General features: G+C 37.7%; 2 protein-coding genes across 2 annotated transcripts; one reads left to right on the top strand and one right to left on the bottom strand.

Annotated features, from left to right (window-relative positions):
- Window positions 1-13,078: 13,078 nt before the first annotated feature.
- On the bottom strand, window positions 13,079-55,580 carry LOC144980288 (U4/U6 small nuclear ribonucleoprotein Prp4-like). Its single transcript, XM_078927929.1, has 16 exons — window positions 55,434-55,580; window positions 48,587-48,738; window positions 46,955-47,031; window positions 45,833-45,905; window positions 45,348-45,472; window positions 44,146-44,225; window positions 40,994-41,087; window positions 36,591-36,685; window positions 35,165-35,223; window positions 33,688-33,811; window positions 31,619-31,711; window positions 29,609-29,731; window positions 26,816-26,923; window positions 24,489-24,607; window positions 18,011-18,060; window positions 13,079-16,049 (listed from the first exon to the last, which is right to left on the bottom strand). The coding sequence occupies exons 2-16, from the start codon at window positions 48,735-48,737 to the stop codon at window positions 15,891-15,893; spliced, it is 1,530 nt and encodes a 509-aa protein (XP_078784055.1). The 5' UTR covers window position 48,738; window positions 55,434-55,580; the 3' UTR covers window positions 13,079-15,890.
- Window positions 19,880-23,179, top strand: LOC144980287 (uncharacterized). The gene is made up of 2 exons (XM_078927928.1): window positions 19,880-19,990; window positions 21,155-23,179. The coding sequence occupies exon 2, from the start codon at window positions 21,161-21,163 to the stop codon at window positions 23,045-23,047; it is 1,887 nt and encodes a 628-aa protein (XP_078784054.1). The 5' UTR covers window positions 19,880-19,990; window positions 21,155-21,160; the 3' UTR covers window positions 23,048-23,179.
- Window positions 55,581-72,089: the final 16,509 nt, after the last annotated feature.

Here is a 72,089-nt window from a genome sequence, read left to right as displayed (position 1 = left end):
AGCGGACCAAACATCACCAAAAGTGAAATTGAACATGCCATGGAACGAATGAGGGATGGTAAAGCAACAGGCCCTGATGAAATATCTGTAGAGGTATTAAAAAGCCTAGGAGATCTAGCAATTGATGAACTTCACATATTATTCAACAATATATACAATACTGGGAAAATTCCAGAAGATCTCTGTAACTCTATTTTCATAGCAATACCAAAGAAAGCAGGTGCAGTCAGATGCGAAAATTTTAGAACTATAAGTTTAATAAGCCACATCAACAAAATACTGTTGCGTATAATTATCAACAGGCTAAGGAATAAGATTATAAGAAGAGAAGAATATATATATATATATATATATATATATATATATATATATATATATATATATATATATATATATATCTTCTTCTAGGTTCCATGCCTGGTCCAGGATTCGGATACTGCATGAATTATCTCTCTCCATTCCTCCCTGTCTCTTGCTTTTTCAAACAGCGCTTGGATTGTTAGGTTGGTGAAGCCCTTCAGTTGGTCTATGAGTGTTTTTCTTTGTCTCCCCCGGGAGCGTTTACCAGGTATTTTTCCACAACTTGCCAGGTATTCATTCTTATCTTTCCTTACTATGTGTCCGAAAAAGGATAGTTGTCGATCCGCTATTAAGGGCATTAGTTTCCTTTGTTGGTACGTTTGTTTTAGCACTTCTTCGTTCGCTTTGTGTGCAGTATACGATATTCTTTCGCATCCGTATAACAAGATTGGCCACACGGAGCACTTCAAGACTCGGAATCTAATCCCGAACGACATCTGTTTGTTTTTCAAAATGTTTCCGAGGTCAATAAAGGCCTGTTTGGCTTGAGTTATTCTTGCTCGTATGTCTCGGTTACATCTTCCATCTGTTGTCACTATTGAACCTAGGTATTTAAAACTTTCTACGTTGGTAAGTTGCTCGCCGTGAAGCGTTATATTGCAGGTGTTGTTGTTTTCGGGGTTTTTCTGTATTACCATGCATTCCGTTTTGGTGATATTCACTTCCATTCCCTTGGCTTCACTATCTACTACCACTTTGTCAACAATCTTTTGAAGTTGGATTTCTGATGTTGCAACGAGTACCGTATCGTCTGCGTATCTTATATTATTTATGTTGTGACCTCCTACTTTTATTCCCTCCATATTAGTTATGCCCCTCATGATTGTTTCTTGGTATAGATTAAACAGATCTGGTGAGGCAACACACCCTTGACGGACTCCTTTCTTAATAGGAATGGAATTTCCTGTAGAGTTTCCGATTTTGATAGATGCCTGCTGGGTGTAGTATAATGTTTGCATGAGTCTGAGGTCTTTCTCATCAGCGCCAATGGAGTGCAGTTGTTTTAGTATTTCTTCGTGGCGTACTCTATCAAAAGCTTTTTTGTAGTCGACAAAACAGAGGTATAGTGGGGTCTGAACCTGTATAGCTCTTTCACTTAAAACACGGAGGAGGTATATTGCGTTCCTTGTCCCTCTGTCAGGTTGGAATCCATATTGTTCTTCTGCGATTTCATATATATATATATATATATATATATATATATATATATATATATATATATATATATATATATATATATATATATATATATATAAAATGGGATCATGGGTAGCATCATTATTATTATTATTACTATTATTATTATTATTATTATTATTATTTATTATTATTATTATTATTATTATTATTATTATTATTATTATTATTATTATTATTATTATTATTATTATTATTATTATTATTATCATCATTATGACCATTTTTACCACTATCATTAGATCTAGCGTCTACCCCTACCCATCGATGTATATATATATATATATATATACATCGATGATCCGCTGATATCAAACCTCTGATGTCAACTTCAGAGATAAACGCGCCCTCTTATTCTTAGTCTCAAGATGATCAAACCTATAATGTTAGTTCAGAGCTTATATCATCTTGTTTTTATTTCAAGATAGACGGAGAAGTAGGTTACTGCGCTATCCTCTTTCAAGCTATCAAAGTAAGTCATAAAAATGATGTATAGTGAGTTTTCGTGGATTAAAAGAATGACTGTGTTTTTAACTACAAAATAAATATATTTCAACTACTACTACTACTACTACTACTACTACTACTACTACTACTACTACTACTACTACTACTACTACTACTACTACTACTACTACTACTACTACTACTACTACTACTACTACTACTTCTACTACTACTACTACTACTAGTAGTAGTAGTAGTAGTAGTAGTAGTAGTAGTAGTAGTAGTAGTAGTAGTAGTAGTAGTAGTAGTATCGTTCGGCTACACTTCTATGTTCAAGGTATCAATCCAGGTTCGATAGTCATCATCACATTTGTTGTTGGTTTCAAATCCCCCTTCCAGTTTTGTCTCTGGGCAATCTCCTGCTAACGGATCAGCACGTTGTCGTCGTGCAGGAGCTTGCGTGTCCCAATGACCCTGAAGGTGATACCAGCTTGGATGCAATCGTGCTGGGACAGCAACAGGATAGGGACCAGACGAAGGATGATCCAACCCGGCGTTCAGACAAGGCTTGCCTTTTCCCGACCCACACTTTTAATCATGAAAGTTATTCATACTGGCTCGGACGGCGCCCAGCATAAAAAGGTCCGCGTAGCTGCTGAACGAAGTCCTGCAGCCTCGAGAAATAAGCAAGACTCCAACCACATATGTGACCCTACGCCTCGAAGCGGTATTAAGTCGGGATTTGGAAAATGAAGAAAACCGGTTTTAAAGTGGGAATGGTCAAAATTATCAAATTTCAGTTTTTGGTTGTGTCAGAGACTACAATCATTTTTCTACATGAAAACATAATAATTAGACATAAATATTGAGGATAAGTTATATAAATTTTAAGTTTAAAAAAGCAACTATCAATGACACATTCAAAACGAGAGTTGACTTTCTCTCGGAGAGCAACCATTTCCAAGACTTAGTAATATTAAGTCTTTTCCTCCACCAATACCATGTAAGATACCACAGCAAAGGGCGTGTCTTTATTTATCTCAGAGAAAGCATGACTGTTTCCACAATTTCATGGTTCAACCAGTAATGAACTTAAAAACTGTAAACAAGTCTAGGGTATTCCCTGACAACTTTACAAATGACTGATTCTGATTGGTCAACGCTCATCACATGCGCCTGTTAGCCATTGACATTCCCGGGCAATGTGTCATGACGTCAGCATGCTTGTGTTACATATGTACACACCACGTGCTATTATTTCTTTGTCTAGCTACATTGGTTAATGATCGAGGTGAGGCTCCTTTGTCCCTCTTTCTTTATTCATGAAATTATAGGACATGCTAAGACTTTAATTGGGTGGGGTTCCAGACCTCCCATAGTGGGCAGGGAGGTACTTACTGTCTTCATCCCCCTATATCTGTCTTTGTCTTGGAATGAGATCACTTGGTTTTGTCATGGCCCTGACCGGATACCCTTGGTGAAAGGGGAAACAGTCAAATGTATAGTTAGTTTTGGGAGATGATAATTTTTTCCATGTAAATAACCTCTCTGTTATGTAATGTATTATGTTTTGTTTACATATTATAATATGATTTGTAAACATTTGAGTGTATTCCTCTTAGTGGGGACCTGTGCTTGTGACTGGATAAGAGTTTTAGGTGATCTCAAACTAAGTACTTCGATAGTTTTCTCTTGGAATCTACACCTGTTCTCTATTTGATCCAATTCTCCTTTGTCTTACTTTTTCTTGGATGCTTTAATCGTAATTCTAGAACTTATTACTATCCCATTTTCTTCCTTTTTACTGGCGCTGATATAACTATAACCTTAATGTGTTGCAATCGCCGCAAAACCCTTAAAAATAAAAAACAAAAGACTTTAATAGGACATTTGCCTAGTCTTACACTTACAGAGATTGTTGTAGGATAAACATTTAATTTTAAGTACAAAATCAGAACAGTAAATAGAGCCTTCAACAATAAACTGCCGATGGAAATACGTGTAACTAAAAAGTGAAAAAGGTTAACTATATGGATAGACAAACAGAAAGAGAGACAGACCTATTAATGGATAGATAGATAGATAGGGAAATGCAGAAATACAAAAGAACATTGAAGCTTTTGAAATGTGGTGCTTGAGAAGGATGCAGAGAATATCGTATACTGCACACAAAACGAACGAAGAAGTGCTAAAACAAACATACCAACAAAGGAAACTAATGCCCTTAATAGTGGATCGACAACTATCCTTTTTCGGACACATAGTAAGGAAAGATAAGAATGAATACCTGGCAAGTTGTGGAAAAATACCTGGTAAACGCGCCCGGGGGAGACAAAGAAAAACACTCATAGACCAACTGAAGGGCTTCACCAGCCTAACAAGCCAAGAGCTGTTTGAAAAGGCAAGAGACAGGGAGGAATGGAGAGAGATAATTCATGCAGTATCCGAAGCCTGGACCAGGCATGGAACCTAGTAGTAGTAGTAGTAGTAGTAGATAGATAGATAGATAGATAGATAGATAGATAGATAGATAGATAGATAGATAGATAGATGAAAAGGAAAGAGGGACAACAAGAAAGAGAGAGAGAGAGAGAGAGAGAGAGAGAGAGAGAGAGAGAGAGAGAGAGAGAGAGAGATGTTCGTTGTGTCGTGCTTTCTTTGTATACTGAAAGAAGGGGGGGGGGGGGGGGGGAGTCTTTTTCGACAATCAACAATGTGGGTGAACGCTAAGAAAAACTTGAGAGATTCAATAACATGTTTTCATGTAAGTCATTACACAATAAGTCCCAATCCCTCCTCCTCAAGCTGTCATCAGACTCAAAATGGAAACAATGCAATGCATAATTTGACCAGTCATTTCTTTAATTGCAATCTTATTGGTCAATATGTTTCCAGTTGATTGACTATGACCTACTTTGAAACAAATAAATGCTTTCTTAAACTATCCCTACAATTCTTTGCTGCGCCTCCATCCCTTTCTTCATGTCTACCTCACTCTATCCGTCTCCCTTTTGTTTTTTTCACACATACAAACACACACACACACACACACACACACACACACATAGACACACACAAACAATAATACAGTCAGGCTTCAATCTTTACTCTATTTCCCTCCCGCCCTCTTAATGCACAAGCAGTCTCTCTCTCCTCCCCCTCTCGCTCCTCTTTTTCTTTATCTCTCTCTCTCTCTTTCTCACTCTCTCACGTGTGTGTGTGTGTGTGTGTGTGTGTGTGTGTGTGTTTGTGTGTGTGTGTGTGTGTGTATATTTTACTCTCTCATTCTTTCTCTTCCTCTCTCATCCTGTTTCTTGATATTTCTTTCCCTGCCCACCCGGCTTCACATAGTTTCAAAACTGTACTTTGAAATTATAAACCCTTCTCTAACTTTTGGCATTTTGAAATCCTATTTCCTATAATTAACAAGACAAAAATGTCATATTAATATTTCTTATTTCATTGATTCTTTATTTAAATATCAAAAATTCTTCAAACAGTGAGCAATGTCATAAAATTGTCGGCATTCTTTTTTTTCTTTTTTTTTTTTTTTGTTATTGGTGTTTTATTTATTATAAGGACATCTTACATAATAATGAATAACTACAAAAGTAATGATTGGATTATATCAAACATTTGTCATGTATATTATCAAATTATATTCTAAGCCCATGCCAAATTCAGTGATGCCAAAAGTCCGGATTCATCGGGAAAAAATCCGGTCAGGAGCAAAAAATGTCGGGTTCCGGGCAACTTCCGTCAAATTCCGGTGAGGTTAAAATGTTCCAAGGATACCCCCCCCCCCCCCCCCCTTTCCAGTCACTACAATACAACCACCACCACCACATCATCTCATTCCACTACTACTACACCACCACCACATCATCATCACACATCACTACTGCATACTTCAACTACAACACCATCACCACCACACATAATGATGACACACACACACACACACCACACCACATACAGACATACACATATCAATAATTGCGCTCACTGGATCATTCATCACACTTTATGACTTGCCAAGAATAGCAACACAATACATTTCCTCCGTTAGTTTTTCAGTTCATAGTTTGCTCATATTTAATCACTAAGATGCACTTTAGCACTCTTCTCTCTCTCTCATCTTCTCTTGCACTCTCTCTCTCTCCTCTCTCTCTCTCTCTCTCTCTCTCTCTCTCTCTCTCTCTCTCTCTCTCTCTCTCTCAAACACACACACACACACTATAACCACCATCACCACATTTTCATCACGACCACTACTACTACAACCGCCACCACCACATCATCACTATCACTACTACTACAACCACCACCACCACATCATCATTACTACTACAACCACCACCACTACATCATCACTACTACTACAACCACAGCCACTACTACAACTACAACCACCACCACATCATCATCACTACCACTACTACTACAACAGCCATTATCACATCGTCATCATCACTACTACTACTACTACTACTACTACTACTACTACTACTACTACTACTACTACTATTACTACCAACACATCATCCTCACTACCACCATTATTACAATCACTACCATTAGGATTTGGAGCTTTACTTCATTTGAAATAAGGAAACTTTGGGGCTGAATTTGGCAATGTGTTTATATATCATAATATAGTTCTAATCAGTTATCTATTTAGATCTATACAATATTTAAACACGATACCAAATACCATCCGAATTCCCTTTTGATGTGTGCGGAAATTCCTCTTTCGGCATTGAAATTCCTCCGAGTGGTGCCTGAAATTCCTGTGAGTCAAATTGAAAATTGACGTCTCTGCAAATTTTATTATTCTCGGCAAATTTCCAACGCCCGTATCTATGGAGTTATCTGTGCGTGAAAATGGTGCCTCACATCAAAGTCGATTTTCTCAAAACTTGGTTTTTACACTCTCCCTACTTCAAACGGTCATATCTTGGCAATGAATTATCAGAAATTTATAAATTTGGTATCAAATTTTAAAGCATAAAATAAGCTATGATTGGGTACCAAAAACCCAAAATTGAAAAATCCGACTTAATACCGTTTCGAGGCGGAGGGTCACAAATGAACCCAATAAAAAGTAGGCCAAAGAAGCCTGACCGAAATTTGAAACAGGTGTAGATTTCAAGAGCATACGATCAGTGTAGACTTAGTTATAATCCCACTGAGAGGAATACACTCAAATACTTACAGAATCTCTCCTAAAAAGAAAACATAACCAACATTATTGAGCTTTATATAGCGCAAAATCCACTAACTGTGCTCAAAGCGCTTTACAAGGGGTCCCTTGTCAACAGCAACATTTAACATGTAGGACGGGACATACCGCCTGTTAGGCGATATTACAATTTTTCAGACAAAGACAACGCTGTTCATGACCAGGAACTCAATTTACACCTGAGTACGGTGAGAGAATGTGAGTAAAGAGCCTTTTCCAAGGACTCAACTATGGGCCGAGCGCGAGGCTCGAACCCAGGACCTTCCGATCCGAAAGCGAGTGTCATACCACTAGACCACATAGCCGCACTACATAAAAGAGAGATTATTTACAGAGAAAAAATCATCTCCCAAAAGTAATACTAAACTGTTTACTTCTCATCTAAGACAAAGATCTGAACAAGTGTGGATGAAAGATGCCAGACAAAACAAGAAAGAAAAATACAAGAAAAAAAAAACCCCCATCTATCCCCCTATATCTGTTTTCCAACTTGCTTTCTGTCTTTGGAATGAAGGTGTAAACTACAACTACAATGAGTCATTCACGTTCCAGTCACTAGGTGGGGTTCCTAATCTCCCACAGGGGGCAGAGAGGCACTTACCGTGTCTTCTATCCCACTGTATCTGTTTTCCAACATGCTTTCTGATTCTGTCTTTGTCTTGGAATGAGATTTCTGGTTTTGTCCTGGTCCTGGCCGGATACCCTGGCTGAGAGGGATACACTCAAATGTGTAGTTAGTTTTGGCAGATGATATTTTTTTTCCACGTAAATCATCTCTCTGTATTGATATTTTCAAAAATTTTAACATATGATTTTTAAATATTTGAGTGTATTCCCCCGAGTGGGATCTTGTGCTTGTGTCTGGTTGAGACTTTTAGGTGATCTAAAACTAAGTACATTGATAGTGTGCTCTTGGAATCTATATCTGTTTCCTATTTGAACCAATTCCCCTTTGTCTTCCCTTTTCTTCGGTGCTTAAATTGTAATTCTGGAACTTTTGCTATCCCATTTTCTTCCTTTTTACTGGCGCTGATATGTCCTAAATGTGTTGCAAGCGCCGTAAAAAAGCCCCACAAAAACAAAACAAACAAATAGTTGAGTTCAGTTAATAGACATGCAAATGTGAGCACTTGTTGAAAGCTCACAATTCTCAAGTGACATATTAACTCACTCAACCCTAACACCGACTATATCCGTAGTTTACCCGGGTTACTTTTACTTTTTCCCCATGCCTATTTATTACATCTTAAAGTGACAAATTTTAGGCGTAGTATCAAAGCTAATGTTTTTAGTTTTTGCATGTTAATAGTAGTTGAATAAAACTATCTATGTACATGCTCAGTTTTAATACGAACATTTTTTCCAATTTTGAAAAGTAGCAAAACTTTCCAGGATTGAGCGAGTTCAAGAACTATGTGGTCTTGTTGTTTGACACTCGCTTTCAGATAGGAGGTCCTGGGTTCGAGCTTCACTCGTCGCATAGTTAGTTGAATCCTTGGAAAAGTCTCTTTTTTCACATCGTCTCACCGTACTCAGGTGTAAAAATAAGTACCTGGTCGTTAACAGCGTTGTCTCTGTCCAAAAAAAACAAACAAAAACAAATGTAATATCGCCTAACAGAAGGCATGTCTCGTTCTATATGTTACGAGTTGATGTTGTTCAGGGACCCTTTGTAAAGCGCATTGAGTTTTGGATATTGCCCTATATAAATGCTCTAGTCTGTTTTGTTTTTGTTTTTGGTAAGCAGGATGTCTGAAATACAATCCACAGTCAAGGCAGGATAATTTTTGGGGATAAAAAATAATTGAGCTTTTATATAGGGCAATATCCAAAACTCAATGCGCTTTACAAAGGGTCCCTGAACAACATCAACACGTAACATAGAACGAGACACGACGCCTGTTAGGCGATATTACATTTGGGGGGGGGGGGGGGGGGGGGCAGAGACAACGCTGTTAACGACCAGGTACTTATTTTTACACCTGAGTACGGTGAGAGGATGTGAATAAAGAGACTTTTGGGGATAAAAAAAAAATTGAGCTTTTATATAGCGCAATATCCAAAACTCAACGCGCTTTACAAAGGGCCCCTGGCCAACAGCAACACTTAACATTTAGGACGGAATATGACGCCTATTCGGCGATATTACAAATTTTTTTTCGAACAGAGACAACGCTATTAACGGCCGGGTACTCATTTTACACCTGAGTACGGCGAGAGAATGTGAGTAAAGTGACAGATGCACTTGTCTTTTAACAACAGTGACACGAACTGTTTGTGTTTTATGGCGCTTGCAACACATTTAGGTCATATCAGCGCCAGTAAAAAGGAAGGCAATGAGATAGTACAAAGTTCTAGAATTACAATTAAAATTAAAGCACCAAAGAAGAAGCAAGACAAAGGGGAATTGGTTCAAATAGGAAACAGATATAGATTCCAAGAGCACACTATCAATGTACTTAGTATGAGATTACCTAAAAGTCTCAACCAGACACAAGCACAAAATCCCACTAGGGGGAATACACTCAAATATTTAAAATCATATGTTAAAATTTTTGAAAATATCAATACATAACAGAGATATGATCTACGTGGAAAAAAATATCATCTGCCAAAACTAACTTACACATTTGAGTGTTTCCCTCTCAGCCAGGGTATCCGGCCAGGACCAGGACAAAACCAGAAATCTCATTCCAAGACAAAGACAGAAAGCATGTTGGAAAACAGATACAGGGGGACAGAAGGCACAGTAAATGCCTCGCTGCCCACTAGGGGAGATTAGGAACCCCACCTAGTGAAATGAACGTGAATCACTCATTGTAGTTTACACACGACTGCATTGATGAAGTGTGTTTGATGGGATGACTAGGTTTGTTTGTAAAAAGATAAAAGAAATTTAAATGTTATCCATCGCTTCAAAACATTTATTATGTAGAAAAATAATGATTGAGCATTTATGTACCGCAATATCCACTAAACGTGCTCAAAGATTTTACAAGAGACAGCAACACTTAAAAAATTGTTTGTTAGGCGATATAATATTACAATTTTTTTTCCCCGACAGAGACAATACTGTTAACGGTTTAGGCCACTTACTTGAATGTCAACCTCTTGAAGACCTGAGATGCACATTCCTCCCACCAAATCCAAGCATCAGTAACACACTTTATAGTCACCTGGAACAACTACATACAAAAGACGTCTAACTTCTACGTCATGGCACAAGACCGAAGAGCTAGAGCTCAGGTGGTCGCTGGTTCGGATAAATAAGCAAGTTCCAAATCAGGAACACACTTTATAGTCACCTGGAACAACTACAAAAGACGTCTAACTTCTACGTCATGGCACAAGACTGAAGGGCTAGAGCTCAGGTGGTCGCTGGTTCGGACAAGTTAAGTAAGTAAGTTAACGGTTAGGAACAACCGAGTACTGTATTGTGCGGCTATGTGGTCTAGTGGTATGACACTCGCTTTCGGATCGGTAGGTCCTGGGTTCGAGCCTCGCTCGATGCATTGTTGAGTCCTTGGAAAAGGCTCTTCACTCACATTCTCTCACCGTACTCAGGTGTAAAATGAGTACCTGGCCGTTAACAGCGTTGTCTCTGTCCGAAAAATTATAATATCGCCTAACAGGCGTCATGTCCCGTCCTACATGTTAAGTGTTGCTGTTGGCCAGGGACCCCTTGTAAAGCGCTTTGAGCACGTGTAGTGGATATTGCGCTATATAAAAGCTCAATATATATATATACTGCGAGAATGTGAGTAAGGACCTTTTTCAAGGACTCCAGAAATATGCGCTGCTAAGAGACTCGAACCATGGGCCATCTGGCCAGAAGACGAGTGTCATATCACATAATTGCACAAGGTGAAGCGGAAGCTAGTAGTGGATTTAGCAGGGTTAAAACTCACTCAGCCCTAACACCGACTATATCCGTAGTTGATCCGGGGTTACCCCATGTTATTAATTACATTTTCCTGAGACAAATTATAGGCGTAATATCAAAGCTAACGTGGTTTTTTTTTTGATTTTACAGGTTAATGGAAATTGAATAAAACTATCTATACTATGTAGGTACATGCTCAATTTTAATACAGTGGCCGAAATTAGAACACCGCAGAAAATCAGCAAGATTAACAATGCTATTTAAGATCAAGCACCACCTCGCTGAATGCCCAGTCATCAAGAAAAAACTAATACCAGCACCTTTGAGACAGAGAAGAGGTAACAACAACCAATACAGCCTCATAACACACAGAACACAATAATACCGTGGTTTTTCCTTCTTGCCGCGTACGGTCAGGAACTGGAACCAGCTTGACGCTAAAGTGACCGAAGCCACTACAATTGATGCTTTTGTGGCAAGTTGCTATGCAATTACTTAGACCTTACACAAACCATCACTGACCAACGTTGACGACCCCTGAATGTCCCTGGAAATTGATTTTAGACTAACGATTATAAACAAGGAATAAAGAGAGATTAGAAAGCAGTTTCATATTTGCCATAATAATCAACCGATTGATTGTGGGCAATCAAAGGAAGAAGAAGAAGAAGAAGAATACATTTTTTTTCCACTTTTGAAAAGTAGCAAAAATCTCTAGGATTGAGTGAGTTAATTACCGTACTCTGAAAAAAACTTGTATTTACAAATTTGGTCAGAAAAATCGTCATTCAAACATCATAAATGACTCTCATCTTGGAAAAAAACTCAAACCTGGGACTTCGCAAAGTCTTCCCTAATCGGCTAGGTGAGTATTTTAAAAGAGATTTATTTTGCGCCGAATTGAATTCGAATGTCACTTTGTCCTACTTAGCTTGTCATTCTCATGCTGCCTCAATCGGGTGTCAGCCATTTTGTGACGGAAATGCGAATATCGCCTCAGCGCTGAAAGAGTTTACATACAGGATGAGACATGATACCCGTTCGGTGATATGACATTTTTTTCAGTCAGACAGAGACAGCGCTTTTAATGGCCAGGTACTCATTTTACACCCGAGTACATGAGAGAATGCGGGTAAAGAGCCTTTTCCAAGGACTCAAATGTGCACTGCAATTAGCAGGCCTCGAACCCAGGATCTTCCAATCCGAAGGCAAGTGTCATACCACCAGACCACATAAACAATATTATTTTTATTTTATTCAAAATTTTTTTTTTTTTTTGGGTCCTTTATTTATTTACATCAAACTTTAAAACGAAAATTATCTTTTAACGATAGTTATTGAGAGTTCTTTATTCATTTTTACCTTAATCTGAACAGAGTACAATTGTACTTAACTTAAGTTTTTGTTTTTATGTTTTTAAGTGTTTTACGGAGCTTGCAACACATTAAGGTCATATCAGCGCCAGTGAAAAGGAAGAAAATGGGAAAGTAAAAAGTTCTAGAATTACAATAAAGCATCCAAGAAAAGGGAAGACAAAGGGGAATTGGTTCAAATAAAAAACAGGTGTAGATTCCAAAAGCACACTATCAAAGTACTTAGTTTTGAGATCACTTAAAGTCTCATCCAGACACAAGCACAGGTCCCCGAACACTCAAATGTTTTACAAATCATACATAATATAAAGAAACATAATGCAGTGCATAACAGAGAGATGATTTACAAGGAAAAAAAGATCATCTCCCAAAACTATAACTAAACATTTGACTGTCTCCCTCCCAGCCAGGGCCTGGACAAAACCAAGTAATCTCATTCCAAGACAAAGATAGAGAGCATGTTGGAAAACAGATATAAAGGTGGGTAGAAGACAGTAAGTACCTCCTTGCCCACTATGGGAGGTAAGGAACCCCACCCAGGTACTTAACTTAGAAAAAAGCATTACACTAGGCGACTGCATCTCACAATGCACCTCGGTAGGGGCATAATTTTTTTATTTTTTTAAAATTGCAATAGAGAGCTGAAAGAATAGCAATATTTTGAATACATTCTCATTGGCTGAAATAGAGGGTTCTCCAATATATCTAAGTAAGCATCATTCACAAAATTTCTCAACACAAACGATCAAATAATTTGTGGTGTCCTTCCATTCATATTTGCAAGGTGGCGAAGTGGCTGAGTGGTTAAAGCATTGCATTGTGATCCGATGGAATGTCCCGGGTTCGAGTCCTGATTCAGGCACTTTTGTTGTTTTTCCTTGGGCAAGATTATTAACCCCCAAATTTTCTCACAAGGACAACATGGGTGATTCCTGTTGACATCAGACATCCTGTTTGATGGATTATCTATTATGAATTCCTGCATGGAATGCCGAGGTGAAAGGGCGTACATTTTTTAAATTTAATGTCCAAGGTAAACAACATCAGAAGAAAAATATGTATGAAACAGCAGAGAAAAATACAAGAAAAAAAAATACCCATACCAGAAAAATCAGCCTGTTTATCTTACACAAGCGCCTGTTTTTGTTTTTGTTTTTAAGGGTTTTACGGTGCTTGCAACACATTAAGGTCATATCAGCATTAGTAAAAAGGAAGAAAATGGTATAGCAAAAAGCTCGAGAATTAAAATCAAACCACCCCAAAAAAAAAAAAAGGAAGACAAAGGGAAATTGGTTCAAATAGGAAACGGATATAGATTCCAAGAGCATCCTATCAGTGTACTTAGTTTGAGATCACCTAAAAGTCTCATCCTGACACAAGCACAGGTCCCAAGGAATGCACTCAAATGTTTACAAATCAAATATATGTAAAACAATAATAATACATGCATAACAGAGAGATGATTTACAAAAGAAAAAAAAATATCATCTCCCAAAACTAGAACTATACATTCGACTGTTTCCCTCCCAGCCAGAATCACAACAAAACCCAAGTAATCTCATTAAAAAGAACCTTAAGCTTTTATATAGCGCAATATCCACTAAACGTGCTCAAAGCGCTTTACAAGGGTCCCTGACCAACAGCAACACTTAACATGTAGAACGAGACATGACGCCTGTCAGGCGATATTGCAATTTTTTTTTTCGGACAGAGACAACGCTATTAACGGCCAGCCAGGTACTCATTTTACACCTGAGTACGGTGAGAGACTATGAGTAAAGAGTCTTTTCCAAGGGCCCAACTATGCGCCGAGCAAAGCTCGAACCCAGGACCTGCCGATACGAAAGCAAGTGTCATACCACAACACCCCATAACCGCACCAAGTCATACAAAGACAAAGATATAGATCAACTCAGAAAACAGATATTGGGGATAGAAGACACAGCAAGTACCTCCATGGCTGCTATGGGAGGTCAGGAACCCCACCCAGACAGCAAGTACCTCCCTGCCCACCCAGAAATGTGTCTTTGTGTCAAAACATAGTATTTAATCCTCAAAAAACTGAATGGTTACTTGTTCTGGTCGGTAGGTAGGCGTTTACCAGGGGTGGCAATGGTTGAAAGTTTTCCTATTATAAAACACATGATCAATTATAATTAACACATCTTGACTGTCCACCGAAATATGCCTGCTTTGCATCTTGCATGTACGTACACACACACACACACACACACACACACACACATGCAAGCACGTACATACATACACATACATACATATAACACACACACATTCATAAACACGTACACACGCACACACACACACAAACACACATGAACACACACACACACTCATAAACACACACACATTTTGTTTGTTTTTTGTTTTTAAGGGTTTTACGGCGCTTGCAACACATTTAGGTTATATCAGCGCCAGTAAAAAGGAAGAAAATGGGATAATAAAAAGTTCTGGAATTACAATTAAAGCACCCAAGAAAAATTAAGACATAGGGGAACTGGGAACAAATAGGGATCAGATGTAGATTCCAAGAGCATACCACCAATGTACTTAGTTTGAGATCACCTATAAGTCTCATCCGGACACAAGCATAAAATCCAACAACAAGGAATACACTCAAATGCTTACATTATTCATTAAAAATAACAAATATAATAATACATAACAGAGAGATGATTTACAAGGAAAAAAATATCATCTCCCAAAACAATAACTATGCATTTGACTGTTTCCCTCCTAGTCAAGGACTCTGGCCAGGGTCGGGACAAAACGGAGCAATCTCACACCAAGACAAAGACAGAAAGCATGTTGGAAAACAGATATAAGGGGATAGAAGACACAGCAAGTACCTCCCAGCCCACTGTGGAGGTAGGGAACCCCACCCAGAAACACACACACACACACACACACACACACAGGCAAACATACATCCAATGAAGCACAAAAACACATACATACTTATACACACACACACACACACACACACACACACACACACAGAGGCAAACACACATCCAACGAAGCACACAAACACATACATACTTATACACACACACACACACACACACATACACACACACACATCCATCCAATGAAGCACACAAACACATACATACTTATACACACACACACACACACACACACAGAGGCAAACACACATTCAATGAAGCACACAAACACATACATACTTATACACACACACACACACACACACACACACACACAGAGGCAAACACACATCCATTGAAGCACACAAACACATACATACTTACACACACACACACACACACACACACACACACACACACACACACACACACATAAAAGCATGCAGAAACACGTTGACACAGCATAACTTAAAACACAATCCTCATATTCCACCAGGGTGTTGTGACACCCATAGCTTGAAGGTCCTGTCATACGAACACGTGGCCAAATACTTGAGGTCTCTCGATACATCAAGGCCCATAACTCTACTCTCATGACCAGCTAGTGTATTCAGCGGGGCCCAGGTAGGATGTGCCCAAATCTAAAAATGTTTTTAAGAGGGACAGAAGGGAAAAAATATTTTTAAATGCTGCATAAAAATTATGTTTAAATGCTGCATAAAAATTAAGTTTAAACGCAGCATAAAATATGTTTAAATGCTGCATATAAAAAATGTTTAAATGCTGCATAAAAAATATGTTTAAATGCTGTTTAAATACTGTATATAAAATATATTTAAATGCTGCATATACAATATCTTTAAATGCTGCATAAAAAATATCTTTAAATGCTGCATAAAAAATATCTTTAAATGCTGCATATAAAATATGTTTAAAAGCTGCATAAAAATATGCACAAATCTTTTTTAAAAAAGAACAGGTAGTCCTTTAAAGCCATTCGGCCCACGGAACCAATTTTATCTGTGTCTTTATAACATAAAACGGACAATAGCTATCGCTTGTCACCCGTTGAGTAGGATACTGGTCCATCGCAATGGACTTTCCACCAGATCTAGCTGATCTTGTCTGCACCCAGGATTGTTCTCAATCCCTTTGCTCGTGAAGCGAGCGCTCGACCAACTCTGCTATCAGGACCCCCTTGAAAAAGGGAGGTAATCATTGTTTGTTTTGCTTTATTTTTAAGGGTTTTACGGCGCTTGCAACACATTTAGGTCATATCAGGGTCAGTAAAAAGGAAGAAAATTGGAGAGTGAAAAGATTCTAGATGCACAATTAAAAGGACTTGAGGAAAAAAGAAAAGGGGGATTGGTTCAAATAGGGAACAGCTTGTACTTAGTTTGAGATCACTTAAATGTCTCATCCAGACACCAGCACAAGATCCCAGAAAGAGGAATACACTCAAATGCGTACATTATACATTATACATTCAAAATAACAATACATAACAGAGATATGATTTACAAGGAAAAAAAATCTCCCAAAACAATAACTATGCGTTTGACTGTTTCCCTCCCAGTCAAGCACCAGGAGGTAATCATTACAGGCCTGTAAATGGTTGGTGAAAAAATTGTCGGAACTTTTTGAACACGCGAAAATAGACACAATAGGACAAAAATATGGACACAACACAGATATGACACGTCATTTGACTAGTCAAATCATGTCACTTTCCCCTACTTATTTATAACGAGGTCCTTATTTTATGGTATCAAAAAAACAAAACAATCCCAATTATTTGAGGTCCCAGGTCTGAGTTATATACTGACTAGGTGTGTGTGTGTGTGTGTGTGTGTGTGAAGACTTCTCGACCTCTCTCTCGCTGGCTGTGGCACAGTAGCCAGGCAGTGAATACATAAACGTCTAGCGGAGCGTGTAGGTGCCATGATAATATTATAGCTAACTGATAGACGGCATGTTTTGTCTTTGATGCGACAAATAAAAAGTTTTTTTTGTTTTGTTTTTTTTAAGACGGCATTTGAAACGGAATAAAATCTAATTTTTTCGAGGAACGAAATAAAAGTCTTTTATTTTCTTTTTTATTGGTTCTGTTCTTTGGCGTTACGAATTTTATTTTTAGTATTATCTTTTATTTTTTTATTTTTTAGCACTTATAGAGCAAAATCGTACACTTATAGAGCAAAATCGTACACTTATAGAGCAAAATCGTACTGTCGGAAATCCGACAATAGACGGAAGATTTACAGGCCTGTCATTATATGTTTTATTAGGATCATCCATATAATAGCCATTTACATTATGAATCTAATAATTTTCCCTAGCTATACGCTACGTAAAGCTGCATGATTATGCACTCCAAAAAAAAAAAAAATGTTAAAAGTGAGCTTTTATATATAGCACAATATCCACTAAACGTGCTCAACCCGCTTTACAAGGGGTCCACAGAAACTGCCAAATTCCTCATTCAAAAAAAATCACATCAAAACTGACCTCTTCCTGCTACAAAATCAATACCATTTTTCTTTTCGATTGAAAAAAAAAACAAAACATAAAAATAAACTCCACAAACAAATGAAATTCTCACCTTAGCCGTGCTGTCAAAAGAAGCTGTCACGAGGTAGTTCCCATGATGAGCTGAAAGGAGACAAGAGACAGATGAAACACACGCACTGATACTGGAAATCATATAAACAAGATCATTTAAAAACTCATGGAGGGCGTCAGACGCTCACTGTGCAAATCGGATAGAGGTGATTTGGATAAAAACAGAAAAGACTGAGCTTTTATCTAACGCATTATCCACTAAACGTGCTCAAAGCGCTTTACAATGGGTCCCTGACCAACAGTAAAACGTAGCGTGTAGAACAAGACACGACGTCTGTCAGGCGATATTACAATTTTTTCCGGACGGGGACAACACTGCTAACGGGCAGGTACTCATTTTACACTAAATATGTTTGTTGGTTGTTTCATCTTGTCGAAGGGTAAAAATTTCGTTACAGTTTTCGAACAGTGTCGTCCAGCAAATACTGTATCTTACGAGTGAAACCACAAGGCAAAGGGTGTTATTTAAATGTATTCAAACCATTAATTATACAGAAGACCTGCCAACCCTTCACATTCCAAAAGTGGAATCAGAACGTCAGAAAATAGGAATTTGAGACCCCAAAAAAATAGGAAATTTCTTAACAATGGATAAATTCTGTATCAAAATGACCACCAGCTTTGTCACCAAACACATAAAGACAGTATTCCAGCACAGCTGGCAAAACTACATATCACTTGTATTAGGTCATGGAATGGGGAAGGGGTGCAGTTAATTTCCCTACTTAGCTCCCTTTTGAAAATCCTTTTTTTAAATTCACTCTTTACCCACCCCCCCCCCCCCCCCCCCCCGCCCCCCCACCCCCCCTCCCCCTTCCATGTTTTTCTTCTCACCATCACAACCTATCTAATTTTTGATAATCAGAATTTTAAGAGACAATGCTGGAATTGTAGAAAAGGAAGAGTGAAAATAGAAATGATTCCACCAAAAGTGGAAGGGTTGGCAGATATGTAAACTGAAATGCATATATAATTTGCAAATAACTAAAATATACCTTTTAAAAACTAAAAACATTGTACAAAAAATAAACTGGCTGACATTTTCCCCCAACCCCTTCCTTAACTCACTCAATCCTAGAGATTTTTGCTACTTTTCAAAATTGGAAAAAAAAAAGTATTAAAATTGAGCATGTGCATAGATAGTTTTATTCAACTATCATTAACATGTAAAAACTATAAAACATTATCTTTGATACTACGCCTATAATTTGTCTCAGAAAAATGTAACAAATAGGCATGGGGTAAAAGTAACCTCGGGTAAACTACGGATATTGTCAGTGTTAGGGTTGAGTGAGTTAAGGGGGTACGCGCTGGTCGAGAGGACGGTTTTACTATGAATTCCACTAAAATTATCGAAAATGAGATTAGGGCACTTTCAGGTAATTCAACCTTTCTTTAACACACTGAAAACATTCAAAAGGCTAAATTTTTACAAAAAAGTGCTTTAAATAATTTTTTTGTGACGCAACTATCGTCTAAACGCAAAGTTTTTCCGTCATTTTCGTCAGAATCAACGTTCGATAGTCCTTAGTAACCCGCACTGAACCCCGGCTTATTTGGTATTAGCAGAAATGTCAGGGAAAGGGCATTTCCGTTCTTTCACATTCTTTCGCGTATGTGTCACAGGTCGGCGGGGAAATCGAGAAATTCCAAGCCTATTTTCCTTTCTTTGATTGGCTGAAGAGACGTCTAGGAGTTATTTTTAGTAATTACCGTCATGGAAAATTTTAGCTCACATTCCAAGACCAATCGTAACCCGGTTTTTCAGTCACGTGACATAACAACGGGTACATTTCCGGAGCATTCGACTACGTTTACTTACGCTTCGATTCGAACTGATTTTTGGTCGTTTCATGACAAACTTCACTCCATTTACTTATTTGCAAAGTTTTATCATCATTTTCCAAAGAACCAAAAATTGGTAGATAATCATTTCGACGCCTGGATACCGCTTTAGCCAGTAAGTATGTCTATTTATTTATTACTAGTGAAATCAGATTGACCGGTTACAGTCTCAAAGTGTGCATTCCATTCTAAAATGTAAACATTGACGATAGTAAAAGAGAATGCTGCTCGTAAATAATTCTAAAGGCTAATTTTTGTTTTTATTTTATTTTTAATACGATTATTAAGAACCATACTGTTTTCTTTGATTTACATTAGACTAGTGAAGATCATTGAGCTTAAATAAGGAGATAACTAAACGCCGATCTATAGTAGATCTTAGACAGACAGATAGACGTCGAAAGCTAACTTAGACTTGGATTACCATTGACGTCAGTGAGTTAGAACTTAGAGATTATCTAGATTGTGCTTATTTTTTTTATAACCATCATTCTACAAGAGTCTGTGTGTGTGTGTGGGGGGGGGGGGGGTGCTCTCAATGCTCTGAGGTATGGTTCTCGTCTCTTGACCTAAAGGCGTTTCTTTCTTTCTGATCTATAGTTTCTGCCTTTTCACCTTTCAGTGTAGGGCCACTTTAAAGTGAAATTACTCTAGACCAAGGCATTAGCCAAGCAGGTGGTCAGCCCACTGTGACTTTTAGTTACCTTATTGTGGTAGGAATTCATTTTGCCCAGAAAGCGGCCTTTCTGCCTGCTCTTTTAATTTCTTTAATGTTTTTTTACTTTGATCCAAAGCAATACCAGATCTGTGCTTAACTATGATTGGTAGCCAGAATTCTTATGTGTGGGTATCTTTTGTGCTTTTAAGGCAAAACTTTGGGCTGATTCCAACACTGCTTAGCAGTAGGGGGTGCAATAAAAATGTTATAATAAAATTGTTTTTTTTAAAACCCCTTTATTCATCCCATAGTGGAAATTATTCTCCAGGGTCTATTCCAAGGGTAGATTGGAATAACCAAGGCGTCAACCGCAGTGCTACGCTGCAAATTGAGCTAGGGCGAGATGGCTTGCTCAAGTCCACACAGCACAGAGGCTGGTGATCGAACTCGGTACCTTTCCGGTACGAAGCAAAGACCGTAACGCTGAGCTAAGCTAACCCCCGATTTATTTATTTTTATATATATATATATATATATATATATATATATATATATTTTTTTTTTTTTTTTTTTTTTTTAAATTATTTATTATGGTATATTTATATTTATTTATTTTCACAGATTGTCATGCCTAGAGCCAAGGTTTCCACCTTCAATGCTTCCATTAGCAGCATGAAAAGGAAGTCACGGAAAGATGTTTTGAAGAAGGCAAGGGATGCGAAGAAGCAGAAATTTTTTAATGAACCAGAGCCAGCATCCACATCTTCTGTGACATCTTCGCCCCACGCAGCGACTTCACCTTTATTTCCATCATCTTTTTCTTCGCCGCAACCAACAGCTTCAGCTTCTGCTTCTTCATCATCAGCTCGTAAGTTGGATTTCTTTGCCTCTACGTCTGAGCCTTCATCTTCGTCTTCATTGGAATGTTCGACCATCGTGCAGCTGATTGTATTCCAGGATCTTGTTGATTGTCTTCTCTGCCCTTTTTGTTTCCAGTCTACGTTGGAGGTTTCACGTGATTCTTCTGTTGGTCTTGCCATTCTTCTACATTTGTCTTGTAAATCATGTTCAAAAGTTATATCGTCCTTTTATACATCTCGTAAAAAAGATAAATATTTTGAAGTTAATCGTCGTGGAGTCGCTTCATCCTTGGCTAATGGAAGTGGACAGGCTGGCTTAGCCTCATTTTGCGGCATGATGGATATGCCTGTACTACATCATAAGACCTTTCTTCGCCACCAGAAGGCCATCCACCGCCAGTTCGCCAGCTATTCGTCTCGTCTCCGTTCTGAAGCTGTTGATGTTGTTCGTCGAGCGTATCCTGAGCAGGCAGGGCAACCAATTGTTGATGTTGATGTTTCGTATGATGGTAGTTGGCACACGAGGGGACATAAATCAATGTTAGGGATAGGATGTGTGATAGAGAACAGAACAGGACTTGTAGTGGACCATGAGGTTCTTTCTAAGTATTGCCATAAGTGTGTGACAGTAGGAGACAAGCTGAAGGGGGATAGTGATAGGTATGCAGAATTCTTGAGTGGCCATAAGGAGGAGTGTGATAGGAACCATGAAGGATCATCAGGTAGTATGGAACAGGTAGCGGCTGTGAATATGTGGAGTAGATCTGTAGAGCGGAATGGACTTAGATATAGAACAATGATTAGTGACGGGGACAGCAACACCATCAAGCAGCTAAACAATTCGGGACCGTATGAGGGGATGACAATTGAGAAGAGGGAGTGTGTAAATCATGTAGCGAAGAGACTAGGAACAGCATTGCGGAAGACTGTGGACAACAAGAAGAAGGTAAAGGTAACGTTAGGAGGGAATGGAAAAGGAAAATTGACAAAGGCAAAGATCGCCAGACTTCAGAAATATTACACGCGGGCCATTAGATCAAACAGTACTGTGGACGACATGCGACGCGCAATTTGGGCTTCTTTTTATCACTGCACCTCAACCAATAAACAGCCACGCCATGAGTACTGCCCAGAAGGAATTGATTCTTGGTGCTTCTACATGAAAGCCAAGGCTAATGGTCTGCCAGCACCTGACCACGACAGACATATGACCACATTTATTCTACCGACTGTAGCAGAACACATCCATGACGTTTATGTTAGATTGACTGATGATGATTTGTTGGGGAGATGTTTATTTGGAATGACTCAGAATGTAAATGAAAGCATCCATGCTTTGATTTGGTCTAGGTGTCCAAAACATGTGTTTGTAGGGAGACAGCGTTTGGAAATTTCATGTGGGATTGGAGTAGGAGAATTCAACAAGGGAGCAAAGGCATCGCAGGATTTCATTTCGGCAATAGGACTTAGTGTGGGACGACATTTTGTGGAGCATGGGACTAAAAGGGACAATGTTAGGATAAAGAATGCAGACAGAGCAGGTGAATTTGTCTTTAAAAGGAAAAGGGAGATGAGGAGGTTAGCACAGACAAGGGAGGAAGAACGTTTACATCAACTGGAAGGCGGTGAGCAGTATGCTGCAGGCGGCTTCTGATTGCGGAGTCCCAGACGACACGTGACATTGGATGGATTACCTCAAACGGATAAGTACCATTTTTATAAATTCATAACTAATTGTATCTTTTTTCCACAGGAGAATGATTCTTGGGTTTAAAACAACACAGTTTAGGGGTTCATGACACTATATTTTGTATAATCTACGAGAAGGTTCGTTTTTTCCCATTTTCTCAAAATGTCATTTTCTTAGGGGGTGGGATAGCAGGGAACAAGATTTCTCAAAAACTGTCTATTCAATTTCTTTTTCCTTTCACACACTTGTGTGTTTATAGTGTGGCTACATTATGTCAGAGGCTTTTGGCAATATAAGCATTATATTTTTAGATATGGGGGTCCAAAGAGGGTAAAAACTGCGAAAAAGGAAAAATTTTCACAGTTTTACGGATTGAAGACTTCCGGATGCTATAAAATCTTTACTAGGATAAGAATAGAAAAATCCCTCTGACATAATGTAGAGCAGTATTAAAGACACCTACATAGCAAGTTTCAGTGAAATTGAATAGACACTTTTTGAGAAAAGTTGTTCCCAAAATCTGAAGTTTTCGGGGCGGGGTACCCCTAAAATGCCACCTCATACACACCGATAGTGGAAATTATTCCAAAAAGTCTTTAGAAATATGCTTGGACACACATAATACTGCAGAAAAAGCATTGAAAAGATCATTTTTGATAAAACTTAATAAAATTGTCCTTATTGTGACAGTACCCCCTTAAGTAGATCACATTGTAACAGTCACGAAGTAACGAAACTGTGACAAGCAGCCTCTATGCAAAAGGAAAAAAAAAAAAAAAAATTACACAAAAAAAAAGCAAACCCGACATACGTTGGAATTTGATACGAGATACGATATTGGTATGAGATGGGATGATATAAAGACACATACGTTGGAATTTGATACGAGATACGATATGAGATGGGATGGTATAAAGACACATACATTGGAATTTGATACGAGATACGATATTGGTATGAGATGGGATGGTATAAAGACACATACGTTGGAATTCGATACGAGATACGATATTGGTATGAGATGGGATGGTATAAAGACACATACGTTGGAATTTGATACGAGATACGATATTGGTATGAGATGGGATGGTATAAAGACACATACGTTGAAATTTGATACGAGATACGATATTGGTATGAGATGGGATGGTATAAAGACACATACGTTGGAATTTGATACGAGATACGATATTGGTATGAGATGGGATGGTATAAAGACACATACATTGGAATTTGATACGAGATACGATATTGGTATGAGATGGGATGGTATAAAGACACATACGTTGGAATTCGATACGAGATACGATATTGGTATGAGATGGGATGGTATAAAGACACATACGTTGGAATTTGATACGAGATACGATATTGGTATGAGATGGGATGGTATAAAGACACATACGTTGGAATTTGATACGAGATACGATATTGGTATGAGATGGGATGGTATAAAGACACTTTCGTTGACGTAAGTCCCATATGCGTGTACTGTGGTCCTCACTGCCGGTGGCCACGTGGTAGCTGAAATATCAAAAAGAGGCAAGGGAAGAGATATGAAATATGAAACTGAAAATACTGCATCCCAAAATTCACAAACCTTTTACACTCTATCTGACAAATCACGCTTGTTTGTTTCTAAGGGTTTTACAGTGCTTGCAACACATTTGGGTCATATCAGCGCCAGTAAAAAGGAAGAATATTGGATAGTAAAAAAATAATTCTAGATGTACAATTAAAGCACCCAAGAAAATTAAGAAAAACGGTAATTAGTTCAAATAGGGAACAGATGTAAATTCCAACAGCACACTATCAGTGTACTTAGTTTGAGATTACCTAAAAGTCTCACCCAGGCACCAGCACAAGCTTCCACTAACAGAAATACATTCAAATGTTTACAAATCATTTGTTTAAAATAAAATAAAAAACAGTTCACGACAGAGAGATGATTTACAAGGAAAAAGATATCACATGCCAAAAGTATAACAATACATTCAACTGTTTCCCTCCCAGACAAGGACCCCAGCCAGGGACAGGACAAAACTAAGTAATCTCATTCAAAGACAAAGACAGAGGGCAATTGGAAAAGAGATACAGGGGGAGGGAAGACACAGAAAGTACCTTCCTGCCACTGTGGGAGGTCAGGAACCCCAACCAGACAAACCATGTTTACTCGTATTTCACACATATATTTATATGAGGATTAATTCACTAGAGCGAGTGGAGCAGGCACTTATGTTAAAAGAAAATATGAGCTTTTATATAGCACAATATCCACGAAATGTGCTCAAAGCGCTTTACAAGGGGTCCCTGGTCAACAGCAACATTTAACATGTTGGACGGGACATAACGCCTGTTTGGCGATATTGCAATTTTTCAGGCTAACAGCCAGGTATTCATTTTACACCTGAGTACGGTAAGAGAATGTGAGTAAAGAGCCTTTTCCAAGGACTCAACTATGCACCAAGCAAGGCTCGAACTCAGGAGCTTCCAGTCCGAAAGCGAGTGTCATAACACTAGACCACATAGCCGCATATGTTGATAATAACAAGACATGAAATGAATAGAAATGTGCCCGAAGACAATAGAGAATAAAAACTTTGCGACGATAGGGGTTTGTACAGCACATTTCCAGTGATCCAGGAGGGTGAAATGGCCGATTAGGTTCATGCATTGTACTGTGACCTGTAAGGTCCGGGTTCAAGCCCCGATTCTGGCACTTTCGTTTTTTTCCCTTGGACGAGATTATTTACCCCCCCCCCCCCCCCCCCTCAATTTGCTCATTTGGACAATATGGGTGATTACTGTTGACTTCAGACATCTTGTTTGATGAAATATCTATATTCTGTCGTGGAATGCCTAGGCGACGATATCTTACGATGATGTCGTGGTGGAAGGGCAAAATCTTATTTTTATTGTTCCCAGTGATCCATCAAGCTCAAAACATAACGATGCTAAATTTCTTATCCTAGACGTGAAAATGAGCTCTATACAAATTGACTGAAACTGAAAATCTTTGTATCGGAAAAATCCAAAGAAATCGAAAGTACACAGCAAGCTCGCTTGAGCAAAACAATGGCAGGTCTATTATCCTAGCAGGTTGAATGGAAGCAGATTTCATACAATACAGTTACCTTTTGGCTTTTTATGCGGCTAAATTCTCTAGTGATATGATACTCGCCTTTGTATAGGAAGGTCCTGGGTTCAAGTCCTGAGCGGCGCATAATTGAGTCCTTGGAAAAGGCTCTTTACTCACATTCCCTCACTGTACCCAGGTGTAAAATTAGCACTTGGCCGTTCACAGTGTTGTCTCTGTCCCAAAAAAAAAAAATTTATAACATCGCCTAACAAGCATCATGTCTTGTCCTACATTTGAAGTGCTTTAAGTGCTTTAAAAGGGCTCCCTAGCCAACAGCAACACTTAATATGTAGGGGACATGACACCTGTTAGGTAATATTACAATTTTTTTTTTTAATTTTTGGACCGAGACAACGCTGTTGGCCGAGTATTCATTTTAAACCTGAGTAAAGTGAGAGAATGTGAGTAAAGAGCCTTTTCCAAGGACTTCACTATCTGTCGCTCGGGACTCGAACACAGGACCTTCCTATCCAAAAATAGCAAGTGCCATACCACTAGACCACATAGCTGCATAAAAACTTATATCAAACAATATAAAAAAAAATTAAGATACAACGTCAGAAGAATAAAAAATCATGTAGTAAAACTTTTACCCATCATCACTGAAGTCAACAGCCAGCACAGATTTCAAATGACCATCGAGGAACATGATGCACCGACCTGACCTCAGGTCCCAGACTCGTCCATAGGAATCCAACCCACTGGCAACAAAATGAGAAAGTACCAGATAATATGAAATCAAATTGAGCTTTTATATAGCGCAATATCCACTAAACGTGCTCAAAGCGCTTTACAACGGGTCCCTGGCCAACAGCAACATTTAACTGTAGGACGGGACATAACGCCTGTTAGGCGATATTACAATTTTTCGGACAAAGACAACGCTGTTAACGGCCAGGTACTCATTTTACACCTGAGTACGGTGAGAGAATGTGAGTAAAGAGCCTTTTCCAAGGACTCAACTATGCGCCGAGCGTGAGGCTCGAACCCAGGACCTTCCGATCCGAAAGCGAGTGTCATACCACTAGACCACATAGCCGCACAAGTAATATATATAGTATCAACAGAAACAACCACCAAAAAAAAATTTTTTTTAATAATTACGAGATAATAGTATAGAAAAAACTACAAGAAAAAAATAAATAAAAGTTAATAAATAAATGAATAAAAGAAAATAAAAGTTATTTACAAGAGGCAAATCATTGACAAAATAGGAAGAGAGAATAAAAAGTAAGTCTCCTGACTCTGAGTTCATTGATAGGATTAAAAAAAATAATTTAAAAATAGTCCATGAGAGCCATTATGCCCATGAAACCAGAGTTTTTCCCGATTTCCATAGTGTGAAATGGACAATAGAAAATATTTGCTATCCCTTGGATAGGGCACTAGTCGATCACAGTACTTTCCACCAGATCTAATAAGACCCAGCTACCCATTCACTTGCTGGATGGACGGGGGGATCCGAAAAAATAATCTCAGCTGCTCCAGGGATCCATCTTGGTTCCTTTGCAGAGTGAAGCAAGTGCTCTACAAACTGAGATATCAGAAGCCCCAATAGACTTCAGCAGTCATGACGTCACTTCCCTTGTAATGACGCATAATAACTTAGTAACTGGTTCTAAACTATCGGAGCAATGGCAGACGCCCTTATGAAATACTTCTACGATGAGCATAGAAGTGTATCCAGAGGAGAAAAACATTATAAATCTGATCATGTTTTGACTTTTATACGTTCTGATCACATGACATGTGAAAAAGTTATAGCCAGCATGAAGAATAAAAAGTACCGATTTTCTTTGTTCATTACTCATTGCTGGGCGGACATGACATCAAACTATTGAATCCTATTGATAGGATAAGTGCAGATATAAATATTCATCAACACACATAGAAATGAATCTTACTATTGAATCCTATTGATAGGATAAGTGCAGATATAAATATTCATCAACACCCATAGAAATGAATCTTACTATTGAATCCTATTGATAGGATAAGTGCAGATATAAATATTCATCAACACACTTAGAAATGAATCTTTTCTATCTTTTATTTTTTTTTTTTTAATTTTTTTTTTTTGCTTGCATTATTTTAAAAAAGAAAATATAAATTTAGATATTACTTTTTAAAAAAAAAAACAAGGAAAACCACACTCTTGCTTTAACAGAGAAGGGGGGGGGGGGGGGGGGGGGGGGGGGGGGGGGGTAGAGAGTGCAATGTGATGGAAAAGTATCCATTATATTTAAACAATGGGTTTGTTGCTACACACTGCCAACTCGAAATTTCAAAAAGTCGTCGTTTCCAAGGGAAAAAAATGAAAAATTCATTTTAAATAGCTATAAAAATAAACAATTTGCTCTCAGGATGGTCCAAAAATGATCCAAAGTCCTGAATATAGATTCTAAGGAGCTAAACTTTCCTTTTTAACAAGTTTTATTGAGTCAAAGAAACCTAGGCAGCTCTGTAGCTGGGGACAAAAATTCGTATTTCGGCGAATTTTTCGTAGTACTAGGCAAGTCTGTAAACAGTTTAAAACTCACCCTGTAATACAAAGAGCCCCATCGTGCTGAAAAGCTATGTAATTCAACAGTTTAAAACTCACCCTGTAATACCTGAAAAGCTATATCATTCAACAGTTTAAAACTCACCCCGTAATACCTGAAAAGCCATGTCATTCAACAGTTTAAAACTCACCCCGTAATACCTGAAAAGCCATGTCATTCAACAGTTCAAAACTCACCCCGTAATACCTGAAAAGCCATGTCATTCAACAGTTTAAAACTCACCCCGTAATACCTGAAAAGCCATGTCATTTAACAGTTTAAAACTCACCCAGTAATACCTGAAAAGCCATGTCATTCAACAGTTTAAAACTCACCCCGTAATACCTGAAAAGCCATGTCATTCAACAGTTTAAAACTCACCCCGTAATACCTGAAAAGCCATGTCATTCAACAGTTCAAAACTCACCCCGTAATACCTGAAAAGCCATGTCATTCAACAGTTTAAAACTCACCCCGTAATACCTGAAAAGCCATGTCATTCAACAGTTTAAAACTCACCCCGTAATACCTGAAAAGCCATGTCATTCAACAGTTTAAAACTCACCCAGTAATACCTGAAAAGCTATGTCATTCAACAGTTTAAAACTCACCCCGTAATACCTGAAAAGCCATGTCATTCAACAGTTTAAAAACTCACCCCGTAATACCTGAAAAGCCATGTCATTCAACAGTTCAAAACTCACCCCGTCATACCTGAAAAGCCATGTCATTCAACAGTTCAAAACTCACCCCGTAATACCTGAAAAGCCATGTCATTTAACAGTTTAAAACTCACCCCCGTAATACCTGAAAAGCCATGTCATTCAACAGTTTAAAACTCACCCTGTAATACAAAGAGCCCCGTCGTGCTGAAATGCTATGTCATACACAGGCCCGCTGTGGCCTTCCTGATGAAGCACCTCCTCCTGGGCTTCCAAATCCCATAATCTCCAAGAATGGTCGAAACTGGAATGTATCAAAATAATGGGATCTTAACGTTTACTTGACATAAAAAAAGAAAGAAAGAAAAAAAAAAAAAGAAAGAATAAAATTTACAGCGCTTGCAACACATTTAGGTCATTTCAGATCCTGTAAAAAAGGAAGAAAAATGGAATCGTACAAAAATTCTAAAATTACAAGAAAAGGTATACAAAAAAAAGTAGTAAGACAAAGGGGAAATGGTTCAAATAGCGAACAGATGTAGATTCCAAGAGCATATCAGTACTTTGAGTACACCTAAATGTCTCATCCAGACACCAGAACAGGATGCCACTGAGAAAAATACGCTCAAATGTTTATAGAATACATCCAAAATAGAAAACATAATGAACCAAACATAGTGGGATGATTTACAAGCGAAAAAAAAAAATTCGTCTCCCAAAACTAATAGTAAACACTTGACTGTTTCCCTCCCAGCTAAGGACTCCTGCAAGGGCCAGGACAAAATCAAGCAATTACATTCCAAGACAAGGACAGAAAGCAAATCTGAAAATAGATATAAGGGGATAGAAGATACAGCAAGTGACCTCCTGCCCACCATAAGAGGATCGTTGATTAATTTGGAGCTACAAACATGACCTTCCTTATGATGGTAAGTCAATTCCATGTCTTTTTTTTTTTTTTCGTTTTAAAAAAAAAATCAAAGTCATGGTAAATCAATACAAAAATAAAATTTAAAAAAAATCAAAGTCATGGTAAATCAATACAAAAATAAAATTTAAAAAAAATCAAAGTCATGGTAAATCAATACAAAAATAAAATTTAAAAAAAATCAAAGTCATGGTAAATCAATACAAAAATAAAATTTTAAAAAAATCAAAGTCATGGTAAATCAATACAAAAATAAAATTTAAAAAAAATCAAAGTCATGGTAAATCAATACAAAAATAAAATTTAAAAAAAATCAAAGTCATGGTAAATCAATACAAAAATAAAATTTTTAAAAAATCAAAGTCATGGTAAATCAATACAAAAATAAAATTTTAAAAAAATCAAAGTCATGGTAAATCAATACAAAAATAAAATTTAAAAAAAATCAAAGTCATGGTAAATCAATACAAAAATAAAATTAAAAAAAAATCAAAGTCATGGTAAATCAATACAAAAATAAAATTTAAAAAAAATCAAAGTCATGGTAAATCAATACAAAAATAAAATTAAAAAAAAAAATAAAATAAAATAAAATTCCCTTTATACATCCCAAAAGGGAAATTTGACTCTACGGTCTATTCCAAGGGAAGACTGGAATAACCCAGACGATAGCCGCAGTGCAGCGCCGTAAATTGAGCTAGGGACTTGCTTGCTCAAGTCCACACAGCCAGCCAGTGCAGTGGTGGGCGATCTAACTAAGCAAAGACCATACCGCTGACAAGAGCCACACTGCCCAATGGTTAGATAATAAAATAAACAAATAAATTTTAAAAAACAGAAAACACTAAATGTTTTTGACAAACCAATGGTAACATAATCATGATTTTATATAATTATTTCGCATTTTTTTTTTCAAAAAATGTAAATATTAATTTATTAATCTATTTGTTTTGCAATCTTTTCAATTTTCAATTTATAGTGACAGTTTTAACTATTTTACAGTGTTGAAATTATTCATATTATAAAGCGCAGCTCTGGTTATGGAGCTGTTCCTTTTTTATATATACATCCTATTTCCATTGTATTTTTATCTTATTGTGTAAATTATAACACGTCTGTACAAAAAATTTCCTTTTTGGGATGCAATAAAGTATTATTATTATCATTCTTATTATTATTCTTATTATTATTATCATTATTATTATTATTATTATCATTATTATTATTATTATTATTATTATTATTCCATCTACTACAACTCACCAACATGTTGACATAAATCTTCCTGAAGGGTGATACTTGACCCTTGACACGCGGTAAGGGGCATGACCTTCTATATCGGCTATCGGCTCTTCACTGTGCGAGGAAGAAAATATCATTTAAAAAACTGAAATAATGAAACCATCAGTAGTAATCGTGTTAACTGGTAACGATATTAAAAGTACAGTGGACATCGCTTAAGTCAATCTCCAAGAATAGAATTATCCAGGGGGGTGGGGGGGGGGGAATAAGTAAAATGATTATAAGGCAGGAAAAACAATTTAAAGAAGATCTGCCCTCACTGTTTGATTCATTGATTTAACTTCTTTAAAAATTTTCTCGTTTATTTGTTTCATGTTGTTTTCTTTTTAATTTTTGTTCGTTGCTTTTTATTATTTTTTTTTGGTCTTATCCTTAAAGGCGTGTTTAATTCAACATACCAATAAAATGAACCATATATTTAACTTATTTAGCTCACATGTCTTTCGTTTTCATCCTCCCTTAATCATCCACTAATAAAAACAGATCACCCTTTAAACTCTCTCTCTCTCTCTCTCTCTCTCTCTCTCTCTCTCTCTCTCTCTCTCTCTCCTCTCTCCTCTCCTCTCTCTCTCTCTCTCTCTCTCTCTCTCTCTCTCTCTCTCTCTCTCTCTCTCTCTCTCTCTCTCTCTCTCTCTCTCTCCTCTCTCTCTCTCTCCTCTCTCTCTCTCTCTCTCTCTCTCTCTCTCTCTCTCTCTCTCTCTCTCTCTCTCTCTCTCTCCTCTCTCTCTCTCTCTCCTCTCTCTCTCTCTCTCTCTCTCTCTCTCTCTCTCTCTCCTCCTCTCTCTCTCTCTCTCTCTCTCTCCCTCTCTCTCTCTCTCTCTCTCTCTCTCTCTCTCTCTCTCTCTCTCTCTCTCTCTCTCTCTCTCTCTCTCTCTCCTCTCCCTCTCTCTCTCTCTCTCCTCTCTCTCCTCCTCTCCTCTCTCCTCTCCCTCCCTCCTCCCTCCCTCCCTCCCCCTCCCTCCTCTCTCTCTCTCTCTCTCTCTCTCTCTCCTCTCTCTCTCTCTCTCTCTCTCTCTCTCTCTCTCTCTCCTCTCTCTCTCTCTCTCTCTCTCTCTCCTCTCTCTCTCTCTCTCTCTCCTCTCTCTCTCTCTCTCTCTCTCCTCCTCTCTCTCTCTCTCTCTCTCTCTCTCTCTCTCTCTCTCTCTCTCCTCTCTCTCTCCTCTTCCACCCTCCTCCCTCTCTCCTCCTCTCCTCTCATCTCTCTCTCTCACACACACACACACACACACACATGCGCGTGTGACAAGCATCACCCATATTTCACTCACGTCTACCAACCCATTCCCTTTTCGCCCTACATCGGTGTAAATTTACATACAGTTGAGTAGCATCATGAACACAAACTGATTTTTCTTCTTCTTCTTCTTCTTCTTCTTCTTCTTCTTCTTCTTCTTCTTCTTCTTCTTCTTCTTCTTCTTCTTCTTCTTCTTCTTCTTCTTCTTCTTCTTCTTTTTCCTCTTCTTTTTCTTCTTCTTCTCCTTCTTTCTTCTTCCTCTACATACTAGACAAATTGAAATGCTCATTTGTGATTAAGGAGAGTAAAACAAACGAGGAATGCTAGTGAGAGCCATTGTCCCACTTAGCGAGTAGAATTTCTTTGGCCGAAAGGCTCACCGAATGTGTATTTATTTCCTAAGAATACACAGAGCCGAGAAACGTGTGTATCTGAATCCCTCGTTGAATCCAGCCTTCCACTGTACAATTGGATGGATTATCTCAATACATCCCTTTCGGATCGGAAGTTCCTGGGTTCGAGCCTCGCTCGGCCCACAGTTCAGTCCTTGGAAAAAGCTCTTTACTCACATTCTCTCACTGTACTCTGGTGTAAAATGAGTACCTGGTTGTTAACAGCATTGTCTCCATCCGAAAAAATTATAATTTCGCCTTACAGCCGTCGTGTCATGTCCTAAATGTTAAATGTTGCTGTTGGACAGGAACCTCTTGTAAATTTGCTTTGAGCACGTTTAGTGGATATTGCACTACATAAAAGCTCAAATTTTTTAGTCCGTTCTCGATGTTTGAATTGATACCTTTCTAGATTCCACAACTTGACAGTCCCATCTTGTCCACAAGAAGCCAGGCAGCACAGATTGGGTTCTAGGGAAAGGGTGGCCTGGGGGTGAAACTCAATTGAGCCCACGTTGCAGTTGTGACCTAATCCATGAAAGATAAAAATATCTTTTTTAAAAACATGAATGAAAACTTAAATCAAGCAATGCTTAAAATGAAGATTTTATGAATCATAAAATGATAAGCAACGATGAGCCTATGTGGTCTTGTAGGTATGACACTTGCTTCTGAATTGGAAGATCCTGGGTTCAAGCCTCACTTGGCGCATAGCTGAGTCATTGGATAAGGCTCTTTACTCATATTCTCTCACTGTACTCAGGTGTAACCTAAATACCTCGCCGTTAACAGCATTGTCTCTGTGCGAGAAAAAATTGTAATATCTCCAAATAGGCATCATCATGTCCCGTTCTACTTGTTACTTGTTAAGTGTTGCTGTTGGTCAGGGACCCTTTGTAAAGCGCTTTGAGCACGTTTAGTGGATATTAAGCTAAATAAAAGCTCAGTTTTGGGGGGTTTTTAAAGCTCCATCAAACTTTTGGACAGAATTGTGTCAAATTTGAATCCCACCCAAAATATTTGGATTTTTCTTTGAGACTTTGACGTTTAACATACAGACAATTCTCAAAACTTTTACTAAAATCTCATACCTACCCAACACATAAATTGAATTTTTAAACTCCAATTTAAACGCACAAAGTGCATGATATACATCATTTTGTAGATCAAATCAAGCGTTACAAAACAGTATTAAATTCTTGTAAATATAACAAGTCTCTTCTTTAAATATTGTGATTTAAAAAACAAATCTGAGTTAGAAAAATTGTTGGTTGTATCGTAACGAATGTGACGATTTTCGTATAGTTGGTAAGAAGAGAGTTAAAGGTTTTGGTTTTTTACGAAGAGAGACAATAAAACCGAGGAACATGATTAATCTGTATTGAAAATATGAACCTTTGACACAATTAATCCCATCACAGTTTAGTCGGTTCAAATAAGATTTTCTATGAAAATATAAGCTTGGTGGTACATGTGACAGTGATTGACAATTGTAATTCATAAAATGAGTGGACCAGGCACTTGTGTTGATAATAACATGAAATGAAGTGATCAGGAAAGTGCCAGAAGACAATAGAGAATAAAAACTTCGCAGCGGCGATGGGGGTTCGAATCCGCAACCTTACTTGTACGACATCTCCGCCTGGCCGGTGAGCTCGTGACTCTACCGTGTGAGCAATTCTTGCTAAACGAGGGATCTGAGAGTTAAAATTTGCACCAAAAAAAAAGGACAAAAACTACAGATTTCTGTGGATCCCATTTCGTCACTGTATAATCCATTCCACACGGCAGAAACTGGGATAAACTCGGGCTTAATTGCCCTAAAATTTTACTGTTTTTACCTTTTCAAAGGACAACTAGACTAAGTTCTAATGAACTTACCTCTAAGGGTTCTTATGTGATTGCAGTCAGGAATAGACCATAGTTTGCACAAGCCAGACCTTTGGAGAAAGAAAAAGTATAAATGAACAATGTACCATTTGCATGGGTGCAAGCAACTGGACCTCAAAAAGCCTGCAAGTCTACTTATGACCAGACATATAATCTGAAAAAGCCTGCAAGATTCACGGACTTACCTCGTCATTTGAAGTCTTGTTCTCAGCATCTAGTCTCTGTAGCCAGCACTCTTGCACCTATGCATTTAAAATGAGTATTTGATGACATTCACAATCAGATCTGTGATATGTCGAAAACATGAATGATGACCAAAGGTTTCACAAAGTGCTGATTATTCTGAATTTCGAAAATAAGAGAGTTCCCAGAGCACATGAAGTGAATATGTGATGACATAATATATACAGGACTTGCTGTGTGCAGAGAGCTTGAGATGATGAGCCAGTAGCGACATAGTACATACCAACCATAGCTCAGGCCTGCATCTGCCCCCGGAAAAAATTTCCTGAAAATCAGCGAGACGTTTGGGCGAAGCCGTGGTAGCGGGTCACGGGGACAACGTCCCCCTGAAGCAGAAGCTTTTTCAAAATAACATGAGCAAAGATCCCCATGTCCTGGAATATTTTCTTAGAATTTTACCAATTCAATAGGCTGTGAAACAATATGAAAAATTTTAATTTTTTTTTTTCTTTTTTTTTCCAGCGGAGCGAAATTGCCGGAAATGTCGGCATATTTACAGGCCTGATAGCTAAAACATAAACATTTAATTTAAACAGGGTGTCCAGCAGATTATCAGACTTAAAAATCCTACCTAGCAATTTAAAAGCCAAAGCACGGCCCCTGCGTGTCTTTAACCCAAAATATGTGGATAAGACAAACGCCAAACCGAAACTAAATTTGAGACTGAAAACGGCGGAAGAAAGTGAACCGTATGATCAAGTCAACCGTGTGGTCAATACTTGATTAAATTATTACCAACATTGAAGAACTCTCAAGGTAGTTAACTCTCCTTTATTCGGATTCTATATTTTCCAGTATTTTCAGAGGTAGGAAGGCTTAGGTCGACTTGATTCTAGCAATCGGCGTATTCCTTGCAAACACATTTCGCATTTCCGCTCGGAATCGCACGATCACTTAAAAAATCCGACCTCGGGTGCAATTATCCGACTTTTTCCTACCAATCCGACCTTAAGGTAAAAAATCCGACTTTATCCGACTTATCCGACCTGGCTGGACACCCTGTTTAAAGTTTATTTTGTTTGCTTTTAGTGATGGATTCAAAGGCAATTTCACTATAATCCTTTATAGGTTGCAATGACACAAGCCTAATAAAGCAAGTATTACAAACAAACAAAAAAGAAAAACAAAACAAAAAACAGAACAAAAAACAAAAGCTGTAAGCATGTAAACTTACCAAGAAGCAGTTGCTAGCATCTGTGAATTGGGACTAAAACTGCAATACGAAATAGGTCTGCTGTCTCCTATCTGGCTACAATCGTTGGTAACAGACTAAAATAAAGAGAGGGGGAGAGAGAGAGAGAGAGAGAAAACTGGTTGAGATATTTTGTATTCCTGACCAAAACAAAAAAATCTTATCGATGACTCATAGAGCTACTTTTCTTTTCTTTTTTTTTTTCAGAAACAGAGCAAAGATAAGTAGCCCCTTAATCGCCGTTGTTATAGAGGCAGTACGGCACAATGGTATAACAGAGCAAAGATAAGTAGCCCCTTAATCCCCATTGTTATAGAGGCAGTGTGGCACAATGGTATAACAGAGCACAGATAAGTAGCCCCTTAATCGCCGTTGTTATAGAGGCAGTGTGGCACAATGGTATAACAGAGCAAAGATAAGTAGCCCCTTAATCGCTCTTGTTATTGAGGCAGTGTGGCACAATGGTATAACAGAGCAAAGATAAGTAGCCCCTTAATCGCTCTTGTTATAGAGGCAGTGTGGCACAATGGTATAACAGAGCAAAGATAAGTAGCCCCTTAATCGCTCTTGTTATACAGGTAGTATGGCACAATGGTATAACAGAGCAAAGATAAGTAGCCCCTTAATCGCCGTTGTTATAGAGGCAGTACGGCACAATGGTATAACAGAGCAAAGATAAGTAGCCCCTTAATCGCCGTTGTTATAGAGGCAGTGTGGCACAATGGTATAACAGAGCACAGATAAGTAGCCCCTTAATCGCCATTGTTATAGAGGCAGTGTGGCACAATGGTATAACAGAGCAAAGATAAGTAGCCCCTTAATCGCTCTTGTTATAGAGGCAGTGTGGCACAATGGTATAACAGAGCAAATATAAGTAGCCCCTTAATCGCTCTTGTTATAGAGGTAGTATGGCACAATGGTATAACAGAGCAAAGATAAGTAGCCCCTTAATCGCCGTTGTTATAGAGGCAGTACGGCACAATGGTATAACAGAGCAAAGATAAGTAGCCCCTTAATCGCCGTTGTTATAGAGGCAGTGTGGCACAATGGTATAACAGAGCAAAGATAAGTAGCCCCTTAATCGCTCTTGTTATAGAGGCAGTGTGGCACAATGGTATAACAGAGCACAGATAAGTAGCCCCTTAATCGCCGTTGTTATAGAGGCAGTGTGGCACAATGGTATAACAGAGCAAAGATAAGTAGCCCCTTAATCGCTCTTGTTATAGAGGCAGTGTGGCACAATGGTATAACAGAGCAAAGATAAGTAGCCCCTTAATCGCTCTTGTTATAGAGGCAGTGTGGCACAATGGTATAACAGAGCAAAGATAAGTAGCCCCTTAATCGCTCTTGTTATAGAGGTCGTATGGCACAATGGTATAACAGAGCAAAGATAAGTAGCCCCTTAATCGCTCTTGTTATAGAGGTAGTATGGCACAATGGTATAACAGAGCAAAGATTAGTAGCCCCCTAATCGCTCTTGTTATAGAGGTAGTATGGCACAATGGTATAACAGAGCAAAGATAAGTAGCCCCTTAATCGCCGTTGTTATAGAGGCAGTACGGCACAATGGTATAACAGAGCAAAGATAAGTAGCCCCTTAATCGCCGTTGTTATAGAGGCAGTGTGGCACAATGGTATAACAGAGCAAAGATAAGAAGCCCCTTAATCGCTCTTGTTATAGAGGTAGTATGGCACAATGGTATAACAGAGCAAAGATAAGTAGCCCCTTAATCGCTCTTGTTATAGAGGTAGTATGGCACAATCGTATAACAGAGCAAAGATAAGTAGCCCCTTAATCGCTCTTGTTATAGAGGCAGTGTGGCACAATGGTATAACAGAGCAAAGATAAGTAGCCCCTTAATCGCTCTTGTTATAGAGGCAGTATGGCACAATGGTATAACAGAGCAAAGATAAGTAGCCCCTTAATCGCTCTTGTTATTTTGTTTGTTTGTTTATTGCTTTAGGTCTCTTCCAACACAATTGAGGTTATATCAGAGACCGCTGAAACAAAAAAACAAGCAATCTAACAAAAATAGTACAAATGTAAATCAAAATGATAACCTAAAGATATCATAAGCTAAATTATAAATAACCAAGAAAAAACAGGCAGAAGATTTACAGAAAAAAATATATCCCCTGTCAAAAATACAATCACAAACCAAAGAAGCAGGATAGGCTAGTAAAGAGAAGAAGAAACGACATCACTATCGGATCGTACATCCATGCGAACATCATAAGTATATGATTCAAGGGTGATGCTCCCATCCAACCACCCGCTTCGCTCTTGTTATAGAGGCAGTACGGCACAATGGTATAACAGAGCAAAGATAAGTAGCCCCTTAATCGCTCTTGTTATAAAGGCAGTATGGCACAGTAATCGCCGTTGTTATAGAGGCAGTGTGGCACAATGGTATAACAGAGCAAAGATAAGTAGCCCCTTAATCGCTCTTGTTATAAAGGCAGTATGGCACAATGGTATCGTCTTCATTTTACAAAACTTGAGGTATTGAGCCCATCACCCACCTGCCACACGATTGGCAATGAGTGTCTCACCGTGAGCCTTTTTTTTGTTGAGCTTTTATATAGCGCAATATCCACTAAACATGCTCAAAGCGCTTTACAACGGGTCCTTGGCCAACAGTAAAAAACTCAACATGTTAGAACGAGACACGATGCCTGTTAGGCGATATTACGATTTTTTCGGACAGAGACAATGCTGTTAACGGCCAGGTACTCATTTTACACCTGAATACAACGAGAGAATATGAGTAAAGAGTCTTTTCCAAGGACTCAACTATGCGCTGAGCGAGGCTCGAACCCAGGACCTTCCGATCACGAGTGTCATAACCACTGGACCACATAGCCGCACAGCGCTGTGTGTTGTCCTAGGCTGCTCCACTTATTTTTCTGAATTAATATTCCTCCCAAAACATTGGAGCTTACTCAATGTCTCCATCGTCTTTGTGTTATATGTTTGTGTTCAGAACAGGGCTCATAAGCTTAAACTGCTAGCTCGCCAATAAAATTTCGTGGAGTTTGTGTGTTGGCTTCATGACCTCAGGAAGTCACAAGTATAAACTCAAGATAATTGGATTCAGTAGTCTGATGTCACGCAGCCCGGCAATGGCGGCCATCTTGGTTCTAAACAAAGAAAATCATTACTTTTTATTCTTCATGCTGGCTAGAACTTTTCATATGCCTTGGGATCAGAATGTGTAAAAGTCAAAAAAAGATCAAATTTATGGGTTTTTCCCTCTGGATACGCTTTTATGCTCGCCGGAGAAATATTTCATACGGGCGTCCGCCATTGTTCCGATATTTTAGAGCCAGTGTTACTAAGTTACCATGCGTCATTAGGAAGGAAGTGACGTTACGACTGTTGAAGACTATTACTACGTTTGAAAGCACTTGTTTTGAGTGGTGGATGGAGCTTAAAGTTGGGCATCCCTCTCGTGGCCAGGCAGAGGTGCTATAACAATTGAGTCATGGGTTCAACTCCCAATACGCTTCAACAGTCGTAACATCACTTCCCTCGTAATGACGCATCCTTACTTAGTAACTGGCTCTAAACTATCGGAAAAATGGCAGGCGGCCTTATGAAATATTTCTCAGACGAGCATAAAAGCGTATCCAGATGAAAAAAAAAACATTATAAATCTGATCATGTTTTGACTTTTACACATTCTGATCACAAGACATATGAAAAGTTCTAGCCAGCATGAAGAATAAAAAGTACTGATTTTCTTTGTTTAGAACCATGATGACCGCCGTTGCTGGGCAACGTGACATCATACTATTGAATCCAATTGCCACAAAAGTTTTTATTCTCTATTGTCTTCTGGCACTTTTCTAGTCACTTCATGTCTTGTTATTATCCTTACAAGCCAGAGTGGTGCTGCTTACTGGAAAATAGTTCCCCTCATAAAGATAAACAAATAAGCCAAAAAATGTTTATGTTAAAAAGAAGAAAGCTTATATAGTTTCCTTTAAAACAAGTGATTCAATCATAGTTTTTGTCAAGAGACAGTTTAGTGATCTTTTGAAAATACTCATAACATGAATATTCATTAACCTAAAAGGCTACACCATTATTTATGCATACCTGCCTACTTGAAAATTTCAAAATAGTGGCTATGAGAAAATCCCGAAAACACAAGATGAATTCAAAGAATAGGCCGACAAATTCCAAATGGATCTGCAGCCAAACAACACCGACTTATACTTCTCGCCCACTTTAATTTTATGTATTTCTTATAATTTCTGGAAATCAATAATAATAATTAGATGCCAACGCAACGGACACTTTAGAATAAAAGCCAGGCACAACAATAAGAACCACGTGTAAAATTATCTCTGCAAATAGGAAAAAATTTATAGAAACAAACCTGTATTCTCTTTTGACGGTGTTGCATCTCTGCGTTCTTCTGGCTAGCTGAGACTAGTTTCTCTTGCTTCTGTTTCTTTATTCTTTCTTTAGCCCTTCAGTAAGGAAAGTAGTATAGAGGAAACTGAATCGGTCCATGCTAAAATTACATATATATAATATCAGTTACGTAACATTATATATGACCTACCGTATCGAAGCGGTATTATGTCGGGATCCACTCAGTAAGGGAAATTGAATTCATAGCCACAAATATCCAACTTGGGTTTAATTTCTGTACGTTCTGGTGGAGTATAAAGACTATTTCTTGCATTGAAGAAATTTCTAAGGTCCAATTTCTCATCATTCTATCTCTAAATTCACTTTTTAGGGTTTGAATCATCCCGACATAATACCGATTTGAGATGGAGGGTCACATATTTAATATATACTTCTTTTGTAAATATAAAATGAAAAGAGTAGTCCTTCAGAGCCATTGGGCCCATAGAGCCTAAGTTTATCCCGGTTTCTATAGCCTGAAACTGACAACAGCAAATTGCTTGCTATCCTTTGGATAGGATGCTAGTCCATCGCAAAGTACTTTCCACCAAATCTAACAGTCTCAGCTACCCATTCACTGCTGGATGGACAGGGGCTCAGAAAACATCTCGACTACACCCGGGATCTCAGTCCCTTTGCGTGTGAAGCGAGTGCTCTACCAACTGAGCTATCAGAGTTGCCATAATGAATGCCACATCTCCATGCATCTCGGTTTATATCATCATCTTCATCCAGGCCTTTATGTCGGTCAAAGGATCCTATTAGCCTGACTAAATTATTTATGAAACATTATTTTAATGCCGACAATAAATAAATATTTGAAATTGAAGTTGAAAGGCCCATCAAATGCTATCATCCTTAACCCTCTCCTTACCACCTGCATTAAAATCGTCACAGTTGTTACGATACAATATACATTTTTCTTATTCAGATTTATTTTGTACATCACAAACTTTTAAGAATGATCTTTGTTTAATTAATAAGAACATAAAGTTGTTTTTGTAGACAGCTTGTTTGAGTTTAGAATAGCAATTTTTCTGCTGGGTAAGCCTGCCATTTTGGGGAAATACTGAAAAGTATCAGTAAGGAAAGAGAGTAGATCATAGAAAAGGACAAATATCCATCCACCTTCTTCTGAACTGTTGCCTTTAAACAACCAATACTTTCATCTTTATGAAAATCAACCCACCAAAACTGACCAAGGTCAGCGGGAAGATTTCAAAAAGCCAGTTTTAACTCACTGACTGCCAAGGTTTTCAGAATTGTAAATCCGCTGACTGCCAAGGTTTATGCATGTTTTTTTCTTTAATTCACAGTGTTCACAATTTTTATAATAAAACAGTTTAAAATGCAAACAAACCTGCTTGCGTTGTTCTTTCAAATGATACCATTTGTATTGTTAAATTTTAATTCTGGATCGCACAGGAATTTTTGAAAAGGAGGTAATATTATGCCAAAAAAAAAAACAAAAAAAAACAACTGAATTAGCGTCAACACTGCCTTGGACCACTGTTCTAATTATAAATTAATGTTCTTTTAACAGATAACAATCACGAACATAATCAGGATCTAGCAATGACTATCCCGCACAAATCTTTGGGCCTCACGAAGTGCCCAAATTCGCGACAAAATATGGGACGAAGCCGTTCCGTACATGCTATTTAAAAAAATTAATTACGAAGCTGTTTATCGATGAATATGACTGAAAGTTGGCACACAGTTAGAAAAGAGGTCATTTTAGATTATGTCAAGCGACACAACTTGTACGATTACCAGAAGACATTTAAAAATAGATTTTTACTCTTTGGAGTACAATATTTCTAAAACTACAAAGAGGAGAGATTTTGTCGCTCATAAGGTTATATATGCACATTTCTTCTATTTATATTTCAAATTTCATTGGATTATGATAAGTACTTTTCCCGTATTCTCACAAAACATCAACCCAATTTGCATTTCAATGAGTGAAAATATGGAGACGGCCATTTTGCTCCACCATCGCGCGACACGAAAATGACGTGAGCGAGGCAAGGCTGCCAGGTGGCCAGACTTTAACCTGACCAAATTCGACTTCAAAAGTGGCTAAATAGAAAATCATATGGCTTTCACTATTAAGACTGGCCTACTTAAAATGAACTAAATTTTAACAAACAGAAAATTGAATAGACTAGGATAAATGTCACTGAGACAAAAATAGATGAATAAAATTTAATAAAAGAAGTAAAATTATATATTTGGCCACACACGTGGCCATCTGGCAACTTGTTCGCGGTGCCTGATGACACAAATCCTCGCGCGCTTTTTTAAAATTAAGGCATTGTTTCATTGTTATGTCATAGGGATAGAAGATACTCTCTCTCTCTCTCTCTCTCTCTCTCTCTCTCTCTCTCTCTCTCTCTCTCTCTCTCTCTCTCTCTCTCTCTCTCGCTCCCTCTCTCTCTCAAATAAATACTAGAAATAACATAAGCCACGGTCTCACGGGACTGATTGATAATAATTTAGCAGGCATTTTTCGTTTGATTTGTATGTGTTGTAGACACAAAATTACACTTCGGAAAAGTTCCAAATGACCAATATTATGTATATTTTAAAACAAAATTATAGTTGACCCTAGCCATACAGCTCTAAAACTATACAAGTTAGAACTTTTCTGATGTCTTCATCATATTTTCTGATAATCATAGTGCCATAAAATTGCCAAGTTTTAATATTTAATTCCACGTATTAAGCGAGATACAGCCACAAACCAGAATAAAATGCAGAAAAAGCGTCCCATATTTTCCGTATTTTTTTCTCTTTGTGAGTCATCCAAATAAATGACACATTTGAAACCGCATAACTTTGTTATATATTAATGGATTTCCAAAATTCAAAAAGATTTTTACTCAGTGGAGATAGGGCTTTGATTTAAGAGGAGTATTTCCTACAAAATAGAAAACAAAAATTTTCATAGTCATTGCTACAGGATCATAACAAAACCAAAAACAAGTAGTTTCATAATGTATTTCACTCGTGAATTACAATTTTTTTTTAACGACAAGTATCGGCCGTGGCAGTCAGTGAATTAAGCCAGAAAAAAAGACATCCCTGATTACTATATTTCATTCGGCTTACCTAGGAATGGAATACTGTGCTATCCAATATCTTGCTTCTTTCAAATCCTTGGAACCTTCATGATACCATGTGATATTGTCCTGGAAAGAAAAATACGAAAGTTGCGGCAATTTCCGACAACAGTGCCTAGATGCAAAAATTCAGCTTATGTCCCATTGAGTTTCTATTATTTTTTTTAATTCATCAAAATACACAGATGAAATATGGGTCTCAAATCGGAACTTTCGAAAAGGAGGAACATTTCACTGGTTTCGCAGAACATTCATTTCATCAGAACTAAAGGGAAGTTATATGCCCCTAATACAGAAAAGTGAGTGGAGCAGGCACTTATGTTGGTAACAACAAGATATGAAGTGAGTAGAAAAGTGCCAGAAGACAATAGAGAATAAATTTTTTTTTTTTTTTCCCGCGGCGGTGGTGGGGTTTGAACCTGCGACCTTATTGGTACGACAACTCCGCCTGGCAGGTGAGAGCGTGGCTCTACCGTGTGAGCTATCCACGAACACAAAAATATTCGTTTCAAACCCAAGTCATTTCTAGATCCCTCTCTCACCCACTTCTTGAGACCGCCGATTCGTTCGCACACCACCATCGCGAAGTAATTTTGACCAGCAGTTAAGCTTAATAGTCAATATTCTCAACACAAACATATAACATATAGATTGAGACATTGAGTATGCTCCGGTGTATGGGGTGAATTTTTAATTCAGAAAAGTGAGTGGAGCAGGCACTTATGTTGGTAACAACAAGATATGAAGTGAGTAGAAAAGTGCCAGAAGACAATAGAGAATAATTTTTTTTTTTTTTTTTTTTTTCACACGGTAGAGCCACGCTGTCACCTGCCAGGCGGAGTTGTCGTACCAATAAGGTCGCAGGTTCAAACCTCACCACCGCCGCGAAAAAAAAAAAAAAAAAATTTTTATTCTCTATTGTCTTCTGGCACTTTTCTACTCACTTCATATCTTGTTGTATGCCCCTAATAATGACAATACTGAACTGGTAAAACAGTATATCATCATTAACATACATATCAACTGACCCTGTAAAAGAGAAGAGATTATTACAGATCTAACAAATATGGATAAACCCTTATAACCAAAGAAAAGAAAATTAACGGAAGTTACCTATTGACAGTAAATAGCTGGGAAATTGAAAGAATTAGCGTAAATTTGAGACCTATGATGAAAGAAATCTATCAATACCTCTTCTTGTTTCTTCAACTCTTGCTGTTTTTCCACTTTCTTTCTCTGAATAGCATGCTCTCCAATCTCTGCAAGAAGCTTCCGCAATCTCTCTCGTCTCTCAGCTGGTCCTTCTCCAAACAGGCCTTGAGAAATTGAACAGAAAAATAAAGAATATAAAAATTCAAAATAAAATTGAATTGTAAATTTCATTTATATCTAGATTTGAAATTCCAGAATTAATCAATCATTCTTGACTTTTCAAAAATGTTATTAAATTTTTTAACGACAGCCAAGATTAGGAAATGGAGACAAATTTTATTATCAGATCTTTTTATTCCAACTTATTTCTTTTTTTAAATTGTGACCGAAATGAGTGAGAAGACAAACAATTTGTTATGTCAAAAAAAAAAAAAAAAAAAAAAAAAAAGGGACCAGATCCAAATTTTCAACAAAATTGTTTCCCCAAACTCCACCCAAAAAATCTTTTTAACTAAAATACTCACAAATTGGTTCACCCAATTGACGAAAGTTGGCTTTAACTTCAGAGTCATCGGTGGACACCTGGATTTGCCTGGCCTGCGGACAAAAAAATAGATTTCCATTTCATATTTTTTTAAAACCCAAATAGACTTTATTTAATCGTTTAGACCCTACCATAGTATTCTATAGATAGAATAAAGTTGACGTCACTCAGGTCTTTGTTATCGTTTTTTTGCCATCCACTTTTATGAGTATTTCTAACTTAACTGTATTGACCAGACTATATAAAAGTTCATGGTGACACATAATTCAGGCCTGCATCTGCTCCCTGAAAAAATTGCCTGAAAATCTGCAAGACATTGGGTCCGGGTACAAGGGGGTCAGGGGTCACGGGGACAACGTCTCTACTGAAGCCGAAGCTTTTTCAAAATAACATGAGCAAAGATCCCCACGTCCCGGAATATTTTTCTCAGAATTTTACCAATTCAATAGGCTGTGAAACAAAATTAAATTAATTTTTTTTCCGGCAGAGCGAAATTGCCCGAAATGCCGGCAAATTCAAATATACAGACCTGATAATTTTGTGTGTTGATCCATTATACTTCTGGATGGCAATGTTGTGAGCTTCTTAGCCAAGCGCATACAATCTATCAGTTTTAGTATTATTCATATAATTTACACAAACTAATGGATTAAATCAAAAGACAAGCCACTGGCACGATCATAACTGGCTACTTCTATCTTTGTTCTGGCATGGAGGAAAATGATTTGCCAGTTTGCATGAAATATTTGTGAAAATCTTTTTTTTTAAACTCAATTTTCAAACTTTTGTTGGCTTTTGTAAAATGGGAATTCAAGGGGAAAGGGGGGGGGGGGGGGGGGGTGTAGAACACTATCTTTTACATATAAAGAAGAAGAAGAAGAAGAAAAAGAAAAAGAAGAAGAAGAAGAAGAAGAAGAAAAAATTATAATAATGATGAATATCATGACAAAAAAGTTAACTATTCAATTAACCCATCAAGATATTAACAAAAAATGAAAAGGAATAAATTTAAAATTAAATAAAAAGACAATAAACTCCTCAACTATCCCCTTTATTCATATAATCGCTGGAGTGTCAAAATAAAGTGTAAATTTAAACTTACTCTTTTTCTTTTTTCAAACTCGGCAATAGCAGCTGCTTGTAAAGCACTCTCACTTGCTTCGAGGTCAAAATGTTTGCCTGAAAACCACATCAAATGGCAATGTCATGAATGAGAAGAAAATTCATTTGACCTTGCAAAATGTTTTATTACAAAAATGATTATACATAAATATGAGGGTTTTTTGGGAGTTTTTTTGCTGTCAATCACCACCTCTCCTGAGCAGCTATGTGGTCTAGTGATGTGACACCCGACCTCGGGCTGGAAGGTTAAGGGTTCGAGTTCCACTCTTAGCTGAGCATTATAATTGAGTCCTTAGAAAAGGCTCTTTACTCAAATTCTCTCACTGTACTCGAGTGTAAAATGAGTACCTGGCTGTTAACACCTTGTCTCTATTGGAAAAAAACAAATGGCCTATTTGATGTCATGTCATGTCCTACATGTTGTTATGGAGTATAAGACATTGTGTTGTTTGCAGACCTGCCAACCCTTCACATTCCAAAAGTGGAATCAGAATGCCTGAAAATAGGAATTTGAGACAAATAGTAGGAATTTCACCTTTTAACAACCCCCCCCCCCCCCCCCCCCCCCCCCCCCCCCCCGCCCCGGCTTCACTAATTTTTTCGTCTTGCCATTATCATCATTTTTTTTGAAAATTTAGAGATAATGGCGGAATAGTACAAAAAGGAAGAGTAAAAATAGGAACGATTCCGCCAAAAGCGGAAGGGTTGACAGGCATGTGTTTGTTTATTTGTTTTTAAGGGTTTTACAGCACTTGCAACACATTTAGGTCACATTAGCGCCAGTATAGAGTTAGAAAATGGGATAGTCAAAACATGTTAGAATTAAAATTAAAGCACATTTTAAAAAGTAAGACAAAGGGAAATTTGTTCAAATAGGGAACAGATGAGGTGATTAAGATTCCAGGAGTACACTACCATTGTGCATAGTTTGCGCTCACCTAAAGGTCTCATCCAGACACAAGCACAGGATCCCACTAAGAGGACCACACTCAAATGTTAACATGATTCATTCAAAACAACAAATAGAACAATAAAGCAGAGAAATGATTTACAAGGAAAAAAATATCATCTCACAAAACTTTAACTATACATTTGACTGTTTCCCTCCCAGTCAAGGACTCTGACGAGGTAAAGGATAAATCTAAGTAATCTCCTTCCAAGACAAAGACAAAAAAAAAAGCAAGTTTGAAGACAGATACAGGGATATAGAACATATATTAAGTGACCTCCCAGTCGACTATGGGAAATCATGAATACCACTCTTTAAAAAAAAAATTGAGCTTATATAGTGCAATTTCCACTCAACGTGCTCAAAGCACTTTACAAGGGGTCCCTGGTCAACAGCAACATTTAACATGAAGGACGGGACATAACGCCTGTTAGGCGATAGTACAATTTTTCGGACAAAGACAATGCTGTTAACGACCAGGTACTCATTTTACACCTGAGTACGGTGAGAGAATGTGAGTAAAGAGCCTTTCCAAGGACTCAACTATGCGCCGAGCGCGAGGCTCAAACCCAGGCCCTTCCGATCCGAAAGCTAGTGTCATACCACTAGACCACATAGCCGCACAGATAAAACCACCCAGATAAAACAATGTCATATTCATACCGTCTGAAATATTAATATGTCCAGCATCTTTCCCAGCAGCCACTGCTTTGTCGTTTGCACCAGCTAGCCTAGCCCTTTCTTGCTCTTCCAATGTTCCGTAATGAACAACTCTCTGTCGTTTGACAAACGCTGGTTCTTCATCATCGGACATCCTAAAAGATTGTCATTACATAACACAAAGTTAAGTTAAATTATTATTATTATTTTGACCATTTTTACAGCGACGAGTCTGACAGCTTTAAAACCACTGTACTAAGGAGTAACACTGCAATGAGTGATTTCCTCCATTGCACTACTACAAAAATTAGATAGCATTCGTTTACGTTATTTGCAGTACTACAGCAAATAGTGGATATCGTTCATTTCTGTTATTTGCAGTAGTACTCCAAATGCTCTGTTCAGTTTCGTCCTGTATTTGCAGTAGTAGCCTACAACAAATGTTTCGTTATTTTGAGCCTAGAGCTTTATAGTATAGAGGATTGGGCGCTATATAAATAATCTACATTATTTATGTTGTTATTATTATTATTATTATTATTATTATTATTATTATTATTATTATTATTATTATTTATTATTATTATCATTATTATTAATATTATTATTATTATTATTATTATTATTATTATTATTATTATTATTATTATTATTATTATTATTATTATTATTATTATTATTATTATTTTGTGATTCGTTCACGATGATGATGTGTCTGTTGTTGTATAGTGATAATGGTGGTGATTGTGGTTGTAGTGGTGGTGTTGTGATGACGTGGTAGTAGTGATGATGACGATAAGGATTATGATGATGATGATGTAATGGTGGTGGTGGTTCTGATAATGATATGGAGGTTGCTGTGATAGTGGTAGTTATGATGAAGTGGTGGTGGTTGTAGTAATAGTGGTACTATTATTTGCAAGAGCACTGAGATACACAAGTCATGAGCAACAGTGAGAGTGAGACTACTGAGAGAGAGAGGGGGAAAGAGAGAGAGAGAGAGAGAGAGAGAGAGAGAGAGAGAGAGAGAGGAGAGAGAGAGAGAGAGAGAGAAGACAGAGAGAGAGAGAAGACAGAGAGAGAGAGAGAGAGAGAGAGAGAGAGAGAGAGAGAGAGAGAGAGAGAGTTTCTGGAACCTTTTAACTGTAAATAAAACAATAAACGGGGACGGGACTTTTCTCATTCAAGTAAACTAACAGCTCTGATAGATGTCAAGATGTGAACGAATGTTATGATCAAGTCGGACAGGTGGGGAAATTTTTATGGATTGGATTGGGGTAACAAAAACAAAATAAAACACGATCTAGTCATGTTTCAGATGTGAAAGAGAAATTTAAACGTTCAAAATCTCAATTCTCAGTCACACAAAATGTTACGATCATCCCTCCTTTTGTTCCTTCTCAATACACTAACACTAACACATTTCAACTTCAAGCAACTTCAAGTCATTCCACAATATCAATACTAGACCGTACTAGACGTCTATACCACAATTTTGAACAGAAAATACCGACAGCGTTGTGTTCAGTGAGGGGACAAATACTAATTTTCAGGTCAAGAGAGTGCTTCTACTACTGCAAATACTGATTTAGCCGTGAAAATCACTATTTGCAGTACGGTCTATAAATAAATATAGGCAGTTTAGTGAGCAGCAGCAGTGGCAGTCAAATTTTGACCCAACTCGCCCATAGGAAAGTTGTGACTGGAAATTGCCGTTCGCGTTTTGGGGGGTTCAATTAAAGATGCATAACTTCGTTATAAAGAGGAATATCGCAGATATTTTGGTATCATTATTTTCGTCTTTCAATTTCCTTTTAAATGGTGCCAATCAAGGAAAAATCCATTAATAATTCCAGAAGTTATAAAAAGTTAAAACTTGGCAATTTTCAAATGCATTTATTTTTTTATTTATCGCGTGTGTTTTTAAAATTTAAACGCTTGTTTTTAGAATAACATCTAAACTTTATTCATGCCAAATTTCAGGGCTCTATATCGATGCGCAGACACCTTTTAACTCTGCGCCGAAATGCCATGTTTACATTATCTTCTCATCATGGCTGCCGAATGATATCGATATTCATATCGATATTTTAAATTTAGTTATGTATTGTTTTTAATTTAGTCCATGATATTTTCAATACTATTATTTACTACGTTTTTATTTTTAATACATACTTTCCAACTTTATTTATGGGCATTTTATAGTTTTTGTTTTAAAAGTTTGTATATTTCTTCTTTGTGAAATCCGATATTAATAATATCGATATTTTAAAAATACCAATTACTTTAATTTAATTTTATTTTACTTTGCCATCAAGTTTCTTTCCCATATGTTTAGATATGTTTATCATTTGTATCCATATTCTAAAGGCCTTAGCCTTAGTAATTATTATGGTAAGAAGTTCTATTAGTTATACATTTTGACACCCCCATACATTGAGAGAGAAGGTGGGGGGGGGGGATAAAATTATATTAATTGTCAGTTCAAATGATGTAATAGCAATAAACCCAAAGTGGTTCAGCATAATTTTTTAAAGTATTAAAAGCCAGAACTTTCCTTCTAATTATAATAGGGAAACCGTTTCAATTTATTTGAACTTTTTCAATCTACCATTTTATTTATATGCAATTAAATTGCCATAGGTAAAAATAAACTCATTATGTCATTACACAACATGTTTATATCTTTTCATTTAAATACTCTCAAACCCTTTTTATCCTCTATGTATTAATTCAAAGAGGGTAATTATTTGCAAATGTTTCAGTGAGATATTGGGGATAAATCCAAAAGTGATATAGCAAATTGTTTCTTACGTCTAGCCGAGTTTTTGATTATGTAACATGTGCGACATATTATGTAATAATGTGTTAATTTGAAATGTTTATCAATGTAAATGCATTGTCCTCGATAAGACGAACATTTTGGTATACATGATAAGAACTCAATATTGACTGTTTTAACCATTTTTTATTAACATCACGCGATTTCGGTCACAACTTTGCAATGGTAATTTTGGGGTAAAAATCGGTCTGAAATTTCAGACTTTGAACTGCCGTAACTACATTTCTAATCAAGATAGAAACAAAATTCAAACTGCTTTGTAATCTGTGTTGCCAGCTCTTTCATATGACATTGGTTTCAAGTGTGAGACGTACATTTAGAATTTCTATTAAACTCCCTAATAAATAGACTGCAAAAATAAGCTAAGCCTGGGCTAAGCTAGGTAGTCGCATCGCCCGTGGCTGAGCCGCTGATCGAGCCCCGATATCGATGTTACGGCTCTGGAGTGAAAATTGTGTTTACCGGTGAACATAGTTTTACTTCCATTGCCGTGGAATCGCTTCCTGTGCACTAATTTCGTCACTTCCGGTCTCATTTTAAAGAGGAGAAGCCAGCGCATCAGGCGGCGTTTTCAGATTTTTAATCCGTTCATTCTTTGTTCAGATGCCAGCTGTTTGAAAATTTGGTAAGTTTTAACTTCATTTTAAATACATTTTTCATTATATTACCTATTTTTAATTAATGTTATATTATTCGCCAACCATTTTTCTCTATTTGTGTGAATTTTGGTGGTGATTGATGCTGGCGAAAGCGTCTTTTAGTGACTTTAAATACGATGCGTGTTCATGAAGTTGGCGACGGCCAACCAGGATTGCCTCTCGATGTATCCCCGAGTCTCCTGTGTACAGTGCAGTCTGTAAACTATCGACTGCGTTTGCTTTTGTGACTTGTATAAATAATTTCAAGCTAAATAATTGCTGTAAAAAGACTGAAAATAGTCCCATCCATAATTTTAGTTTTATTTTATGAATGAATGTTGAAACTGAAATGACTTTTTAACTGGGATGATACCGGACAACTAAAAATTATGTTCCACTGATATTATTTTTTATCTTTTATTTTTGTTTGTTCTGCAGGTTAAGTGTGTTGGTTTAATTTAATGTGGTTAATTTCAATACAAATAATACAGAATAGCATGATAGAGCCATTTCAAGTATATTTCATTCATTACTTTACTCTTTACCACAACAAAAATTATTATATAACTTTTAATTTTGTTGATTTAATCATAATCGAAGTACTTTTTTTGTTTTCAGAGTCAGACGTTCATTATGACACCACATTTTCATGTTTCATTTCCTGCCTTGTATTTTTAAATATGAAATTGAAATAACAATATGAATTTGATTGTCTGCCACCTCCAACTCCCGTCGTCTGCCGCCTCGAACTCCAGTCGTCTGTCTTGTATTTTTAAATATGAGATTGAAATAACAACATGAATTTGATTGTCTGCCACCTCCAACTCCAGTCGTCTGCCTCCTCCAGCTCCAATAATCTGCCTTGTATTTTTATATATGAAATTGAAATAACAACATGAATTTGATTGTCTGCCACCTCCAACTCCCGTCGTCTGCCGCCTCTAACTCCTGTCGTCTGTCTTGTATTTTTAAATATGAGATTGAAATAACAACATGAATTTGATTGTCTGCCTCCTCCAGCTCCAATAATCTGCCTTGTATTTTTAAATATGAAATTGACATAACAACATGAATTTGATTGTCTGCCACCTCCAACTCCAGTCGTCTGCCGCCTCGAACTCCAGTCGTCTGTCTTGTATTTTTAAATATGAGATTGAAATAACAACATGAATTTGATTGTCTGCCACCTCCAACTCCAGTCGTCTGCCGTCTCGAACTCCAGTCGTCTGTCTTGTATTTTTAAATATGAGATTGAAATAACAACATGAATTTGATTGTCTGCCACCTCCAGCTCCTATAATCTGCCTTGTATTTTTGAATATATGAAATTGTAATAACAACATGAATTTGATTGTCTGCCACCTCCAACTCCCGTCGTCTGCCGCCTCCAGCTCCAATAATCTGCCTTGTATTTCTAAATATGAGATTGAAATAACAACATGAATTTGATTGTCTGCCACCTCCAACTCCCGTCATCTGCCTCCTCCAGCTCCAATAATTCGCCTTGTATTTTTAAATATGAAATTGAAATAACAACATGAATTTGATTGTCTGCCACCTCCAACTCCAGTCGTCTGCCGCCTCTAACTCCAGTCGTCTGTCTTGTATTTTTAAATATGAGACTGAAATAACGACATGAATTTGATTGTCTGCCACCTCCAACTCCCGTCGACTGCCTCCTCCAGCTCCAATAATCTGCCTTGTATTTTAAATATGAAATTGAGGTAACAACATGAATTCGATCGTCAGTCTCCCCCAACTACTTCTGTATCATTGCTTGGACTTCGATGTATTTATTCAGTATCATTACCTGGATATTGCCTGTGTCTACATTCCATGCAGCCAACAACCCAGAGTGCCTAGATTTTGTTGTCTTCTGTCTTTTGCCACATATCAGCCATCTTATGGATTTAAGCGAGTCAGTACGTGAGTACCCTTTAATCTGTTCTCTTAGTGATGTTGAATGCAAAGCAATTATCAAATTTTCTAAAGTTCATTTCAATTTTAATGTAGTTTAATAGTTAGTCATATGATACATCTCTTCGAGATGTTCAGTTTGATATATGACATGCCTATGTTGCAGAAAGTTTGCAAAGTGTCGGTATTTATCGGCTTATTGTTTGTTATTATGTAATATGTTACGTAATATTCAATTTTGCATTTTCAGGTTAAGTTTTCTCTACCACTCTTATGTAGTTCTTGTTTTTAATTTTGCATTTTTATCACTGACCATGTTTGCATATATAAAGCGGCAAGCTTGTTTCTCCCGAGTACTGTTGGTGCCCAAATGTCTTGTCCAAGGATGCAAAAACATTGGGCAGTACATTTGCAAGTTGCATTTACTGACACTTGTTCAACTTTATTTCTAGCCCTGTTCATTGTTTTTTTGGTTTTTTTTTCTTCTCTCCGAATACCAGTCATCTTTCGTCTGTTGCTCATTTGCCAATGCCAAATATTAAGTGCCTTCCCCAAGGACACAACTTTAGTGTCTAAATTCATACGTTTACGCTCCTTTCCTCTTGTTTTAACAATTTTTGTGTTCAAAATTAATCATAGCCATAGTATTGTAAGCATGCTCTGGAAGAAGACCACCCTCAAATCTGTTTTTAAAGTTATTATCCGTTCCTCGCGTCTTTTTTTTTCATTTTCTAGGGTTATGTAATTGCATGACGTTGCATAATATTGCATAATAATCATTTAATTTTTTAAAAATTTGCTTCGTCTTTCCTTTGCGATCATTTTGATATATGGTTTTATATGTATTCCACCCCAAATAACCGTGATTTTCCATTTCCCCCGCTTTTCGGTTGCTCTCTGGTCACAGTTTTAGTTTCTTTTTTCCTCTTAAATTATATTAAGTATTTTGGTCCACTTTTGCGGACTAATAATCCCGTAACTTTGGTTCTAATTGTCACATTGTCATAATTTTGGTACCATTGAAAAGTGTATTTCTTGCAGAATAGCATGAGACTATTTTGAAAACAATTGCTGCAATCTCAAATTTTCATGCAACTACCTACTAAGCACTCAATTTTTTAATTATTTTTTTTTACATTAAAAAAGTTTGGCTGTTGACTGTTGTCGTTGTTTATCGTGATCAACATAAAACATCTGGCTCGCAAGACACCGGCAAACTACTCCGCTCAGCAGGGACCACTTTTTTACGATAGTACCGGCAGATTGGACATCCGTATGAGTACGAGTATGAGTACTATGAGTATGATTCTAATGACCATGATCGGCAGTCAGCCAGTCTAAGTCTATCTCAAAATCAAATCCAGCAAAATGAAACTAAAAACGCTAATTCCAAAGCACTTGTCCCTGAGGACAACCCTCTTTATTTCTAGATATCAATGTCAGGGTTTGATACCTTTGAATTTGAGATATCAATGATAACTTGAGGAATCTATAGATGAGGAATGTTGAGATGTATACGTCTTAACCAGATTTTAAGCATCCCGCAACGATTTCATGTACGCCGCCATCTTGATGAAACTTAAGATTAAAAATTGGGATCTTGGAATTTCCCGGAATAAAAAAATTATCCCAAGAATTTCGGGCCCCAGTTTAACTTTTTTTTTTCGTGCCAAATTCCTCAAAGTTGTTACTTTTAAATGTATTTGGTACGGGGGAGAAATGATTTGGCAAATCTATTTCTTTTTGGCACTTTTTGAGTTCTGGTATTGGAATTCTATTTAATTTCCTCTTCCTGTTTCTCTGTAGTTTTTTCCTAGAACGTAGTGATTCCTCTTCGTCTTCTTCAGACTTCAGATTCAAGAGGCTTGCCAGGTTGGATTATTTCCATCCAAAATGCCTATTTTTAATAATAACATATCTTTATATTATTGTCCTCAAAATGGTGGCCATTTGTCATTTGGTTACAAATTTATAACAATGCAATATATTGACATAGACACACTCACACATATGCACACTAGTAACATCGTAGTCATCGTCACCATCATCGGCATCAACAACATCAAAATTATCATCATCATCATTATCATCATCATCATCATCATCATCATCATCATCATCATCATCATCATCATCATCATCATCGTCGTCGTCGTCGTCGTCGTCGTCATCACAACAACCTTCCTAATATTCCGTTACAATCCTTCACTTTCACCATTCCCCTATGACACCATCAGCATCATCCTCATCATACTCCATATTATATTATCTTCCTGTAACAAGCTGTGACAGGGAAAGCTTGTGGTCCTTCTCTCTCTCTCTCTCTCTCTCTCTCTCTCTCTCTCTCTCTCTCTCTCTCTCTCTCTCTCTCTCTCTCTCTCTCTCTCTTTCTTTCTTTCTTTCTTTCTCTCTCTCTCCTCTCTCTCTCCTCTCTCTCTCTCTCTTTCTCTCTCCCTCTATCTCTCTCCCTATCTTCTCCCCTTCCCTCTCTCTCTCCCTCTCTCTCTCTCCTCTCTCTCTCTATCTATCTATCTCTCCCTCTATCTCTCCCTCTCTTTCCCTCTCTCTCCCTCTCTCTCTCCCTCTCTCCTCTCTCTCTCTCCTCTCTCTCTCCCTCTCTCTCTATCTCTGAAGTCTGTGGGTGTCATTTTAAGTTTGGATTTTTGGAATATTTTGCCTGTAAAAATGTTTCAAAATTAAAATAATTTTTTTTTTCAATGAAAAAATACACTTTAAATAACAATATTTAGTAGTATTACAAATGTAGACTCTGATAATAAACTGAATTGTCGTATTTGGCTGCTCATAAGAAGTTCGACCGTCCATCTGCTGAGCCGCGAAGTTTTGGCGGTAACCAACCAAAGTAGCCAAAGAAATCCTAGGAAATTTGTTGCGCTAGCCTACCAGGGACCTGGAACCCATACTTACTTGCTTGAGTGTTAAGTTTTTGTTTTGAGAAATGACGGTGGTAAAATTTAGCATAAAGATCTGAGTTATGCAAAAATGAGTAATTTTGTGACTTGGCAAACTATGCATTGAGTGAGGCCTTCAGAAAGCTCCTAAGAAACAATAAAACCTAGTACCTTTAACTAACCCTAAGGTAAAAACAAACACCCTAACGCCATTACTAAGACTTATGACTAACCCTAATAGAAAAAAAAAATCATCCGACCTCGAGCTAACCCTAAAAGAAGAAATAACTTAGGACTGCTAGCAATACTTCACAAAACAAAAATGCGGCGGAAAGCAAAATCAATGGTCGTATTAGGAAAGTTTAAACATTCACTAATCTATCGAGGTTTGTTTTAGAGTTTTTAAAATGCTACTATACATTGACCAAAAAAAAAAAAATGCCTTTTCCGCCACAGAGAGAACATCAATTTGGTTTTGAAGTGTCTCAAGCCGCTTTCACCGGAAGCCAGGACGAGAGACGCATGCGCACATCCAACATGACGTTCTCTCTCTAATAACTTTTCCGCCGGTGACTGACGTCACAGACTATGGGTGACGTCCAATCAAGGGACGCTACTCTTCCGCTAATCTCATTCCCTATATTGACAAATTGAATAAATAAACGATCCAATGTGAAAATACAAATTGAAAGAAATGCTAGCACGAGGAGCTTTCGGAAGGCCTCCCTGCGTTGAGGTGTCCTGATGCTGTAGTTGAAAGAATGTGTGTGGTTTTTTTTTTACAGCAATCAAAATCAAAACAAAACCAAGAAACAGAATACAGTTGAGTACACTGAAGGCTATTGTGAGTTCCACGGTGACATGATTTAAACGTTGCACAGATTCTGTTGTAACAAAAAGTAGTATGATCCAACGATTTGAGTCCATAACTGTATACACCAGTACAACAAAAGCAAACATCAAAGCAACGTATGTAGATATAATTGAGCTTTTTAAAAAATATATAGCGCAATATCCACTAAATGTGCTCAAAGCGCTTTACAAGGGGTCCCTGGTCAACAGCAACATTTAACATGTAGGACGGGACATGACGCCTGTTTGGCGATATTACAATTTTTCGGACAAAGACAACGCTGTTAACGGCCAGGTACTCATTTTACACCTGAGTACGGTGAGAGAATGTGAGTAAAGAGTCTTTTCCAAGGACTCAACTATGCGCCGAGCGAGGCTCGAACCCAGGACTTTCCGATCCGAAAGCGAGTGTCATACCACTAGACCACATAGCCGCCGATATGGTGTAGACCCAAGACAAGAGGAGAAAGAGGATAGGATGATATTTCTCTAATTTTTCTTTTTATATTTCAAAAAATATTTGGGTAAACTAGACATTTTTTCCCCTGAAATTTGGAATTATTTTTTTAAAATCTGGATTATTTTTCGTAATGGTTTTGATAATTTATGAAATATTTTCTGGAATCCGGCTCTTCCAGCTGAAAGTTCCTTGTGGAAGACTCATCAGCTTAGCATCCACTATTGTTTTACCGGGAGCTACCCAAGTTGTTCCACAGTCTTATAGTTGAGGGCAGAAACGAGAGAAGATGGCAGTCCACTAGCTCTAGATTGTGGCAACATAAAATTGCCAGGTTTCCTCTTGTTCGGTTGGAGGCCATGTAATAGCAACCTGACCTGTTTTGTTTTTTGTTTTTTGTTTTTGTTCTGGCCTTTGTAAAATACATTTAGTTGAATTCTATACTTTTCTCCAATTGTTCCAAATGGGGTGTCATATTATATAGGGAATGAGATTAGCGGAAGAGTAGCGTCCCTTGATTGTTTTTTTTTTTTTTTTTGTTGGTGTTTGTTTGTTTTTAAGTAAAGACTGAAAAGTGTGTCTGTTTGAGTGTGTAAATGTGTGTGTGTGTGGGGGGGGGGGGAGTGTTAGTGATATTTTAGATTGTTATTCAGAGAGCATGATCTAGTCATGGTTATGCGCTATACAAGTGCTATATTATTATATCATTATTATACACACATACAAAACAAGTCCAATTCTACATAGCGTAAACAGTTTGGGGAAACAATGGGGGGAGGGGGGGTGTGATATCAACGTGTACATTTTTGGAGCTTTTTATAGCGCAATATCCACTAAATTATGTGCACAAAGCGCTTTACAAGGGGTCCCTGGTCAACAGCAACATTTAACATGTAGGACGGAACATGACGCCTGTTAGGCGATATTACAATTTTTCGGACAAAGACAACGCTGTTAACGGCCAGGTACTCATTTTACACCTGAGTACGGTGAGAGAATGTGAGTAAAGAGCCTTTTCCAAGGACTCAACCGTGCGCCGAGCGCGAGGCTCGAACCCAGGACCTTCCGATCCGAAAGGGAGTGTCATACCACTAGACCACATAGTAGCACATATATTATGCATATTATCCAGGTCTGGCATCCGAATTCACTTATTGGCCTAGTTTAACATTGTTGTTATGGACAATACAATATCTTGCCTCATTTTTTCATTTTAAAAAAAAAAGAGATTTCCATTACAACAATAAACCCATAAGAAATTGGGTTATCAGACCTATAAATAAGGGCACTTCGGGTTAAATCCATTTATTGCACAACAGTTTCTGAAATTTCCCTGTACGGAATTGCCTACTACTCATTTACTAATGTGTGTACGTTGGTAATTAATTAAAAGTTGGGAAAATCCAATAAAGGGAAATCCCCACTTTCTCCTGACTATGAGTCAGGTGAGTCCAGGTAAGCTAATAAAAACTGAAATAATATTGAGGAAAACAACCACATTATGGCTATTTTTAGTGGGCTCTCATCCCACCTCGACTAGTTAAAATAAAACTTGTACCATATTTTCATCATCATCATCATCATCATCATCATCATCATCATCATCATCATCATCATCATCATCATCATCATCATCATCAACAACATCACCATCATCATCATCATCTTGAACATTCACACATCAAAAACTCCTGAACATTTCCATTACAACAATAAGCCTTAAATTATGTGGATTATCAGACCTGCAAAACAAGTACACGTCGCTCTACCTCAATCAAAAAGTTGCATTCCGTTCCACAACCGGTGCGCACGTGTTGACGTGGATATCCTCACATTCTACAACACAATTGGTCGAATTGTGAATTCATATGAGTGATGAACCATCCATTTACCGATCACTTGGAATCTTTCCGTCTAACTGATCACACGCATTTTTGGTCTCTCTCTCGTATTGGTGACGAGAATTATAATATTAATACTACCCAGCTATTGTAGGAATCTTTACTTCTTTTTGTAATTTTTTATTAAGTTAATGATGTGTTTAATTCTTGAGTGTATTTCAGTGGATTATTGTGTATCGTGTTTTAAATAATTCGTTACATTGATTTAATTTTGTATAATCACTGTGTCTGGAGATTGAGAGTAAGTTGCCTCATTTAACACCCTGCCTTTTCCATGATTATACAAGCATCGCCGTTTCTTATCTTTATTACGTTTTTATATATATAATTGATAGCTATTCAGTAGCTGCTATATGATATTGTTGTTATGATTTTGATGAGTTCTATTTAGTTAGGTTATGTTTTAGGTGTTTTTGCTCATGGATTGTTTAGTTGTAGGAACTTGGCTGCTAGATAATAGATTTTAGCATACTTGGGGACCAATACGATGAGGGCGCGGTTGGACATTATTGCACAACCCGGCATCATCAGTGTTCCTCAGTCCCCTGTTTTAGGGGGTTCAAAGGAACTGATTACGTCTTAGACGTGATTTCCACACGTCTTTTTCTGGTAGGGATGTTCCTGAATCCACGGGAAATGACATAAGTTACGTCAGGACAGAACATCAGAGGTTCACATTAGTCTTGTTTCAATAATTTGTCACATCAAACTATGGGCATAATCATAATATGAGGGGTGTGGCCATATCGGGGACTAAGGGTGTGGTTTAGTTTTGGAGCGGTCTGATTCGAGGGATATAGACGGCCAAACACAGCGAATGTTATGAGGCTTGATCTAATCAGTCAGATGCATAGCCCTACTATGACTCTTTTAGTACGCCATGGTAAGATGTCCCGGGGTTGAAGAAAAATTATCCATATAATTAATATTCATTAGCAACGTGCATCCTTAGTGGTATCTGGTACTTAGCCCCCCCCCCCCCCCCTCCCCACATAGACACATAGATAACACAGGACGGTAGTCTGTGGATAGACACTCAGTAAGTGTAGAGGAATATAGCCACGCCCCTGGGGGACAGTCGCAAGGCTCAACTATGTAAACTATCGGTAACCTACGTTGGAGACGTGAAAATTAGGGGCTCCTTCTATTCTATATGGGCGTGTTCAATGTCAAGTCAGTAAAAGTGGCATTTGTGTATTGATGGTGTGTGATTAACTAAAATACACGCCTTTTCTGCCCACTGTATCTTACCTTATAGTTGAAATTACTCAAAAATTAATCATAAATTACTCACTGAATAGAAACCTTCGAAACCCGTGCCTAATTTACTATACGTTTGATGCTTATATCTTAATTTTAATATGATAGATGGGATAGATGCCAGGGCATCATTGAGTACTATAAGTAGAATTTAGATAGATGCATTTGCTTCCATGGCCAGTGTTGCGGTAAGTCGCGTCTGGAGGGTAACAGTCGTGACGTCACTTCCCTCGTATAGAATACGTATAGTAACCTACTGATCATGTTTTTTACTTTTATACATTCGGATCACATGACATGTGAAGTTCTAGCCAGAATGAAGAATAAAAATAGTGCCAATTTTCTTTGCTGGGCGGACGTGACTTCAGACTATTGAATCCGATTGACACCCCCTCCCTTTACTTTGAGTAGATGAGACGATGAGACGTTTCGATATTACTAAGAGTCGGAATAACATGACATTTTGCGGTTATAGCTTTTAGCTCTCGCAAAGCCATCCAAACGCTGTGGTGGAGTAGCTCTTTGATGTCATCGCTTCCATCGCTTGTTGGGTATTGCAACTACCCTCTGGTGGTGCGGAAGGTGTTACATATTTTGCATAACAATAACGTAATCCCGGGACGGGAGGTAGCGTCTTTGTTTCGGCCGGCCAGTTAAAGAGCATGTGATTAGTCGAACACGTTGATATGCTTGACTCACAATTCTACAGGAATGGACAGTGTCGGTTGATCAAAGAATATAACATTGTTGTTTACCAACCATTTTTCCACTCTGAAGTTCCTATCTCTCTATTATAATAAAATTGATACTACGAATGACAAAATCGACCAACAAATTAGGGATTACAAGTTATTCATAATAAGAATAGGTACTTTTAAAAGTTTACAATAATCCTTATCTAAGTCACTTTTCATCATCAAAGTCGAACCTTTTTCCCGATTTTTATCAAACAAAGTACAAAGTTAATAATTTTCACCGCGGATAATATGGGATCCATATCTACATGTTTTAATTTTTTGAATCAAAGCTGGAAACATCCTGCGAAACTGGAAATCCTGTCATTTTCTTCACAACGATTAGGTTTTACTGATTGAGAACAGTCTTGACTACTCCGCCCATGGATATTTGGTGGTTGTCGCTATTGGCGGGTTGAATTTTAGAGTTAAAGCGGCCTTGGCTATTGTTGTGACTGCGCGGGATCATTTATGGCGCGGAGTTGCTTGGTTGATGTTGAATAATGTAATGTTTATACAAGAGGCGATATGGCTAACCTGAGAGTACTTCGGTGTATTTATTTCAATTGCACTGCAGTATAATAGATTACACCCTTTGATGCTATTTATTTTTGGAACCATAATTCTTAGGCAATAATAATTATGGTTTTTCGTTGTTATTATGTGCCGTTGGCTTCGGGGGAAGAATGGCGATTTTTTAATCGTTATCTATATTTTTAATGGGCATATCTTCTGACATCTATGGCTAGCAGCCAGCGACATCTATACGAAGGCCTTGCTAGCAGCTCTATCGTCGCATGAGGTTCTCACATGTTTTGGCTTAAGTTCGTTTTGGAACGGGGTAATTCGGTTACTATCGGCTCTTTATGATTATGCTGAGGAACATAGAATGGATGAGTTATGGGCCTTGTTATCCAGTTATTATTCTCTTTACCGACATGTGAGAAACTATGATGGAGGCTATGTGAGCTAGACCTGTAACGATTATCTACTCATAACCAATTATCCGCGGATTAAAAAATATTGACAAAATGTTTATAATGTGCGGCTATGCTATGTGGCCTTGTGATATGACACTCGCGGTCGCATCGGAAGGTGTCGGATTCCAGCCTTGCTTAGGGTATAGTTGAGTGCTCGGGAAAGGCTCTTTTTTCACATTCCCCAATGATTTACTATATTATATACTTGTTGCTTTCTCTCACCTACTCAGGTGTAAAATGTGTATTTGACCATTAACGTGCTGTCTGGGAATTTGGTAATATCGACCAATATCATTGACATCTAGTAGCGTTCTACATTTTAAATGTTGCTGTTGGACAGTGACCCTTTGTAAAGCGCTCTGAAACACATTTAGTGGATTTGCGCTCTATATATATTATATATATATATATATATATATATATATATATATATATATATATATATATATATAAGATCTTATTTGTATGTAATATGACCGTCTATAATATGATCGCATTTCCTTAGGGTCGGATTACTTTGGAGAATTTCTAGTCTATTTGGCAATGCGTCTGTTGATTTCTAACAACGAAGCCATCTCACACCCTCACAAGACTATATATGTTTCTTCTTTATGCCATGATGGTGGACCTCCATTCACTCAGGGGGCATATCTTAGCACAGTTTTTTGTTACAAAGGATTGGAACGAAGACTTCAAGATTTTGTCTTCTCTATGCCTAATATAGGACTAATATGACAACAATGATTTATTGGAACTGGTTTATATATACAGACACTGACATTTTTTCAATACTCATTATATGCTGTTATGATGGCATATTATAATGACGATATATCATTTTTGTTTTTTTGTTTGTTTTTGTTTTTCTATCAGGAGCATAGACACGTGTCAATTGTTCAATATTTCATTAGATGCTTTTACGATGGCATATATTATACTGATGATTTTGCACCTTTTTTCAATCAGGAGCCTTAATTTATTACTACGGTATTTCGTTACTAAGAGAGGAGCATAGGCTTTTTGCTCTCGATACCTACTATGCTAGTGTGGGAGAATGATTTTTTGTAGCTGCTAGCATTGTTTATTACGTGAGAAGATAGAAGGTCTTAGTATATCATCAATTTTCTCAGCTTTACACTGTTATGGTAGTATGACAGAGAATCTAACAGTTAGTGGTACTAACAATTGACTAGTGTATTATATGTATACAAACATTCTGTATCTGCTTTATCCATTACACACACATATATATCTGTTTTTATATGGGCATATTCTAATGATAATAGATTCAGTTTAGTACGAGTGGACAGGAATGAAATAGGATTACTATATTAGCACCGAGGATTGATTAATTTAGTCTTGGGTTCAGTGTAAAGTTGTTTTCTCTCGAGGAATATTTTTTTGATGGTTAGACCTCGGCTGTCTTCACCCGTGTATTCACGTTTGGAGAAGTCATAGGTGCAACACGCCAGACTATGGAACCCTCTTGTGAGGTTTCGGACATAGCTTATATGTCCAGGATTGATCATCCTTTTTCACTGTCATTACGACTCTAATGACCTACGGGACTCTAGGTGCTTAATCTTTTGTCCTGGCCCGGGGGTAGTGTGCACTAAGTCACCTGTCACCGGCACGGTTTTCTGCCGTTATACGTTAGACAACCCAGACATTAGATGTCTGAGGCTCTGTCTAGGCCTCATCAGCCAGATTGTTTGTATCAAGCAATCTTTATGTATGACCCACATCATTTCCAGACTCTGGCTGCCTAAGCCTTTGGCCCTGGACCGGAGATAGCATTGACTAAGCAAGTCATCTATCAATGGTACGGTTTTCTGCCGTTTTTGAGCTCTTTTGACATTCATATGTTAGACATTTGAGACGATTTTTATCTCATATGCGTGGGTCATACATTAGTTAGTTTTTCTCTCTGATGTAGATCTATGCTGCTTCGCTCATACTATTTGAGTTTGGAGCAGGCATAGGTAAAGTTTGTCAATGCCAGGGAACCCTCTTGTGAGGTTCCGGACATAGCTTATATGTCCAGGATTGATTATCCTTTTTCATTGTCATTACGTCTCTAATGACCTACGGGACTCTAGGTGCTTAATCTTTTGTCCTGGCCCGGGGTAGTGTGCACTAAGTCACCTGTCACCGGCACGGTTTTCTGCCGTTATACGTTAGACAACCCAGACATTAGATGTCCGAGGCTCTGTCTAGGCCTCATCAGCCAGATTGTTTGTATCAAGCAATCTTTATGTATGACCCACATCATTTCCAGACTCTGGCTGCCTAAGCCTTTGGCCCTGGACCGGAGATAGTATTGACAAAGCATGTCATCTATCAACGGTACGGTTTTCTGCCGTATTTTAGCTCTTTTGGCATTCATATTTTAGACATTTGAGACGGTTTTGTGTCTCAAATGTTTGGGTCATACAATAGTTATTTTTATTTATTTATTTTGATGTAGATTTATGGTGCTTCGCTCGTCCTATTTGTGTTTAGGGGCAGGCATAGGAATAATTTGTCAATGACATGAAACCTCTTTGTGGGGTTCCGGACATAGCTTATATTATGTCCAGGATCGATCATCCTTTCTTACTGTCGTTACTATTCTAACGAACTACATAAGCTTAATCTTTGGGCCTGGAGCATACAGGTGAGAGAACATTTATTTCAATTTTTCATCATGTGAGGTAGCACATATTATAATTGTTGGATATTTACTCACTGCATAGGGATTGTTGGGTTTGGATAGGGATACCTATGAGATTTCCACTCGTGTTTTTGGCGTTTGGAATAGTCATTGGTACAAATAGCAATGCTAAGGAACCCTCTTGTGAGGTTCCGAACATACCTTATATTATGTCCAGGATTGATCATCCTTTTTCACTGTCATTACGACTCTAATGACCTACGGGACTCTAGGTGCTTAATCTTTTGTCCTGGCCCGGGGTAGTGTGCACTAAGTCACCTGTCACCGGCACGGTTTTCTGCCGTTATACGTTAGACAACCCAGACATTAGATGTCTGAGGCTCTGTCTAGGCCTCATCAGCCAGATTGTTTGTATCAAGCAATCTTTATGTATGACCCACATCATTTCCAGACTCTGGCTGCCTAAGCCTTTGGCCCTGGACCGGAGATAGTATTGACTAAGCAAGTCATCTATCAATGGTACGGTTTTCTGCCGTTTTTTAGCTCTTTTGGCATTCATATTTTAGACATTTGAGACGGTTTTGTGTCTCAAATGCTTGGGTCATACTATAGTTATATTTTATTTTTATTTTTCAGGTAGATCTATGCTGCTTCGCTCGTGGTATTTGCGTTTGGAGCAGGCATAGGTAAAGTTTGTCAATGCCAGGGAACCCTCTTGTGAGGTTCCGGACATAGCTTATATGTCCAGGATTGATCATCCTTTTTTACTGTCATTACGTCTCTAATGACCTACGGGACTCTAGGTGCTTAATCTTTTGTCCTGGCCCGGGGGTAGTGTGCACTAAGTCACCTGTCACCGGCACGGTTTTCTGCCGTTATACTTTAGACTACTCTGACCATAGATGTCAGGTGCTTTGTCTAGGCCTCATCAGCCAGATTGTTTGTATCAAACGATCTATTTACGTCTGATTTTTATTCGGGGGGGCTTTGACTGTTAGTCGGCCTCTGTTCCGGACCAGGGATAGTATGGGACGGGGCTTTGACTGTTTGTCAGCCTCGGTTCCGGACCAGGGATAGTATGGGACGGGGCTTTGACTGCTAGTCAGCCTCGGTTCCGGACCAGGGATAGTATGGGACGGGGCTTTGACTGTTTGTCAGCCTCGGTTCCGGACCAGGGATAGTATGGGACGGGGATTTGACTGTTAGTCAGCCTCAGTTCCGGAACAGGGATAGTAGTATGGGACGGGGCTTTGACTGTTAGTCAGCCTCTGTTCCGGACCAGGGATAGTATGCACTCAGTCAACTATCACTGTTTGCCTGATTTTTAGACTTTGTAAGGTGGGCAGTTATTTGCTAGGGTCAAAGTGCCTTGATGACCCTGATAACTTTTGGGTTTTTTGTGAATGGCTTCCTCAGCTTTGCCCGGGGCCAGGGATAGTATGCGCTTAGTCATATATCTCTGCTGGATTACCTAACTTTGCATACTGGGTGTCAGGGATATCTGTTGTGTAGGGGTGGTTTACCTCTTGATTTTGGATTATACATATCCTTAATAGACCTGGTTGGATTTTTTGTTCACATCTTTTTAAACTAGATATTTTATAGACATCTCCTTACATATGGCGTTAGACAGGCGCTCTTTAATAAGAGCCGTGGTGTATTCACTCAGAGTGGCATTACTTAACACTCTGTATTGGTTGATTTGACAACATTTTATGTTACTTGGACCATTAACCTAGGTGGTTTAACATTTTCATACTTAGTAGGGAGTCCTTCGATCAGACATTTGCGCTGGATAAAGGGGGAGCTGGTTTTCAACAGTTTTTGCCATCTCTGGAAAGAATTTCTGATGATATTAGATTCTAGGTCTTTATTGATTGGAGACTATGGGTAACGACTTATGGTTGTGAGGCTGATGCACTAACTTTTATACTTAAGTTTTTATCAGTGTTGTTAATATACAATGACCTACAGTATATTTTCCCTTGTTTCGATTGAAATTGTTTGGGATTTTTAGCAACTATTTTGTATATAATTTTTTAATGCATACATAAACATACAACATGGGTCTTGATTCCCGTTTAAATGCAAAAGACGCATCGACCCACGATTTGCGGGAGTCTTAGTTTCCAGCATAGTGTAATATACACATGACGTGACACGGATATCGGTATATTTAGTTCATTTTATTATTTAAGTGGGCCGGAGCAGAATTAGTCAGATTCTTCCATGGAGGTCTTTGTATATTTGGTTACAAAGCTGCACCAGGGGGAAACTGGTGACGATGAGAATTAGGGACGTGTGAGGAATGATGATGAGATGATGATGAGGATGATGATAATAGCGTTGGTGATGGTGAAGAGGATGAGGAGGATGAGGCTGTCTGAGTCACATCTTATTGACAAGGAGTGAAGACAGATGGATGTTTATGAAGGTGAAAGGAGAAACTAATGTAGTATCTTAAACATTTTAATTGGTGAACAGGTCCGATTAGGCAATTGTCTTTCGGCTTGGGCAGGCATGCCTGTTATGACTGATGGGACTGGTCGGTTTGTCAGAACTTCAGGTTTCGGGCGTGTCCGATGTTGGTTTCTGGTGTGAACGCTGGTAGGAGTTAATCTCTTATTCTGTAATGTGAGTCACTTACTTTAGCCTAGTATGGGGATGATTCTTCCTGGTTTGAGTTCCAGTTGGTGACATTCACGAAGATTTTCTTTGTACTTGTTCGATTGTATTTAGGTGGGCTTTGTTGATTCGGGCTTGATTGATGCATATTCTAGTATTTATGCCTAATCAAGGCAGGATTAGCGGGTGTTTTAACTCACTCAATCCTAGAATTTTTTGCTACTTTTCAAAATTGGATATATTAAAAATGAGCATATACATAGACATTTTTGTTCAACCACCATTAACATGTAAAACTAAAAACATTAGCTTTGATACTACGCCTATAATTTGTCGCATAAAATACGTAATAAATAGGCATGGGGCAAAAGTAACCCTGTTAAACTACGGATATAGTCAGTTTTAGGGTTGAGCGATTTATTGGCCTTAGGGATGGATCCAGAGGCCTTATGAGTTATAAACTGTCGCCTCTATGTTATGGAGGTTCTGATCCCAGCCCGAGGACTTGCTTGTTGTCTACGTGCCATCATCGCTGCTACGTGCTAATGTTTGACTTATATTATTAGCTTGTGGTGTTACTGGAATGATTATTATAGTCCCGACTCCCATGTAATTTTGACGTCATTTAAGACAATTGCGTCGACTGGTGTTTTGTTGTTAGGAGTGGCCAGGGAACATAAAACTACCCTGTTGGTTGAACTGTTGTATAAAATCAACGATTTGTTCACTTTTGGTGGTATGACCATGGCCTTCACTTTTGACTGAAATATTTGGTAGAGTCAGGCTATTTTACGGAAGCTACAGTTTAGGTGTTTCTGTAGGGTGCATGCATGTGTAACTCGGGATATCAATTACTCTCTTCGTACAACAGACCTTACCCTATTGCCACAAAGGGTGGTATGCATTAAGCATAATGGATTCGTTGATTTGGACTAATAATGTAGCGGATATTTCATTATATTTTACGATTCATTTAGTTAGTCTTGAAGCGATAATATTTTGTGGGTCTTCATCGTTTTACATCGCGTGCTACTATATGACTTTGAAGTCTCATATGAATTCACAATTCGACCAATTGTGTTGTAGAATGGATAGATAAACGATACTTACCAAAGTTGAAGTTTGTCTGTTATTCTACAACACTGGTCGATTGTGAATTCATTTGCCCTCCCTTACCATAATTATCATAATATACCCTCCCCTCTAGTTCTGGTGATAGATTTATATTATCTTCATACAATCCATGAGCAGTTTATGTTAGAGTTGGGTAGTATCTGGGCTCATATAGTAGCCCGCTCAAAATTTAAAGTGTGATCGGTAAATGGATGGTTCATCACTCAAATGAATTCACAATCGACCAGTGTTGTAGAATAACAGACAAACTTCAACTTTGGTAAGTATCGTTTATCTATCCAATCTTCTGATGGATTTTAATGATGATTGGATTCAATAGGGAATGAGATTAGCGGAAGAGTAGCGTCCCTTGATTGGACGTCACCCATAGTCTGTGACGTCACCGGCGGAAAAGTTATGAGTCACCCAGACTATGGGTGACGTCCAATCAAGGGACGCTACTCTTCCGCTAATCTCATTCCCTATAGTCTGATGTCACGTCGCCCAGCAACGGCGGCCATCGTGGTTCTAAACAAATAAAATCGGTACTTTTTATTCTTCATGCTGGCTAGAACTTTTCATATGTCTTGTGATCAGATTGTATATATAAAAGTCAAAAAATGATCATATTTATAATGTTTTTCTCCTCTGGATACACTTTTATGCTCGTCGGAGAAATATGTCATGGGCGTCCGACATTGTTCCGATAGTTTAGAGCCAGTTACCATGCGTCATTACGAGAGAAGTGACAACATGACTGTTGAAGCGTATTGGCTCGAGCACTAGAATAGGATTCAATAGTCGTAACGTCACTTCCTTCCTAATGACGCATGGTAACTTAGTAACACTGGCTCTAAACTATCGGAACAATGGCGGACGCCCGTATGAAATATTTCTCGGCTAGACCTAGCATAAAAACGCTTCCAGAGGAAAAAAAAACACATCAATTTGATCATGTTTTGACTTTTACACATTCTGATCAAAAGGCATATGAAAAGGGAATGAAAAGTTCTAGCCAGCATGAAGAATAAAAAGTAATGATTTTCTTTGTTTAGAACCAAGATGGCCGCCGTTGCCTGGCGGCGTGACATCAGACTACTGAATCCTATTTATCTCTTCCCTGGTGGACAACAGACATGAAATACGATTGGACGACACAAGCAGCCACACACACTTTTTTTTTTTTTAACTTTTTTTTTTCTTTCTTCCCAATTGATGTTCATTGTTTTCACTCTTGTTCCAAATTCCGAGCAAGAGTTTTTTTTAATCAGTTGAATTTTTTATTTCTCCGATAATATTATTTCATTATTTGATTTGCTCTAGATCTATTATTGTTTTTTTGTTTGTTTTGTTTTGGTCAAATGATAATATTAATAATAATAATAATAATAATAATAATAATAATAATAATAATAATAATAATAATAATAATAATAATAATAATAATAATAATAATAATATTGTAATAATTGTTATTATCATTACTATTACCATCATAATCATTATTATATTATTATCAATAATAATACTATTTTTATTATTAATACTATTATTATTATTATTATTATTATTATTATTATTATTATTATTATTATTATTATTATTATTATTATTATTATTATTATTTTATTATTATTATTATTATTATTATTATTATTATTATTATTATTATTATTATTATTATTATTATTATTATATTATTATTATTATTGTTAACGCTATTCCCTGCTCCGAGGGAAATCTCTGTTTTTATTCTTTTTATATTTTGACCTAAACTTTAGAGTTTTTTTTGTTTGCTTAACCTTTATGTAAATGTTCCGTTTCTGAGCATAAATTTCTTAAATTGTTTTTATTTTTAAAACAATTATTGTTTTTTTTTTCTCTTCTTTCTGACCATTTGGTCGCTCTCTGAATATTTATGTTTGTTTGCTTTTTAATTATTTATTCTTTTTAGACACTATTTGAGATCGGAGTGGGGACGAATATATTTGCTAGAAACTAGAAAAACAAAAAACAAAAGAGAGAGAGAGAGAGAGAGAGAGAGAGAGAGAGAGAGAGAGAGAGAGAGAGAGAGAGAGAGAGAGAGAGAGAGAGAGAGAGAGAGTTTAATAAAAAATTTAAAAAAGAGGTGGGGGAGGATGGATGGGACATTTATCCCTTTCAACGTTCTGTAAAAAGAAGACGGAATTTAAAAAAAAAAAACAAAATAAAAAGTAACTAATTTTTATTATCCCCAGACAGGTGTCTGGGGATAATCACAGCGATAAAAATAACAACTAGTGTCGAGCGGAAGTCTCGATGATACCTCATGTCATCGGCCACCAACACTCAAAACTTCCCGATATCGATGACCAAGGAAAAGTCGGGAATTCCCGAGAAGTAGCACTTCAACTGAGCTTTGGATGGCTTTTTTGTATTAAAACTTAAAATACATTAAATAAATTCACTTTGTATAATAATAAAACATTGATACCTATAACCATTTTGATCTATTTACGACGTTTGTGTTTTGTTAGCTGTTTAGAATATGATATAACGTCAATACCCAAATACCAATGACAGGTATTGAATGAAAGCACCGATGACTAGAGCGATGCTCGAGACTTTTTTGAGTCTCGAGAC

The sequence above is a fragment of the Berghia stephanieae genome, chromosome 9 (assembly GCF_034508935.2).
Source record: "Berghia stephanieae isolate SIO BIC M18660-M18661 chromosome 9, UCSD_Bste_1.3, whole genome shotgun sequence".
Lineage (NCBI taxonomy): Eukaryota > Metazoa > Mollusca > Gastropoda > Nudibranchia > Aeolidiidae > Berghia > Berghia stephanieae.
Note: the sequence above shows the minus strand (reverse complement) of the source record. Positions and strands in the feature narration are given on the sequence as shown.

Bases quoted from the DNA above. Each gene is read 5' to 3' on its own strand.
- LOC144980288 (XM_078927929.1), bottom strand. From the start codon at position 48,737: ATGTCCGATGATGAAGAACCAGCGTTTGTCAAACGACAGAGAGTTGTT. The intron at 33,812-35,164 runs GTAAGTTCATTA...TTCATGGATTAG, and splicing joins TCACATAAGAACCCTTAGAG to GTCACAACTGCAACGTGGGC. The intron at 16,050-18,010 runs GTGAGAATTTCA...AAACATTTTTAG, and splicing joins CTTTTGACAGCACGGCTAAG to ATTTGGGCACATCCTACCTG.
- LOC144980287 (XM_078927928.1), top strand. From the start codon at position 21,161: ATGCCTAGAGCCAAGGTTTCCACCTTCAATGCTTCCATTAGCAGCATG.